The sequence below is a fragment of the Nicotiana sylvestris genome, chromosome 2, assembly GCF_000393655.2.
Source record: "Nicotiana sylvestris chromosome 2, ASM39365v2, whole genome shotgun sequence".
NCBI lineage: Eukaryota > Viridiplantae > Streptophyta > Magnoliopsida > Solanales > Solanaceae > Nicotiana > Nicotiana sylvestris.
Window position 1 is genome coordinate 170,453,792 of NC_091058.1, and position 72,089 is coordinate 170,525,880.

At 41.1% G+C, this 72,089-nt stretch overlaps 1 protein-coding gene across 1 annotated transcript; it reads right to left on the minus strand.

Annotated features, from left to right (window-relative positions):
• Positions 1-31,201: 31,201 nt before the first annotated feature.
• Positions 31,202-33,161, minus strand: LOC138885965 (uncharacterized). Its single transcript, XM_070166981.1, has 3 exons — positions 32,727-33,161; positions 32,148-32,199; positions 31,202-31,446 (listed from the first exon to the last, which is right to left on the minus strand). The coding sequence occupies exons 1-3, from the start codon at positions 33,159-33,161 to the stop codon at positions 31,202-31,204; spliced, it is 732 nt and encodes a 243-aa protein (XP_070023082.1).
• Positions 33,162-72,089: the final 38,928 nt, after the last annotated feature.

The following is a 72,089-nucleotide window of genomic DNA, read 5'->3' on the forward strand; positions in this document are numbered from 1 at the left end:
CTTAAACGAGAATTAGGTCAGGCGTAGTTCAAATTACATCATAAAAGAAAGCATAAAAGGTTACACATATTATCGCTTGACTACGTCTGAATTGATTGGCTTTGGCCAGACTTCTCCATCCATTTTTGCGAGTATGAGGGCTCCTCCTGTTAGAACCCGGTGAACCATATACGGACCCTGCCAGTTGGGAGAGAATTTCCCTTTGGCTTCATCTTGATGTGGAAAGATTTTCTTTAACACAAGCTGCCCCGATTAGAACTGTCTTGGCTTGACTCTTTTGTTGAAGGCTTTGGACATCCTGTTCTGATAAAGTTGACCATGGCAAACTACACCGATTATCTTTCCATCTATAAGAGCTAGCTGCTCATAATGATTCTTCACCCATTCTGCATCGCCTAGCTTTGCTTCCTGTATGATTCTTAATGAGGGAATTTCCACCTCGGCGGGAATGACTGCCTCTGTACCGTAAACTAGCATATAAGGAGTTGCTTCTGTCTATGTGCAGACTATGGTGTGGTATCCCAATAAAGCAAATGAGAGCTTCTCATACCACTTCTTATGCTTCTCTATCATTTTCCTTAGTATCTTCTTGATATTCTTGTTGGCAGCCTCTACGTCTCCGTTCATCTGAGGTCTGTAAGCTGTAGAATTCTTGTGTCTGTTTTTGAATTTTTCACACGTGGATTTAATCAAATCACTGTTCAGGTTAGAGCCATTATCAGTAATGATTAACTGTGGAATTCCGAACTAACACATGATACAGTCACGGACGAAATCCGCCACAACTTTCTTAGTCACTGCCCTGTAAGATGCTGCTTCAACCCATTTGGTGAAATAATCAATTGCTACTAGGATATAATTGTGCCCGTTTGATGAGGTGGGTTCGATTGGTGTGATAACATCCATTCCCCAGGCAGCGAACGGCCACGACGAGCTTGTTGCATTAAGCTCATTTGGAGGCACCTTTATTATGTCTGCATGTATCTGGCAGTGGTGGCACTTTCGGACATACTAGACGCAGTCTATTTCCATAGTCATCCAAAAGTAACCAGCTTGGAGTATTTTCTTTGCTAAAACAAAGCCATTCATATGTGGACTGCATGTCCTTGCATGAATTTCCTCTAATAGCTTGGATGCTTCCTTTGCATCGACACACCTTAATAATCCCAAATATTGAGTCCTCCTGTATAGGATTCCTCTGCTATGAAAGAAATTTTTGGATAACCTCCAAAGCATGCGCTTCTGAATAGCGTTTGCAAGCTCTAGGTATTCCTCTTTTGCCAAGTATTCCTTGATATCATGAAACCAAGGCTTTGCGTCTGCTTCTTCTTGCAATGAGCACATTAAGCTGGCTGATCATGGATCTTTACCGGAATGGGATCAATAAATTTCTTATCTGGATGTTGTATCATGGATGATAGGGTAGCCAATGCATCGTCAAATCCATTATGGACCCTGGGAACATGCTGGAATTCTGTCTTTGTGAACCTCTTTCTCAGCTCCTGCACATGATGTAGATAAGGGAGTATCTTGGAGTTCTTGGTCGCCCATTCTTCTCGGACCTGATGTATAAGAAAGTTTGAATCCCCAATTACCAGCAACTCTTGGTGTTCATGTCAATGGCCATCTTGAGCCCTAAGATGCAGGCTTCGTACTCGGCCATGTTGTTGGTGCACGGGAACCTGATCTTGGCAGATACTGGATAATGCTGATCAGTTTCTGATACTAGGACTGCTACTATGCCAACTCCTTTGAAATTTGCTGCTCCATCAAAAAATATTATCCAACCATCATAGGATTCTGCAATGTCTTCTCCTATGAATGATATCACTTCATCAGGAAAATATGTTTTCAGGGGTTCGTATTCTCCGTCCACGGGATTTTCAGCAAGGTGATCTGCTAGTGCCTATCCTTTGATTGCTTTCTGAGTCACATAAACAATGTCAAATTCACTCAACAAGATTCACCACTTGGCCAGCTTGCTAGTGGGCATGGGCTTCTGAAAGATGTACTTCAAGGGATCCATTCTTGATATGAGATATGTAGTATAGGCACAGAAGTAGTGCCTCAACTTCTGAGCTACCCAAGTCAAAGCACAACAGGTTCGCTCCAACAGAGAATATCGAGCCTCGTACAGGGTGAACTTCTTACTGAGGTAATAGATGGCATGCTCATTTCTTCCCATTTTATCATGTTGCCCCAGAACACAACCGAATGCTCCATCCAATACTGCAAGGTAGAGTAATAGAGGTCTACCCGACTCATGCGAAACTAAGACTGGTGGTGTTGATAGGTATTCCTTGATTCTATCTAAAGCTTTTTGGCAATCATCAGTCCATGTGGTAGCGGCATCCTTCTTTAACATCTTAAAGATCGGCTCACAGATGACCGTAGATTGTGCTATGAACCGGCTGATGTAGTTAAGTCTTCCCAGGAAGCTCATTACGTCCTTCTTGTTCTTTGGCGGCAGCAGTTCTTGAATAGCTTTGACCTTAGATGGATCCAGTTCTATCCCTCAACGACTCACAATGAACCCAAGTAGTTTTCTGGCAGGAACCCCAAATGCACATTTTGCGGGATTCAGTTTCAGGTTGTATCTTCTCAGTCTGTTGAAGAACTTTCTCAAATCTTCCATGTGGTCCGTGGATTTCTTTGACTTTATGATGTCATCATCTACATATACCTCAATCTCCTTGTGTATCATATCATGGAAGATAGTAGTCATGGCCATCATGTAGGTGGCCCCTGCATTCTTTAACCCGAATGACATCATCTTGTAGCAGTACATCCCCCACAGTGTAATGAAAGCCGTTTCCTCAGCATCTTCTTCGTCCATCCAGATTTGATGATATCCAGCGAAGCAATCTACAAATGATCGCAACTCATGCTTGGCGCAATTGTCGATCAGGATGTGTATGTTCGTCAAGGGAAAGTCGTCCTTTGGACTGGACCGATTGAGATCCCGGTAGTCGACACAGACTCTGACCTTCCCATCCTTCTTCGGCACTGGCACTATATTGGCTAACCATGTCAGATATTCTACTACCCTCAGGACCTTAGCTTTGACCCGCTTAGTGACTTCTTCCTTGATTTTCAGACTCATGTCGGGTTTAAACTTTCTGAGCTTCAGTTTTACCGATGGACATGTCGGATCAGTTGGCAGTTTGTTGGCCACAATATATGTGCTCAAACCAATTATGTCATCATATGACCAGGCAAATATGTCCTCATATTCCTTCGAAAATTCTGTGTATTCTTCCTTTTCTGATGGTGACAAATGAACGTTGATCCGAGTTTCTTTGATATTTTCTGCATCTCCCAGGTTAAAATTCTCGGTCTCGTCCAGGTTGGACTTAGGTCTATTCTCAAAATTTTCAACCTCTTTAACAATCTCTTCCGGTATATCATCTTCTTCTGAATCTATGTCCGTTTGTTGCGTTGTCTTGTTGCATGTCACATCCATTAGTTCATCAAGATATGTAATAGTAATGCTGTATAAGTAAAGTAATAAGAGAAAATAATAAGAGTAAGATTTTTAAGGAAACCAAAATGCTTTGATAAATTTCATAACTGTTTTGAACATTGGAAGATTTTTTAAGGAAACCAAAAATAAAAGATAGTGCATGATGCTTTGTTCAGCCTTGCTACCCCGAGGATTTCCGAGCTCTGGTAGTTCTGATGGTCCAATTATTGAGGCATGATCCTCAGCTTAGGGCCTGTATGGAAGGGCCTTCCTCCCCCTCCTCCTTGAAAATGATACAACAATCCATGTCATCTTCTTCTATGAACAAATTTCTCACTGCTGCCAGTGCTTCCTCTTCTTCTGACCCATAGATAACATCGGCCGGCTGGAAAGTTTTCTCCAAATGTGGTATTGACTGCTCCAGCGGGTAGTATGGACCGCGCCATGGTGGCGACCAATTGTTGAATTCCTCCCAAGTATACTCATATCCCAGACCAAAAGTGGTGCCATGTTTCTTCAGTTTGATCGGCTTGGCGATTCCTTGGAGGTTCTTGCCAAGTCCCTTGCCAGGCTTATATCCGCTCCAGTTCAATATGCTTTCAAATTTTTTGTCCCACCATTTATATTTGCCAACGGCGTTGACTCGCTCGATGTGGTGATAGGTTTCCCCGCCTATATTTCTCCTTCCACCAATCATTGGAATGGTTTGGCGACTGTATACAGGATTGCTACCGTCTCCGTGAATGATCACCTCTTGGTGGTTCCACTCAAATTTCACCGCCTGATGCAGTGTTGACGTTATGGCCCCAGCGACATTAATCCACGACCGTCCCAACAGCAACTTGTAAGATGCCGGCACGTCTATAACCTGAAAATCAACGTCGAACCAAGTAGGCTCCATTTGCAAACACAGGCTGATTTCCTTAATGGTGGATCTTTGGGAACCGTCGAAAGCTTTGACATTGATGGCCCCATCCTTGATCTCATGCAGACCCTTTCCCAATGTTTTGAGTGTTACTAACGTGCAAATATTGAGGCTGGACCTTCTATCAATCAGGACCCTAGTGATAAAATAATCTTCGCATTGCACGGTGATGTGCAACGCTTTGTTGTGACTCAACCCTCCTGGTGGCAACTCATCTTCATGAAAAGTGATCTTGTGACTTTCCAATACCTGCCCTACCATGTTTGCCATTTTTCCTCTGGTGATGTTGCTTGGTACATATGCCTCACTCAGTACCTTTAACAAGGCATTCTTGTGTGCGTCGGAATTCTGCAGCAAAGCTAGGATAGAAATTTGTGCTGGTGTTTTGTTCAGCTGGTCAGTGACTGAATACTCCTTGGCTTGTATCTTTCTCCAGAGATCATTGGGCCCGGTTTCAATGATGGTTGGCCGTCCAGAGGCCTGCTTGCTTGATTCAGCCAAATGTTCCGGGGTATATACCCTACCGGTTCTTGTCATACCCTGTGCGGCAACAGTTTCCCCGAACTTGGCTTTCCCTTTTCTTCTTGCCTCAGTTGTGTAATCCCATGGTATGGCCTTTGTGTGGAACGGTGTTAAGGATGACATTGCTACCAGAATGGGCACTTTTACTCCGAGCGCAACGTGTACTTTGGAGGGTAACACAACAACTTCCAATGGTGCAGGTGCATTTGCCGGAGACCCAAATTCGACCTCAATTGGTGTTGGCATATTTGTGTGGGGGGGGGGTGCTTCAAACTCAAGTGGTACAGACATGTTTACCTTGGCATCCCCGAAAGACTGAGTCTGGACTACAACCGGATTGTGGGTGACTATTGGCTTCTTTGGTTCGTCACCTTCTGTGATTAAACCGATCGATCCTTTGGGATCCCAATCATCCTCTATTTCAATCATGTGAATACCTTCACCCTCATAGTCTGGCAGAGGCTTGTTGCGGACATTCGAAGTAGGCTCCTTTGCTACAATGATCTTATTATCGATCAGAGTCTGGATCTTATCTTTCAGAGAGCGGCATTCATCAATGGTATATCCCTTCATGCCGAAATGGTATGCACATGATTTATTTGGATTGACCCATTGAGAAGGGTTTTCAGGAGTTATAGCAGGGATATGGGTGACATAACTAGCAGCTTTTAGCCATTTGTATAGCTGGTCGATCGGTTCAGCAATGGCGGTATACTATTTGGGGGGTCTCCATGTTGAATATGAATCTGTCCATGAAATCGGACTCCATACTTACCCAATTCGACCACTTCTTCAGGTCTTGGCTAATGTACCAAGATAGAGCATCCCCTTTCAGGCTTCTCATAAAGAGCTTCATGCGAATCTTTTTATCCTTCCCTACTCCGACCAGCTTGTCGCAGTAGGTCCTCAAATGGACTCTGGGATCCCATGTGCCATCAACATCTCGAACATGGGAGGTTTGTACCCCTCGGGCAGTTTGACATCTGGCTGAATGCAAAGGTCTTCGTAATTCAATCCCTCGATCCCCTTACTTCCTTCAGCACCCTGAACTCTGCTAGTCAGCTTCTTGAGTTCCGTAGCCATATTCTTGATAATAGAGTCTTTGTTATCAGACTCAGGTATGCTTGAAATAGGTTGAGTATAGTGTGGTATGGTTTCCACATAGATGGGAGTGTTGTGGAGATGATCATTTGTGGAGTTTAGTGGTTCAGGGATGAGCAGTGGGGTGTTGTTTGAAGTGTGGCATATGTTGCAATGGTGATGGGGAGCGGATTGGTTTTGTGGTTTCGGGATGTTTTGTGGAGGTATGGGGTTTCGAGTGTTGGGAAAGTTGACATCTGGGGTGGTGAGGGAAAACGACAAACTTGCCAAGTTTCGAACTTAGTCCAGTTCTTCCTGAAATTTCAACAACTTTTGCTCGAGCTGGGAGGCACTTTCCTTGGAAACCTGAATACCCTGAGGAACCTCTACCCTTTCAACTGAGTTCTCCTCTCTAATGTTGCTAAAATCTTCTATTTTTCCCTTATTCTTGTTTCTGATAGGAATCGGAAGAGGAGGAGGCGTAGGGCCCTTAGATCTTATGGAGTATGATGACGATGCTAGAGTGCACGAACTAACCTTTGCGGAGGGGAATAAAACAAAAAATAAAAACAAAGGTAACAAGTTAGTGTAGGTTATGAGAAGAAAACGTTGCAATATTTAAACACATAGTGCGATAATATAAATCGTGTCCTAATTTGGGAGCCTCGTTGTGCCCAAGGTAGGCCTAGCAACAAGTTGATTTGGAGAACTTATAATGCTAAATGCCTTATTTTATTGATAAAAATAAGACGAATCCCAAAACGACACTAAAAATAGCAGAAAATAAAATGTCACTAATGGCCATTGGCCTTATTACATTCTTAAAGAAAAAGAAAGGACTCCTAGATACTTGGTCCCAGAAGGACCTTCTTCAGGTTGAATGTTTTCGTTGATCAGCTCCTCCAGCTCGCGCAGATTTTCTAGTAAAAATGCATTCGCCAGGCGCTCTCCTTTACCTTCCTCGGCGTTTTGACAGTCAGTGACTCTTTTTCTCACTTTCCCTTCCAACTCCAGCAGACTGTATTCTAGATATTCCAGCTTCTCACTAGCCCTGGTGACTCTCTCTTTCCATTCATTGATTTGGTTACTTGACGGGAGGTTCCTCCACCACGTCAGCAAGAGTAAGAGTATGTTGACCATACCAAAGCCGGGAACTTTGTCATTCGTTTCTACAAAACAAAAGGGTGAGGCCAGACTTCTGACAAATTCGGCTATTAAATATCAACAATTAGCATGAGCAACATTTAGTTCTCCAAATAAATGCACAGACATGGTAATGTTCGTTTGGGTTCCAAGGGAACCCAGTGGACTTTGGACAATGCTATCTTAAAGAGTCATTATGCGGACAACATAACTGACTCGGCTAGGTTTGATAGTGATGCATGCACAATTGAACATAGTAAAGTTTCTATGGGGTATTCGACTGGTACCCTTGAGCGGACAACTCAAGAGGGAAAGGCAAGGAACCATCGACTACACCGCTGATCGACTGGTTTTACCGCAAATACGCCTTTGCCAAATTTAGGGGTGATAATATTAGAAGGGCGCAACCACTCATTATAAGCGTTGCTATGGTATTTTGTTTGGCACGTGTGGAATATGATGTTGAATATGCAATTACAAGAATGAAACAAGTTGTGACGTATTTGCACATTCATAAAGTGATAATTAAAATAATTGCTCATAATTACAACAACATTGAAGGAAAGCGGTAAAAGAAAGATTAAAGAAAAGAAACAAAGAGCCAAGTCAGTTTCATAGTAGAAGAAGAGATAAAGACATTAGATAAAGGCAATAAAGAAACAGTAAAGTCATAAGTAGCCTGAAATGGTAAAAGCCTAAAGAAGTCCCCAGCAAAGTCGCCATGCTGTCGCGCCCCCTTTTTCTAAAAAAGCGAAATCGGGTTCATGACATTTGGGAGGACAACTCATTCCCTCTTGGGAATTTGGGTTTTGAAGAGTCGCCACCTAATGATTAAAGTGCATTAGGACACTAATGAAGAGTTCGAGTTGGAAAAACAGAGTTCGGGTAAGGGCTAGAAATTATCTCGAGGGGTAGGTGTTAGGCACCCCACAAGATCCACTAGTGTGGTTCTCGACCATGCTACAATTGTGACTTTGAATAACAAGTAAGCAAATAGAAGTCTCAAGTAGAAGGGGGATTTAACATAATATTGCAAGCAAGCTGAGAGTTTGACGAAAGTAAAGAAAGCAAATTTTTTAAAGAAATAGTTTGAGAATAAAATAAACAAATAAAGGAAAGGGGGTCCTAGGTTTACAAATAATATGGATCACATCAATGCAATACCCGATAATCACTCCTCAGAAGAGGGGTAACACGTGGTATTAGCGCACCGGTCATCATATCCATATCTATCCTTTCCCACCTCGTTAAGGTATTAAGCACGAAATAGTATCATTACTTATTGCATGCTAGTACCCGCCCCAATCCTATCAGTCCCGGAGGCATTTGGGACTACTAGTCCTAAAGGTAAGGGAGATTTGGCTTTTCAGAGTTTTAAAAGGATAAAATTCTAGGGCGACAATTAAAACATATAAGGCAGGTATGGGAGAACACATAACAGTTTAAAGGGCTCAAACGGGCCTCCTCATTTAAAGAAACAAATTGTTTAGCATGACTTACAAATACTGGTTATGGTCTGAATTAAATTTAAAGCGTTAGGGAAGGCTGATTTATCACATATTTCTCAGATGAGAAGTCCGAATTAGGCCTCCACTGGTTGTAATTATCAAAGACTAATGCAGTTAGTTAATTACCTAATGGCTTGCCTAGGTGAAACCTATAGGCATGATATCTAACGATGCTTACTCTGATTTTAAAGAAGGATTACTAATTATATATACAAAAAATAAGATCTGTAGATATTAAACGATATTACTACTGATTTTAGACTTGTAAACGATTCAGATTCGGTTAATTACTCATATAGGCATGCTTTCTAAGCGTCGTTGGTTTAAAACAATTATGAAAGTGCAGGAGTCCTATAGACATGGTATCTAGGATGCATTTTGTTATTTTTTAACCTATAACTGTTTGCCTAATGATGGAGGTATATGCGGAAGTGCAGAAAACCTATAATCATGATTTCTATATGCAGAAGTGCAGAAAAAACCTATAGACAGGATTTCTATATGATATGCAGAAGTGCAGAAACTTATAGGCAGGATTTCTATATGATATGCAGAAGTGCAGAAACATATAGGCGGGATTTCTATATGATGTGCAGAAGTGAAGAAACTTATAGGCGGGATTTCTATATGATGTGCAGAAGTGCAGAAACTTATAGGCAGGATTTCTATATGATATGCAGAAGTGCAGAAACTATAGGAAGGATTTCTATATGAAATGTATAAGTACAGAACTTGTAAATAGTAACACCTATGAGTATGCTTTCTCCCCTTTGCATACATAAATGACCCTTCCCTTCTTACTTAGAACCACATAAAATATTACAGACCAGAATGAATCAAGAAAAGTAAAATTATATCAGAAATTTAAGCTATAACCAAGGAGCCTAATTCAAAATCAAGGTCTAACAATATGAGATGAACCAACTTCCAGGATTAGATTTCCAAAGCCTTTCCCTCACTTGGGATGTGTCAAAGTTCCCTAAGTGCCTCAAGTGGACTCCGGGCAGTGCTTATACCCCAAATATATTGCAGACTTAAGCAAGTGCAGTGTGGAAGAGCCAGCCCTCAAATGTCCATGTTCAGAGGGAACTCAAGGTCCCAAAGCAAGGCTCATAGGAGGGGGCAGAACTTAGAATCTAAGAGAGAGTGCAAGTGCATAGAGGGGATTTAGGGGAAAGCCATGGCAGGCTGGTGGTCATGCTCAGCAATTGGGAATGTCGGCATACCCCCGACCAGCCTGTTAGCCAAATCATAAGAGTTAGGATCTATTGTGGATCAGGTTATGACCCGAGCAACAATTTGAATACTACATGGCCATGAGCCTTAACTCAAACACATATAAGGGAATATGGTTATAGGGAATTCATAACAAACAGCAGATGCAAAGAAAAATAATAATTTACATAGTTAACATTAATCACTGAACATGAACAACAAAGTAAACAAGCTTGCAGAAATTGTAAATAAACGCATAAGGGAGTGAGGAAGAAAAGTTAAATTAGAACATACCAGTTTCAGGGAAAACAAATAAGTAAAAGCAGTCTTGAGAAAGCCAAGTTGCAAGCAAATAGTTCCAAAATATCTCAGAAAGAGTAGAATGTTGTAAGAGTATTGAACTCAAAGCAATATTGTAAGTATGTAAGTAAGTCGAAAGTATTGAACTGAAGGCTCAAGGTATTCAACTCGAAGTAGTGGTGTAAAAGTATTGAATTGGAAGTGTGTTAAAAGTGCGGAAGGGTATTCCCTTTAATAGTGCAGAGAAGCAAGTAAGAAAGGTAAGAAAATAATTTGCAATCAATCACATAGAATTTCCCTTCAGTTAAGGGATTTGATTTCAAACGGGTAGAAGACATTTATGGAAAGAAATTTTGATTAAAAACTCTTTAAAGTAGCACAAAAGGGGTAAATACATAGATGTTTATTTAAGGAAAAGGTAAGTGGTACGCGGCTTGGAAAAAATAAGGAAAGGGAATCAATCAAACAACCAAGGAAATCAAAGTTACAGGTTTAATCTCGAATGAACCAAGTCAGGAAAAGTAAAGAAGGTTCAATTAGAGAGAATCAGTAACAATCAGTCAGGACTCATTAAAAGGAATTCGAAACCAATCAATTAGTCGGTAAAGACCTTTTGAAAGAAGAGTTCCCATATATAAAACACACAAACATGTGAATCAAGAAGTTATATAGAAGAGAGTTTACTCAAAGAGAGGTTCAGAATCATGAGCAAGAAAGGGTACAATTCCATTTTGCAGACTCACAATGAGTTTGAGAGTTCAGGGTCCCAAAGCGGAACCCTAACTGCACAAATTCAAAATTGCAAAAAACCCCCAAATCCTAGGGTTTCATAGAGATGAGAAAGCAAGTCATTGAGACAGGCTTAGAAGCCTCTTTCAAAGACTTGTGAGAAACAAACAGACATGATACAAAGAAAAAAAGCTAATTTGAGGTCATAGAGAACATATTTGAGAAACTCGGAACTTAAACAAGTTCAAAAAAGAAGAGGTGATACAGACTTAAATTAAAACAGAGGAAACATATTGAGCAAGAACGCCAACAGAGTCTAATAAAGAAAACAAAAATAAAAAAAAACTCAACAGTAAGCACATATAGTAGAAGAGTAAGGGAAACATAACAAGGATTAACAGCAGTAACAGGTATAGTAGAAAAAGAAGTGTAGGAGAACAGTGCACCCGTAGTAAAAGAAGCCATACGAGCATATCACAGACAAATACACATAAAGAAAGAATCAGAAAGATCTTTTTTGAAAACTTTTTTCAGAAACGATTTTTGAAAAGAAAATTTGGGGTAAACACTTCAGAAGCCCAGTAGGACACGAACATACCATAGATCTATCAAAATAAATAGAGAAGAGCCTCGAACAACTTAGGGTTTCGGAGAAACCCTAGAAATGATAAAGGCTTGGAAGAACAATCAGATCCTGAGTCGAAGAGGTGAGGAATCAGGCTCCTGAGGCCTGAATGTGCCGGAGCATGGCCGGAGAAGCTATAGAAATGAAGATCTGGAAGAACCATCGAAGTCAGCCTTCAAAATCTCGAATACCTAAGCTATAACGATGGATAGGGGTGAATATAGACCGTCCATGGCCTGAGAAACCATGGATTCCAGTGAAAACATGGTGAAATAAGGTAGGAGGAGGCTAGGGTTTCGAAGAGCCGATGAGAGTATTTGAGAGCATTTGGGATTCAAAGGTGGCGGGTTAGGTGAGAATGAGGTAGATTAGGGTATGTCGTTTGGTTTAATTATGGAAGGGTGAGTTATGGTCGTTGATCTTGTGTGATCAACGACCCAGATTTAGGAGGGTAGGTGGGAACCGGGTAAGGGTCATTCGGATCGGGTTGTGAGTTTGGTCAAATTAAAAATTGGGGCAGACGAAATGGGTTAAGATTGGGTCAATTAATGGTTAAAATTGAAAGGTAAAAAGGCTGTATTTGAAATGGAATGAGGCTAGATGTTAAATAGCTAGTTCTCCCTTTTATTTTATAAAAATAGTAAAAAATAATTTTAAAAGAAAAGTAAAGGTACTGAGCCAATTAATAATATATAAATATTATTTTAAAAATACTGGAAATAATTTTACAATTGTAAAATGCTATTAATCTTAAAGTAGGCTAGAATTGCAATTATATGCAATTTAACTTTAAAAATACCAAATAAAATTTTTAAAATTATACAAAAATTACCTTAACTATATTTTGGTATAAATATGAGAATAAGATAAGTTATTCACCAAAATGATAATCTTGGGAATAATTATTGGTTTTTGTACTATGAAAGTGGATAATAAATTGATTTTAAAATCTTTAAACAAAATTTAGAAAAAATACCAAAACACTTGGGCATGCTTATATATATGCATATATATGCTATTTTGAAATTATATTTGTATATAAAAATACATAGGAAAAAATTGGGTATTAACAGGGTGCAATTACCGTGTTCTTGAAGAACTGAATCGACGACGGTACTTTCACTTTGAAGAACGGGAATCGACAGTGCATTGAATGGCGTAGAAAAGCCAAGTCCATAGGATGTCCCGCTTATCGTGAAAATTCACGCCATAGATTTCATCCTCGGCATGACGTCGTCACGAGAAGCCCGAGTAGTCAGGTATCCGAATTGTTTCCCATAGCTTCTTTCTAGGAAATGCAAAGACTATCTGTAAGCGGCGAAATAAGAGGATCCAATTTCTTACTATTAAGTCACTTCAGAAGAATACCTCGAGGCCTCGAGAACGAAAACTTGTGACAGAGTTCCCTCCCTCAAAGCTTGTTGAGGCCCAACCTAAAGAGAATATTGATCAAGGTTAGAGTAAAATAGGGGATTCCCAAGGCACACGGCTAAGTCTGAAAAAGCCGGCCTGTCTGTAGCCTGTATCAAGATGTCACATCTAGCCGTGCCATCTCCTTACCTTTAAAATTAATGCATTTTGTACTATGTTGGATTTCCCCTCCTATATAAAGGGGATCCTTACCACTTTGTAAGAGAGCTGCTATTGCCCCAACTATTCTACACAAATATACAAGAACTCTCTCTTTTCTCGCAAACATATTCCCTCAATATTGTTGCTCTTATTTACTACTTCCATACTTGTTCTTCATTTATTGCTCGTTATTGTCCATAAAGAGCCCCCTTTAATAATATCCTAACTTTTAGCCCCTTCCCGATTATCTCCGATAGCTCGAGCCCGAGCCCACACCTTTAGGCCCCTCGACGGTTAGTCCGAGGCACGAACAACTAACCGCTTCATTTGATTACAACTCTATTTTAGCTCGCATTTCATCTTTTATCTTCACATATCTAGCATCAACTGCTTAAACAACTAATATAAAAATAGGTCACGTATTTTTAGATTTCCATCAACAAATTTAATTGTTATTACTATTTTCACGGTAAACATATTCATATATGGGTATGGTGGGACCTAGTCCTGTCCTTGTATAGTTGTATATTCTAATAAATGTCTGTAGACAGTTATGTATAGTTGGATAGTATGTGACCTTGTCGGTTTCCTGTTTTGGATATATTGTTGTCTTTAGCAGCCTTGCCGGCTCGCCCCATTGTATTCCGCATATGTACATGTGTTTTTTGGAAAGGTTTCCCTCACGTATGTTATTCATAGTTATATATTAGACACATGCTAAAGGGTGTTCGACAGGTAGGACTCGAGCACCCTTCGCGGCTTATCGGTTTGGGTCGTGACATCCCCAGCCAGAGAACAAGCAACCAAAAAGAAAGCATTCCTCTATGGCCGAGGGAAAGAATAAGAGTGCGAAGAATGCCTCCCCAAGTCATCTCTGAAATTTACAGCAACGAGCCCTCTGCCTGAGCCGATCATAGACACCATGATGATTGACGATGATAGAGAAGCTAGTGATGAGGGAGCTTCTCTTCATAGAAGACGACAATCCGTATCATCTCTATGGGATGCTTAACCTATTGTGTTAGTTACACCAACCGAGGGCGATGTCTCGATGTTTTGGGGGGAATTTGAAATGGTGGAAGATGCCAAATCCTGTTGTTTGAACCTAGTCATCGCGCCTGGTACTATAAGGCTAAGTACTGGGCCCTTGACGTCTTCGGTTGATAAGCAACCAACAACCAGCACTGCATTCACCATATCTGCTTCTCATCCTTTAACGCCATCAGCTTCATCACCTTCTTCACCAACTATTCCACCACCAACTGCTACATCATCTCCACCGGCCACATCCATCTGATAAGTTGTTCTTCTCCCTCAGTCCCCAGTTCATGGAAATTTAGGGCAAATTTATAGTGCCCCCCCAGAAGATCCGCAAAGGAGGAGGAGTGTTACTCACTCTATCTCCATCGGATGAAAGTTGCTATCCCGGCTAGTGGAAATTGCTAACCATCTGAAGCTAAAGGATTCAGAGAATGATTGGGAAAAGATACATGCTCTCTTGGGAGAGTTCTTGTTGAACAATGCCATGCACAACGTCGCAGCGGTACATTCTATACTTTTTTTGCTAATTCTTCTGTTTTTGCCTGAAAATATCCCGAATTTGCCCCTCTTATTTCGTAGGCCAACTTTCTTGGTTCCGAGGGCCTTCACAGGTTGATTTGGGAAAAGGAGGAACTTACCTCCAAGCGAGATCAACTTTAGGTTGAGTAGGATCAAGCCGCTACTCGGCTCTCGGAACTATAAACCAAAGCTGATGCGACTGTTGTGTTAGAGGCTCGTTTGTAGCAAAACGAGAAAGAAGTAGAGACCCTTAGCCAAGAGATCGCCCCATTGAGGGTTAAATTTGAAGAGGCTAAGTCCAAGTAGGTTGAAGTTCATAATGTCGTTCGTGCTACATCCGATTGTGAGGCTGCCTTTATTGAAGATTGATTAATTTAGATGCGGCCTTGAATTCTAAGACTGAAGAGCTTCCTGCCACGAGGATGAAATATGCCTGGTTGGAGGAGAAGTATAAGAAAATCATTGAGCATAATAGAATTTTCAACTATATTGTTCGTGAACTTGACGTTAGCCTTAAGTCCATTAGATCCACCCAGGAAAACCTTTTTACCAAGGTAATCCAACTCCAAGAAGAATGTAAGCACTGAGTAACTTCACTCGTTGTCGAGAAATATTATGTTATGTACAGCATGATGAGAAAAACATTGGAAGAGGAAAAAGATGGTATCATTGATTTTGATGTTGAAATTGCTAAGGCCCGTGGGCTTGAGTTAGCTGCTAGAAGTGGTCTCCCGACAGGCCCTGATTCTTTTGGTTATTCTAGTTCTGATTCTAAATTCTTGGGAACTGAAGAGGAACTGGAAGGTGATGATGTTGAGGGCCAAAATGATGAAGGCCAAGATATCAAACACGTGGCGAATGTATCCACCTCCACCGGGGGTGCAGACAATTCTCTTCCTCCTAGCTCAGGAGATGCAGTAGTTTAACTTTTTTTTTCCTTTCCTAGCTTTTGAATCTGTGCTGTTTTAGCACATTTATTGTAAATACAAAAATCTTTTGCTCAAGTATTGCATGAGTCTTTGTGCATTCTTTTGTTTGAACATTCATGCAAGTTTTAACCTTTGCATTCATTTTTGTTTAAGTGTTTTGTGAAAGTCTTACTGTTTGCGTCAGATTATGTAAGGCATCAGGTGTATTTCTCCCCCAAAAGCATCTATATTTCAAGCACAAACTCATCCAAAATAAACCCTTTAACGAGAGAGTTTTCGTAAGTATTTGCGCAAGTTTGCTTTTTGCGTCTTTTTTTGCAGGGCTTCGGGTGTATTTTTCACGAACGCATTTTGATTGAGGCCATAAGTTCTTCCAAAATCAACCCCTTAACATGAGGGTTTTCGTAAGAGAGGGCCCTATTATGGTTACGGTTCTCTTGAAGAGGACGTCTCCTGTTCATTACGTCACTATCATTTTAAGTACTTGTTTACCTTTCAAATAACAAAGTCAATTCATCGTTCAGACAAGAAACAAGATAAAAACAAAAGGACTTCACTTTATTCCTTCCATTTCGAAAAAGTACATAGGCATTTGTTATGCTAAAAAGAAATTGCCATTATTTGTGGCTAACTTGTACATTTTGTTTCTATGGGGTTGGCTGTGCAATCTCTAGTTCTGATGGTATAACTAAGTTTTTGATTTTCATTTCCCGCTCGACGTGGCAGTAATTATTGTTGTATCCTCATATAATCCCTTCCCAAGTGTTCAAATGCAAAAATGCAAATTGGAACACTGGATGTTTTTGACATTCGAGGACTCTACTAATAAATTGCTAGACAATCTTCAACTCGATAACAAACTTCGCTTCCCCTTAGGAATTTATGCTATCGAACAAAAGACTATCAAACAATCCTTTAGTGGTTTGCACTTGCGGACGGTCGGGTAACCTTTGTTCCATAGCAAGCTTAACTTTCCAGTAGGAATTTTTCTATCGAGCAAAAGATTAACTAACCATTTGCGTGGTTATTTGCTTATGTGCCTTGTTATTAGAAGGTCTTATTGCTGCTATAGAAGATTTCTTTGTAGTATGCTTCTTGTTGCTGCCTTGTTAAAAACCTTGCTGAAAAACCTGATTGGGACAAAACTGGATGAATGGAAAAGGAGTGCAGCACATACTTTCAGTATGGATGATGTTTGTCAGCAATAATATCGCTTGAGGTGTGTCACGTTCCAATTGCTGGGCAACTTTTCTCCATCTTGACTCTGCAATTCTTATGAACCTTTCCCGTTAACAGTTGAAACCTGGTAGGGGCCTTCCCATGTTGGACCTAGCTTACCTGCATTGAACTCCTGGGTGTTTTGAGTTACTTTCCTTAGGACCATGTCTCCTACTTTGAAATAACAAAGGTTGGATCTTCGATTAGAATATTGTTCCATTCTCTGCTTTTGGGTTTGTTTACCTCGAAAATAGTAATTACAATTAGATTGATTTTGTGGTTCTAAAATATGTGATTTATTTTTATGATAGTTGTTAGGCAATAGATGATAAGTGTGAGTTAGGAAAATGATATAGCAGGTTGAAGGTAGTATGTTATGCAAACTGAATGACCGAGAATTAGGGCCTCGAGCTGGCCTACGCTGGGTCTCGAAGTCGAGCTAATAAGCTTGGCTGGGACGATCGATTAAGGAATAACAGTTCCAAGGGCCTCAATAATGGCTATTTATGATCAATGATGAGTGATAAATGAATAACAATCAATAAAACGCAATAAATATAAGTAATAAATTAAAGGAAAGATAATAGAGAATGTTTAAATTGGAGAACAGAGAAAGTTCTTGTTCTTGTCTTGAATATCATGTGTGCAAAAAATAACAAGAGTCCCCTTTATATAGGAGGGGGAGTTCCAACATAGTGCATATGCATTTATTACAAAGGCTTGCAGCTGGTACTGCTCTTTAATGTCACGATATGGAGTTGCACTATTCCTATAGACTTGGTCAGCTCTAACCAGTTGCCTTGGGAATCTCCCACTTGTCCATCATAGCCACCGATTTGTACTGCCTCAAGGTCGAGCTATGCCTCGAGCCTTATGGTTTATCAAACCTCGAGCTATGCCTCGATCTTTCTGGCAATGAGTTATGGAATGCCATGATGATCCCAAAATTGGACTCACCGATTTTAGCCGTATAGAGATAGTCCCCGTGTTTCTTAGAGTAAAATGATACGAAACGGTATTGAATTCTTGCCTCTTCGATACTCGCATTATGAGGTCAGCCCATTAGAGCATTATATGCCATGACTTCAAAGGCTGTGCAGAGGTCGCTGTCAACACGATTATCGAGAAGCCCACGAACCATCATTGGTTCGACCTTTCCGCTCCTCAAACATCGCCCAAATGGCTTCTATAAATACTTCAATTTGTTTTGCCATTCACACTTTTACAAAATCAATTTTTAGGGCTAAGTTAACAACTTTCTGCATCTATCTTCTTTCTGTGATTGTTTATTCATCCTCTTCCTTTGACATTAAGCTATAATCATGGAAAAAACTTCAAAAATTGTACCTTAGAAAGTTGGCGCCGCCTCCTTATCACGCCCTTCGAAGGGCAAACCAAAAGTACCTCCAAGTATCGAACAATCTACCACTGACCACTTCGATACTATCTCCAATTTTACCATAGGAAACCACCCTTTTACACTAGTGTCTCAGTACATCAGCGTGGTGACCGACACAAAGAGGGTAAATTAAGTCTGCCGATGGGGGGAGGTAGTGCAAGTAGAGATCCCCAACCCTAAGGAAAGCATATTAGACCGCAAATATACCTTCCTCAGCGTATATACATACCCCTATACTTTAGGCCCCATAGATCCTTCTTCAACGATGATAGATCTGGTGATTCTCGACATTTGTCGTGAATACCGAGTGACACTTGGACCTATTTATCCTTGTTTCTGGAGGACTGTTTATATGCTCAGATATTTCTCCAACCATGTCAAGGGAATGATCTTCACCCTCAATCACCTGGTTAGATTGTACAGCCCTCGTCTCTTCTGAGGTTTAAACAAGCTTCATCCTCGATCCGCCAAGACATTCTTTGCGAGCATCGATGAGGACAAGGACCGGAGATGGATGAGACAGTTTGTTAGAGTAAGAACATCGAACATTATTCTTGCCGATAGGATGCCATTCCCAGAGGAATGGAACATGAAACATAAGTGTTCCTACCTCGAACACATTTTATTTCCCCTTCTTCCCCTCTCGAAACAATCTTTTCTTGATTATGCAGCCACCGTTTGGTACCCCGGCACAGTTCTGGACCTCCCAAGATGGATCAGATAGTTAAACTCTGCTTTTCCTTACACCGAGCGTGTTTGGCATGATTTGTCCAAAACGCGATGGCAGGCCAAGAACCACAGTATGCTTTTCATTATCGTCATTACCAAATTCCTTATGAGTATTCTTTGTGGTAGTGAGTTTAATATACCATGATTTTGTAGGCCTCAGGGAAGGCGTGCTGATGAGATCGCCTCCTCCTAGTGAAGAACAAGCCTCGAAACCCAGCAAAGGAAAGAAGAGGAAGAAGGAGGCGTCGATCGAGCCTCCAACTAAGACAATGCCACGGTCTCGACTTCGACAGCTACGACAAGTCTTTGTGAGGATGAGGATGATGATGATGATTGGCCTTTGGTAGAAAGGATAAGATGGAGTAATAAATCTCCACAAGCTGTTAGTTGGAAAACCGACGAGTTGGGGATGGCCGATGTGGACCAAACTCGTGCTAAAGAGACCCTCGAGGAAGGTTTGGACGTAGTCCCTAAGCCTCGAGTTGGACATGGTACAGTACGTGCCAGGAACCCTTGATTGGAAATTTTTGAAGACTCAACTCCAAAATGGGTTAAGAAGAGGTCCCTATAGATATAGATACCATGGGCATCTTTCAATTGGGCCTTGAATTTTCTCCGGGGGAAATAAGGGAAGCTAAAAAAAAGGGTGCTGCCGATGTGGGGGCCTCTCGGGGAGAGGATGATATGTTCAAGGACTACTTCGTCGGCATTAACGTGGACACAGACCTCGACGCCCCGGTCACTCTCGAGGAGACCAAGAAGCTTCAACAGTAGGTAATATTCTTGACATACCATTTGTGCTTGATGTTTTTCCCTTGTCTTTTCAACTTTTCTTCTTTTGTTGTAGGTCAAGAAGTTCTATAACCATGCCTTATCTAAGCTCCAAGACAAGCTTTCAAACCGTGAGAAGGAACTCGAGAATCTCACCTGGGAGCTAAATAAGTCGAAGGCTTCCTCTACTCGAAAGGAAGAGGAGTTGGAAGAGCTTCGGGCAAGCCTGGAGGCGGTGCACCAAGAACAGACTAGCTTTGCCGAGCAGGTAATACGACATTCGTGTGTTCATCTTTTACATTCATATAACTTGATGCTTACTACCTTGTTCCGCCTTTGCAGATTGGGCAAAAGGATGTCCTGGTAGGGCAACTTCAGTAAGAGGTTGCAGCCAAGGACACGAAGATCCTAGAGCTGAAGAGGCAGAATGAGATCGTGACCTCGGAGATAGATATTTTATGGGGAGAGCTTTCCTTGAACCTGGATCTTCTTCGAAGTATTCAGAAGGAGGTTACTGCATTATCTGCGACCAAGACAGGGTCCGATGAAGATGCGTCCTCCTACAAGAAAGATGTTTCCACTGCAAACGCTCGAGCCAGGGAGATATCCGAGAAGGCCGGGTAGAAGTTGGCTCGGGTCATTACTTATGCTCATCTGTAAGCTCGAAGGCAGGCCTTTGAGGAAGCAAGCGTTGAAGGTGTCAATCTTTTTGTTGAGATTAAGAAAGCCAGAAATATGGAGGAAAGATCAGGACCTTCGACTACTTCAGATGAGGACTCTGGAAGTGATTCAGATGGTAGTGAGGGTGAGGAATAGTCTCACGTCGTCCTTTCTGCTTCTTCTTTTCTTTCTTTTGTGTATGGGCTCCTCGGGAGAGTTTTGTAAAGACAAATTATGTAAATGAATTTTTAGAGTGCAAAGAGACCCTTTTATTTCAAGCCTTCAAATTTTATTTTCCAGTGCTTATGCAAAGCTAGTCTTTTGAATTTTGATGTCAGCTTTTTTAGAGACCATACCTCGGATAGTAGAGATCATCTTGAATGGGCACCATCCCGAGGCTATATTGATAGCCCTTTTAGAGCCCTTTTTATAATATCATAGAGCGAGATCGATGTAGATAGCCACTTAGAGCTCATTTTCATTTTGATAGAGATCCTCTAGATCGGGCACCATCTCGAGGCTTAAATTGATACGGGAATCTTGACCCCTTAAACTCCATGTGACAGTATCGTTCGTATGACATGGCCATGAAGTGGCTGCGGTGGTCCCGCTGGTACACTTCCCCAAAAGTGATAATATCCTAGTCAGAATTAATTGGCCTTTAGTGTAGGCGAGCAGTCGCCGCTTGCTCTATATATGAGCTTGCTTTCCTTTTATCTGAGGACTTTGCTATTTTTGTAGAAGTTTTCGTCCTTGCGTCACTGCTTCCGCCATTTTAGTTCAAAGCTTTCGTTTAAGTTTTCATCTCCTTCTTCTTGTTTCAAAGTAGTGATGGCTGCTATGCCCAAATTTGTTCACCAAGAAGAGGAGAGTTCCTCATCTACTTCCCGCTCGGTCGGTGGTACACCGCCAGTGTCCGATGAGCTAATCTCGAGATGCTTTATCTCGAGGATGGACTTTACATTATAGGGACCGTCCAATGTTCACGGCCATCGGGAGCATGCATCGAGGTTTATCTCATCAATAGGAGAGGAACACCTTAAGGCGGTTAGGAGAGACTGCAGATGGGGAGAAAATGTGGTACTGGAGGCACCTTCCATGGAAGAGAGCATCATGGCTCATGTAGAGGGGTTTTTGAATGTATACACGTACCCCTTCACACTACGCCCCATCGATAAAGTCGTTCTCGAGTTTTGTAGAAGATATCGGGTTATCCTGGCATAGGTTCACTCGTCGTTTTGGAAGGTAGTGTTGATGATAAGGTACTTTGCAGATAAAGCCGGGATCAAGTTCACCCTTAGCCACCTAGTTAGATTTTACCAGCCCTTACATTATCGGGGCCAGATTACTCTACGATGTCGATCCACTCAGCCCTTTGTTACCAGTAATAAAGAAGACGGGTACCGAGGGTGGATGAGTTGATTTGTCCGAGTGCGGACTGTTGATATTATACCCACAAAGTTCCTGCCATTTCTCGAGAAATGGAATTTCACACATAAGTGGTACACTTGTGTTTTTATGATTTTGTTCATGGTAGAGGTAGACTCCGTAAAGATGTTTTGCTTTCCTTCTCTACAGTAATCCTGTGGTTGCTATATGTGGTCCCCGATCTGGCGGATTGGACTCAGAAACTGGAAGCTTGCTCAACTTACGATGAGCGTAAGTGGCGAGATTTGTCCAAAGGTAGATGGGAGGCCAAACACCACGGTACGTTCTGTGTGGCCTATTTTCTTTCAAATGTACTATCTTTTATGTGTATTAACTCCATCACCGCAGGCATTGGAGAATTTTTTGAGATGAGACCATTCCCCCTTGGACAGGAGGAAGGATCGTTGGCTTCAGGGCTGAAGAATGATAACAAAAAGAAGGAATCTTTAAATGACGAAGATGCTCATAGCGAGGCAAGCCCTGCTCGAAGGCTCAAAGGAGATCTATTGGCTGATCTTGCAGCACCCAAGGCTTCTAGACTTGGAAGAATGGCTAGCCGCCATCTTCTTTTCTCGTCGAAGGTACTTTAAGGGATACAGGTGTTATGTCATCGTCTTCATCTCCTGTCGAAGGTACTTTGAGGGATACAGGTTTTCTGCCACTGTTTTGACCTTCTGTCGAAGGTACTTCGAGGGATGTTCGAGACCAGGGGCCACCTAAATCAGGCGAGGTCTCGAGCGACCATGTTCCCACCGAGATTGCTTTAACTAGGGCTGGTCAGACCAGGCCAGTATATGCATGGTCAACCTTTGAGGAGGCTCAGTGACTTTGTTCTATGGTGAGTTTTTGTTGACTTTGTTGGTTTTTTGATTTTGCATTTTGATTTTCTCATTGAGCTTCTTTTTCATAGGCCTGTGACAAGCTCAAGTCCGATTGCTCTGCCGTGAAGCCAGGCTGCGGAAGGCCTTAGACGAGGAGAAATCCCTCAGGCTTCTTTGTGATAAAAGGGGAAAGGAGCTGAGACACTTTCGGTATGATATTAATCGAAGCTTGAACTACGAGGGCCACCTCGAGAAACATGTAACCTTTGTTTTAAGAGGATGCTTGCTTCTTCTCCTATCTCCGGAGATTAACATTTTGATATTTCAGTTGTAGAGAAAGATGGAGGACATGGAACGCCTTTGGGGAAAAGTTGGCCAAGCCAGGTATGAGTGTGATGAGCTAAAGGCTCAAATAGATTCCCAAGTTACGGCCAAGAAGAATGCTTTGTCCAAGGCTTCTACCCTCGAAGTGCAGCTCCGGAACGCTCGTGAAAACAACTTGGTCGAGAGGAGTAGTATTGCAAGTCTCGAGTTTGACCTTTTGAAGATGAAGGTCGAGGTTGTGGATGCCCGGGCTGAAGTTGAAGAGATTCGGGCCAACGCTGCTAAGAAAGTGGCCGCCTATTTAAAAGATGTTGCCGACGCTTGGGCTGAGTTGAGAGGGACTTCCGATCGGGAGAGCAGAAGCAATGAATATGCTCGGTGCAAATCCCAGAGGTAAACCCTCGAGGAGATCCACGTTAGGGACTTTGATATCTCGGAAGATATAGAGCAGGCCAAGGCAGATGAATACGATGCCAAGTTCCTTGCCAGCGATGCCGAAAATAGTGAGGAACGGGCCGATAGGGCCGTAGTCCCTGAGGGGAATGTAGGCTAGGCCTTTCCTTCTGATTCTGCATATAATTCTCTTACAGAACATTGTAAATGAAGCTTTGTATTTTTTTCACATACATATAAAAAGAAGCCTTTTTCTCCATTCAGGAATTTCTCTTTGCTTGTGTGCGACTTTCTTTAACTTGTATTTTGACGTTTGTCAATGATTAGCCAGATAAACTGGACTTCGAGGTGAAAAACCCCTAGGTTTACAAATCGGCATAAGACTTGTTAGGCTGGCCCGTAGGCTCTTACCCATTTGTCCAAAGGCATTTTCTAGTTAACCATTTCGGGCTCAATTTTCGAGTCGAGTTTCGAATTTGAGCTCATCGACCCTTAGGTTTTTGAATTTTGAGTTGGCTCTTAGGATGCTATACGTCGGGTCGGTACGACCTTTAATATAGGCTGGCGCGTAGGCTCTTACGCGTCGGGTCAGTATGACCTTTAATATAGGCTGGCGCTTAGGCTCTTACGCGTTAGGTCGGTATGACCTTTAATTTAAGCTAGCAATAGTGTCTCTTACGCGTTGGGTCGGTATGAACTCTAAGGTAGGCTTTATTTTTCACTCGTTGAACACTTTTTGAAGTTTTTGTGTTTGTCTGACTCTTTGACGGTTCAATATAAACCTCGATTGTGAGTCGTTATGTGACAATAAATGAGCACCTCTGGAGGTTTCGCTCAATGGATGAATTGTTCGAATCATTTTTATTGTTTGGAGTTGATATGATCGAAGCTCTTTTGCTTATGCCGAGGGTAGCCTAATTAACCGGTTCTTTTCGAAGTATTTTCGAAGTAATTGAAGGCCTATGATTTTATGGCGACAGTCCGAGTCGCGTTAGTTTGGCTGTAGCCTTATGACCGTAGTCATTATGTTTGGCCGTAGCCTTGTTAGTCCCCGAGTGAGGTAGCTTTGGCATTTATATCGAGGGTATGCCTTTTTAGGGGTCTTAAAGTTCGAATATATAGCCTTGACTTTAAAATCGGGATTATGCCTTTTGTAAGGTCTTATAATATTGAACAAGCCTTACTCGAGGTCTTACAGATAGGTTACTTGGTACAAGTATAATTCATGCCTTGCTTGAGGTCTTATAGGTTTGGTATTGCCTTATGGAGGTCTTTCGGGCTGGGGGTTGCCCATTTGGTGTCTTACGGCCTCTAGTTTTTCGTAGGTCGATGAGGTGACAGTCTACGACAATCCCTGGGACATCGAGAGTTTTTGGCTCTGGAGCCGTTCTTTGATGTTGCCTCATTGAGGTCTTAGGAGTTCAAAGTTTTCAGCCTGGAGGTTTTATGGCTTCGAGTTTATGACGTCAGTTCCCGGGTGTTTGGGAAATTTCTGGCCTTTGAGCTATTTCTTGTGAAAATAGCAAACTTCTTTGAAGTGCAAAGTGCTCTGTTGGTAGAAGTCAAACTATATTCCTTGATTACTTGGCACAAGTGTTACATAGTTTTTGCTATTGAGGGTTCGATTGTTCTATGCGGACACAGTTCATTCAACCGTTTGGCTTGATACATCATTTTTCTATTGAGACCCTCTCTGGCTTGTCTTGATTTCTACGGGGAGATGATCTCCCGGGTTGATGCCCCCTAGTATTTGAGGATGGTCGAAGAGAAGCCTTGAATACTTGTTAAGTTCTCCTTAGGTAGCATATAGATGTTGCCTCGTTAAAAACCTTGCCGGTAAAACCCTTCTTGGGATAAAATTCGATCAAAGTAAAAGAGTGCAATGCATGCTTTAAAACCTAAGGTCTTCGAGCTGGAAGATGTGCTTCGATTCTTCTTAACCAGATTCCTATACAAAGGTTAGTGTAAAATAAAAAGGGAGACGGTTATACCTTAGTTGCGATGGCACTTGAGCCTCGATATTCTTCAACCGCTCACTCCAGGGATGTGGTACGGTCCTTCGCTTATTTACTCGAGTGCGGCCAAGCATGTATCTTCTAATTGCTATTTTACTATTTGCCTATCCTTTAGTTCCTTCGATGTTGAAGGCGTCGATGCCGGTGCCACATCGTGCACCACGAACATCTCTTTAGCTGTATGTTGCTCCCCATATACCATTTTTATTCCATCCTTTGTTGGAAACTTCATCATTTGATAAAGGGTTGATGGTACTGCTCTCTTGCAGTGTATCCATGGCCTTATGAGCAATCATTGTATCTCATGTCTCCTTTGATGACATGAAACTTAACATTTTGGGTTGTGCAGGCCGAGTCGTCCGAGTTGCTCTACCACCCTCGACCTGATAATGTTGACCGAGCTACCTGGATCAACAAGTACACGTTTAATTTGAAATGTATTCACAAGAAAATAAATTACCAATGCATCGTTGTGAGGCTGAGACAGGGTCTCGATGTCCTCGTCGCTGAATGTGAGAGCGTCCTCGGGTATGTAACCTCGAGTTCGCTTTTCCTTGGTGATGGATATTTTTGTTCGTTTGACAATGGTTTCTTGTGAGATGTCGACTCCCCCAACAATCAGGTGGATGACATGTTGTGGTTCTTCTGTTTCATTTTTCCTGTTCGCCTCTCTTTCCCAGAATTGATTTTTGGCTCGGTCGCTGAGGAACTCTCGGAGATGTCCTTTGTTGATTAGTCGGGCTACTTATTCTCCGAGATGGCTATAATATTTGGTCCTATGACTGTGTGTGCCGTGAAATTCGCACATCAGGTAAGGGTTCCTTTGTGATGGGTCTGATAGTATGGGTTTTGGCCACCTAGTATCTTTGATTTTACCTATGGCTGATACGATGTCTGAAACATCAATGCTGAAGTTGTACTCAGATATCCCGGTGCCTCCATCGGTCCTACGTATCTGTCGAATTCGGCTCTGTTCATGAGTCCCCGAGGATTCTAACCTCAATCTGCTCTTTGGTCATTTCGGGGAATGTTACATCCTGGGGCGTTTCTACGATCTTTGGTGTATGGTTGGTACCTTTCCTTGTTTGGCTTTGGCTCCTTTGCTAGGAGCCTGCTAGGATATACTGATCCTGAGGGAGCTCCTATCTCAAGACCCAAACCGATGGGCCGCGACGGGCGCCTGAGTCTTACCTGTCAAACACACCTAAGCATGCATCTAAAATATGAACCTGAATAACATCTGCTGCATTACAAAATTAACATACGTTAAAGAAGCCTTCCATCAAGGCATATGTATGTATACAGGCAGAATACAGTGAGTCAGCCGGCAAGGCTGCTATAGACAACTATACATCAAAAACTGAAAGCTGACAAGGCCACATACAACCCAACTAGAGATACTGTCTACAGACCTCCAACAGAAACATAACTGTGCAAAGACGGGACTGAGCCACGTCATACTCATATACATATATATGTACAAATGTATCGTACCAATATCAAAAGCAACTCCGGATCAAATGGAGCACGCCAACTCTCGCTGATCAGGGATCCTAAGAATGGGGACTGTCAGCTTGCCTACCTGCACCTGCGGGCATGAAACGCAGGCCCCGTAAAATAGGGCGTCAGTACGAAAAATGTACTCAGTATGTAAGGCATGGAAATTAGTACGTAAAAGACATAGAGGAAACATGGAATACTGAAACACATTTTTCAATTTGATTAACTTTGTAAATACTGAAACGTTTATAACGTCATGCACGTGTGTGTAAATGTCATGCCATGCATAGGTATGGTGTACATAATATCATCAAGCCACTGGGGGCATCCCATCATATCATCTCGGCCACTGTGAGCAATATCATCAACATATACCAGTTGATCAGGTGGCGATGCGTATATAACGCCATAACCTTTTCCATATCCTATATACATATATATATACATACATATATACGCATATATATTGCCGTTTAAATCATTTTTTAGCCATTGTGGGCAATATTATCATCATATACCAACTGATCAGGTGGTGTTGCGTATATAACGTCGTAACCTTTTCACATATCCCATATACATATATTTACATATATACGTGTATATAACGCCATCTGGTCATGGGTCAATGTACATGTACGAAATGCATGAAAAATATGTAATAATCTCAATATTCCTTCCGGATAAATTTTTCCAACTGCGTATTATTCTGAGACCCATGAACAAAAGAAACTAATAATTCTCATGGGGAATCAAGAATATAGACACCCTACTATTTCTATGAATAGAATAATTTATACAAACCGTGTATTTTCTCGTTTCTTTCGTATAATCTAGACCATGCCAAAAGAAAGAAGGGAGGGCCTTAACATACCTGGAGTAGGGAAAACTTCGTATAATATTCCGTTGGAAAACCTTCGTTGATTAAACGAAATTTGTCCCTAGTTCTTAGAAATTCATGGACGAAATTGCTTCTTTGGAATGAACTAACATTTTCTGTATTTGTTGAGCAGTGGTTTCAAATGCCAAAGAGTTAAACCAATTAAGGTTAAAAGAGGGAAATGGAGAACGTTTCCAGAGATGAAATAGTTGTAGTAGGAACATCCATCTCAATGATATTTGGTCTCATAGATGGTTGCTATTGTTATATCATACTTAAACCTGCATAATTCACCTTGGATTATCCTTGAGATTTTGAAAGGAACACGTTTGTGTTTTCTTGGAATTTTGATTCATATCAGATTGTAAAGACAACCATTTATTACTTAATCCTAGTTTGCCACCTAGGCATAGTGACTCCTTAGTCACTCTTTGACATTGGTGGCTTCTTGCCAAGTTTGAGAGGTTATTTTATTAATTTTTTTATCTACTTATTAGTTAATCGGGTAATGTCCTGTTACCCGGTAATTAATCAATTATCAACATAATTTAAAATTTGCCCCAAATTACTTAAAATTCTACTTATTTTTAAAATACTTCATATATACTTTATATATTATACTACCGGGGTCATATGGTACCTTTCATGGTACTAGTTCATAATTATCGGGTATTATCGCTCGACCCGTAATATAATTCCAAATTGACCACTTTCAAGGAAACTCATTTTCGTTAATCCGTATACCCCTTTATCCCTCATAATACTTATTTATCGCTTGTTATAAATAACATTAATACGTTAACGTCAAGATGATCTCATCCCCTATTCTACATCGGTTAACCGAAGACGAAACTTTTAACGTACGAAAATGCGAGATGTAACATCCTTCCCCCTTTAGAAACATTCATCCTCAAATGTTCCACTCTCCGTGATCCATATAACTTTGGCAAGGTCGCCTTTTGTAACAATACAACTACCAACTCTCCCTGTAGAAGCTTAATAATTCAACGACACACAAGAGTGAGGTTATGACGTCTCAGTTGGACCCTTCTCTGGAAGAGGAAATAGGTAGGGATATATAGACTTCATGTTTTCCTCGGCCTCCCAAGTCATTTCTTCCACATTGTTGTTTCTCCAAAGCACTTTCACGGAGGCTACCTCCATATTCTGCAGCTTGCGGATTTGTCGGTCTAGAATGGCAACCAGAATTTCCTCATATGACAGTCCTCTGTAATCTGTAAATAATTCGTGGGAACCAATCGGGTAGGATCTCCAATCCACTTTCGTAACATAGATACGTGAAAAACTGGATGGACAGACTCCAATTCCGAGGGAAATTCTAACTCATAAGCTACTCGGCCCACTCTCCGAATGATCCTATAAGGCCCAATATACCATGGGCTAAGTTTGCCCTTCTTGCCAAATCTTATCACACCCTTCATAGGCGACACCTTCAAGAATACCCAATTATTAAACCCGAATTTTAAATCTCAACGTCGCACATTAGAATATGATTTCTGACGACTCTGGGCTGTTAATAGTTGATTCCTGATTAGCTTTACTTTTTCTATGGCTTGCTGAACTAGGTCTAGCCCGTGTAATCCAGATTCTCCATCGTCGAACCACCCTATAGACGACCTACACTTTCGTCCGTAAAGAGCTTCGTATGGAGCAATCTAAATACTGGAATGGTAGCTATTATTATATGCAAACTCAATAAGCGACATATGATCATCCCAGCTACCTTTGAAGTCTATTACACAAGCTTGTAACATATCTTCTAGTGTTTGAATCGTATCCTCAGCCTGTCCGTCTGTCTGGGGGTAAAATGTTGTACTAAGACTTACTTGAGTCCCCAATCCCTTTTGGAAGGACCTCCAAAAGTTAGCTGTAAATTGAGCTCCTCTATCTGAGATAATAGATACAGGGACACCATGCAGTCGTACTATCTCCTTGATATAAAGCCTTGCATAATCTTCTGAGGAATATTTAGTTCTAACGGGCAGAAAATGGGCTGACTTTGTGAGCCTATCAATAATCACCCATATCGAATCGAACTTACGCTGGGTACGAGGTAAGACTACGATGAAGTCCATATTGATTATTTCGCATTTCCAAGTTGGAATTTCCATAGCCTACAATAATCCACCAGCTTTTTGATGCTCAATCTTAATTTGCTGACAATTAGGGCGTTGAGCAACAAATTATGCTATATCCTTTTTTTTCTGTCCCACCAATATATTTTCTTGATGTCATGATACATCTTTATCGCTCCTAGATGGATAGAATAGTGGGAATAGTGAGCTTCTCCCATAACATGTCGATGCAACCCTGCAACATTAGGTACACATAATCACCCTTGATATCTGAGAACCCCATCTTCGGTAATTTCAAATGGTGTCTTCTCCTTTTGAAGAGTGGTATCTCTATAATGAACTAGCACAGGATCCTCGTACTAGCATTCCTTTACTTTAGTTACTAAAGAAGATGTTGTCGTATCCTTAAGAGTAATTCCAATGTCACCTGAGTCCAGTAACTCCAAGACTAGCTAGCTGATGAAAATCGTGGGTTATTCCCCTCTTTTCTGGCTGCAAATACGACAGGCTACCCATAGATATACGGCTGAGAGCATCGGCAACTACGTTTGCCTTCCCCGGATGGTATAAATATAAACGTCATAGTCTTTAAGTAGCTCCAACCATCTCCTTTGACAAAGTTTCAATTCCTTTTGCTTGAAGATGTATTGGAGGCTCTTATGATCCGTATAGATATTAACATGAATGCCATACAAGTAGTGCCTCCACATCTTTAGTGAATGAATTACCGTGGCTAACTCTAACTCGTGGGTCGGGTAGTTCTTCTCGTGCTTTCTTAGTTGTCTAGAATCATAGCCAAAACCTTACCATGCTGTATCAGCACACAACCCAATCCAATGCTTGAAGCGTCACAATAGATAACGTAACCACCGGTCACTTCTGGAAGTGTTAGAATCAGTGCTGAAGTTAATCTGTCCTCTAAGGCCTAGAAAACTCTGTTCACAAGCGTCGGTCCATTGAAATCTAGTTCCCTTCTAAGTTAACTTGCATAGTTTTCCTAATCTTGCACAATTCAGGAGATTCCCCTCTTCAAAGGCCCAAGCTTCATCTTTTATCCCTTACAATTGCGCCATTATCCCACTATTAGGGCAACATTTCATCTATTCTAAACGCTACTAGTCTTAGATTCCTTTGAGTTCATTCGGGCTATACTGAGCCTCCTATAACTTAGGGAAACCATCAGCTCTCTTATGAGCTTAACCCCAAGGACTTACCCATTCCCGTTACCTTTTCACTCATCCTTTCTTATCCTTCCTCGTATCTTTCTAAAACCTTGTCGCTCTACCATACTTTTTAGCTTACGACCTACATATATCTATCTATACTTATTCGTAATCTTTCTTCATCTTACTTGAATCATAGATTTCCTTATGTTATTCTAGAACATTAAGCGAGGCAATTACAAATTTCCTGTAATATCCTGCCAAATAGAGAAGCTATGAACCTTCATCGGTGTTGTGGGTCTAGGCAAAGTCTTCACTGCCTCAATTTCTTGTGTATCCACCTGGATGCCTTCCTCTGAAATAATATGCCCAAGGAAATTTACAGGGTTCAACCAGAATTCACACTTAGAAAATTTTGCAAATAACTTCCTTTCTTGTAGAACTCTGAGCACCATACGCAGATGACCAGCATGATCATCCTCTAAACGAGAATATACCAATATATCATCAATAAATAGAATTACAAACAGATCTGAGAAAGGCCTGAACACATAGTTCATCAAATCCATGAATACTGCTGGGGCATTGGTCAGACCGAACGACATAACCCGAAACTCAAAGTGCCCAAATCTAGTCCTGAATGCTGTCTTCGGAATATCTTCACCCTTAACCCTTACTTGATGATACCCGGACCTCAAGTCTATCTTTGAAAAGCACTTGGAACCTTGCAACTAATCAAATAAGTCATCAATCCTCGGGAGCGGGTACTTATTCTTGATCGTCACCTTATTCAGTTGCCTATAATCAATACACATTCTTAAGGAACCATATTTCTTCCTTACAAACAACACAGGTGCTCCCCACGATGACGTACTAGGTCTGATAAAACCTTTTTCAAGCAAGTCTTTTAGTTGTTCTTTCAACTCTTTCAGCTCTGTGGGGGCTATTCTATAGGGAGGAATAGATATTGGGTGAGTATATGGTAGTAGGTCAATAGAAAACTCAATTTCTTGCTCTGGTAGGAGACCCGGAAGCTCATCGGGAAAACATCGGGAAACTCATTCATCACAAGGATGGACTGAATGGTTGGTAACTCTACTTTCGTATCCCAAACCCGAACTTAGTGATAAATGTAGTCCTTTCTGATTATCTTCCTTGCCTTGAGATGGGAGATAAATTTACCTCTTGGTGATGCGGTATTATCTTTCCATTCTAAAACAGGCTTTCCTGGAAACTGAAATCAACCCACCTTTGGTCTATACTTGACATTAGCATAACAAAAGGCCAATCAATCCATATCAATTATAATATCAAGTCCTACCTAACCGAGCACCACGTACCTTATCCTTGTTTGTTCTCAAATCTATCATGGGTCATTACGACAACATCCATATATATATATATATATAAATATTAAGACTTAACTCGCATAACTAATTTAGAAAAAAGGTTTATATACATAGGGGTCGACTAGGCCGTAGACATATCATACCCAAAACTATATACATGATAATATCTGCAAAGCCTCTAAGTAGTCACAACCAATATATATACAAGTCGGGACGGGCCTCCCTACATCCTCATAAAACAACCAAACACCTTTAAAACCCTGACATGGTAATATTCTAAGAAGAGGTGGAACCCACCAACCAAACACTGACACTTGTAGGAAGCCTACAGTAGAGGGTCCTTGCCTCGTCCTACATAAGAACCTCGATCAGACACACTCCGAAGCAGAATCTTTATGTCCTTATCAGTTACCTTCCTTTTATTGGCCCGACTACTATCTTGTTCCTCTACGTATCCCATAACATACACTGAAGAACCTTGATTGACGGACTCCCAAGACTGTGGACTATTCAGAACCTCAGAAGAGCTGGTGTCCTCAAATACCTTGATATAATTTTGAGCCTGAGGGAATCCCGGCTGTGCCAATCCATGCACTACTTCCATCATACCTTGATCAACGGGCTGTGAAACTAAGGGCCTTGGTAAGGTCGGAACTCCTCTCACCCTATCTACTGCCGGAGTGGTTGAAACAACTCGAATAGATGGCTCATATGGATCCTCGGATGGATCCTCCTCAATAGAACCCATGATCTCTGATGGATCTGATTCCATAGTATAACTTATCTCTCTTTCTAGCACCTTTGTAGCCTTCTGACCCGTGCTAGCGACTCTAGTCTTCGTAGGCATCGCTAAAAACGTAACACATAGTTAGGAACACGAATGCTTATATTGTACGATCTAAGATAAGAAAAGAGGGTAACATCCTATATGTCCTATAGCCTCCTGTCTATAAGTGTGGTGCACGACACACCCATAAACAAGACTCTACTAGACACGGTCTGGAGACAATCCTAGGATAGAACTGCTCTGATACCACTTTTGTCATGACCCAAACCGATGGGCCGCGACGGGCGCCTGAGTTTTACCTGTCAAACACCCCTAAGCATGCGTCTAAAATATGAACCTGAATAACATCTGCTGCATTACAAAATTAACATACGTGAAAAAAGCCTGCCATCAAGGCATATGTACGTATACAGGCAGAATACAGTGGGCCAGCCGGCAAGGCTGCTATAGACAACTATACTTTAAAAACTGAAAGCTGACAAGGCCACATACAACTCAACTAGACATACTGTCTACAGACCTCTAACAAAAACATAACTGTACAAAGACGGGACTGAGCCACGTCATACTCATATACATATATATGTACAAACATATCGTACCAATATCAAAAATAGCTCCAGATCAAATGGAGCACGCCAACTCTCGTTGATCAGGGATCCTAAGAATGGGAACCGTCAGCTTGCCTACCTGCACCTGCGGGCATGAAATGCAGGCCCCGTAAAATAGGGCATCAGTATGAAAAATATACTAAGTATGTAAGACATGGAAATTAGTCTGTAAAAGACATAGATGAAACATGGAATACTGAAACACATTTTTATATTTGATTAACTTTGTAAATACTGAAACGTTTATAACGTCATGCACGTGTGTGTAAATGTCATGCCATGCATAGGTATGGTGTACATAATATCATCAAGCCACTGGGGGCATCCCATCACATCATCTCGGCCACTGTGGGCAATATCATCAACAGGTACCAGCTGATCGGGTTGTGGTGCGTATATAATGCCATAACCTTTCCCATATCCCATATACATATATATACATACATATATACGCATATATAATGCCGTTTGAATACATACATATATACGCGTATATAACGCTGTTTGAATCATATTTTAGCCACTATGGGCAATATCTTCATCATATACGAACTGATTAGGTGGTGGTGCGTATATAAAGCCATAGCCTTTTCACATATCCCATATACATATATTTACATATATACGCGTATATAACGCCATCTGGTCATGGGTCAATGCACATGTACGAAATGCATGAAAAATACGTAATAATCTCAATATTCCTTCCGGATAAATTTTTCCAACTGCGTATTATTCTGAGACCCATGAACAGAAGAAAATAATAATTATCATGGGGAATCAAGAATATAGACACCCCTACTATTTCTATGAATAAAATAATTTATACAAATCGTGTATTTTCTCATTTCTATTGTATAATCTAGACCATGCCAAAAGAAAGAAGGGAAGGCCTCAACATACCTGGAGTAGGGAAAACTTCGTATAATATTCCGTTGGAAAACCTTTGTTGAATAAACGAAATTTGTCCCTACTTCTTAGAAATTCATGGACGAAATTGTTTCTTTGGAATGAACTAACGTTTTCTGTATTTGTTGAGCCAGTGGTTTCAAATGCCAAAGAGTTAAACCAATTAAGGTTAAAATAGGGAAATGGAGAATGTTTCCAGAGATGAAATAGTTGGAGTAGGAACATCCATCTCAATAATATTGGTCTCACAGAGGGTTGCTAATGTTATATCATACTTAAACCTGTATAATTCACCTTGGATTATCCTTGAGATTTTGAAAGGAACACGTTTGTGTTTTCTTTGGAATTTTGATTCATATCAGATTGTAAAGACAACCATTTCTTACTTAATCCTAGTTTTCCACCTAGGCATAGTGACTCCTTAGTCACTCTTTGACATTGGTGGCTTCTTGCCACATTTGAGAGGTTATTTTATTAATTTTTTTATCTACTTATTAGTTAATCGGGTAATGTCCTGTTACCCTGTAATTAATCAATTACCCGCATAATTTAAAATTTGCCCCAAATTACTTAAAATTCTATTTATTTTTAAAATACTTCATATATACTTTATATATTATACTACCAGGGTCATATGGTACCTTGCATGGTACTACTTCATAATTATCGGGTATTATCGCTCGACCCGTAATATAATTCCAAATTGACCACTTCCAAGGAAACTCGTTTTCGTTAAACCGTATACCTCTTTATCCCTCATAACACTTATTTATCACTTCTTATAAATAATGTTAATACGTTAACGTCAAGATGATCTCATCCCTGATTCTACGTCGGTTAACCGAAGACGAAACTTTTAACGTACAAAAATGCGAGATGTAACATCCTAGTTGGTCGTCCTCGACCCTAATCTTTGATTGTTATCGGTTGGGGATATCCGCCCAAGCTATGGCGGGATATTCAACCATGTTCTGCTTTAGCCGCTTCGAAGCTGTTGAACTTCGTTCGTTCAAACCTTGGGTGAAGGCCTGTACTGCCCAGTCATCGAAGACTGGTGGTAATTCCGTTCGCTGCATTTGAAAGCGGGATACAAACTCCCACGGCATCTCATTTTCTATTTGTTTTATTTTGAAGACGTCGTATTTTCTCATGGAAACCTTGATGGCACCGACATGTGCCTTTATAAAAGAATCAGGCAGCATGGAAAATGAGTCTATCGAGTTTAGAGATAGGTTGTGATACCACATCATGGCCCCTTTTGAATGTGTTTCTCCGAATTTCTTTAACAGAATGAATTCGATCTCGTCGTCCTTCAGGTTATTTCCCTTTACAGCACAAGTGTAAGTAGTGATGTGCTCGTTGGGGTCTGAGGTTCCATTGTACTTCGGGATTTCGGGCATCTGAATTTCTTCGGGATAGACTTTGGAGCTGCACTCGATAGGAATGGCTTTTTTACGAACTTCTTGGAATCTATACCCTTTAGAATCGGGGGTGCGCTCGGGATCTGGTCGACCCTTGAATTGTAGGTTTCCACTTTTTTATCATTAGCTTCTATCTACTTTTTGCCCGATTCATTCCTCTTTGTGAGGTCCTCGAGCATCTTCATAATAACTGGGTCGGTTGTTGACCCGTTGTCGCTTGATCTCTCCGGCACTAGTTCGGCTTAAGGGGCCATTTCTAGTGCTGATGTGCTTGGAGTTTTATGGTGGCTTTTCAGTTGAGCAATCGCCAGCTGTTGTGCCTGCAACATCTCAAAAACGACGTGAAGGCTCACCTCTTGTTCCTCCCGAGCTGGGGTTTTCTAAGCTTTATGCTAGTTTTCTTGTCGTATACTCCTGTTAGTATGGGAGCTTATATCGACATGTTGGGCATTGCATAAGACCACATCCACGGGGATTGGTTCTGGTGCATCCTCAGGTTTTGTGGTAGTTGCCAATACCTGGAACAACTACACCACTCTCTCTATGGTCCTCAGGACCGTTGTTTTCATGTGTATTCACTGAGTTAGACATTTTGACCTGAAATCAAAGATCCTTGGACAAGAAAAAGTGTGAAAGATAACTTGCATTATTTAGTAAACCAGCACGAAAACAATCACTATTATTTTTAGCCCCACGGTGGGCGCCAAACTGTTTACCTCAAAAATGGTAATTACAATTAGATTTTATTTTGTGGTTCTAAAAATATATGATTTATTTTTATGCTAGTTGTTAGGAAATAGATACTATGTGTAAGTTAGGAAAATGATATAGGAGCTTGAAGGGAGTATGCTAGGTATGCAAATCGAATGGCCGAGAATCAGGGCCTCGAGCTGGCCTATACTGGCCTCGAGGTCGAGCTAATGAGCTTGATGCGGCGATCGATGAAGGAATAACAGTTCCAAGGGCCTCAATAACAGTCTTTATGATCAATGATGAGTAATAAAGGAAGAACAATCAATGAAACACAATAAATGTAAGTAATAAATCAAAGGAAAGTTGATAGAGTGTATTTAAGTTAGAGAGTAGAGAATCTTCTTGTTCTTGTCTTGAATATCATGTGTGCAAAAAATAACAAGGGTCTCCTTTATATAGAAGGGGGAATCCCAACATAGTACATATGTATTTATTACAAAGGTTTGTAGCTGGTACAACTATTTAATATTACGGTATGGACTTGCACTATTCTTATAGACTTGGTCAGCTCTAACCACTTGCTTTAGGAATCTTCCACTGGTCCATCATCATAGCCACAAATTTGTACTGCCCCGAGGTCGAGTTATGCTTCGAGCCTTCTAGTTTATCAAACCTCGAGCCGTGCCTCGAGCCTTCAGGCAATGAGCTATGGAATGCCATGATTATCCCAAAATCGGACTCTCCAATTTTAGCCGTATATAGGGTTGCCATTCTTATATGCGCCAAGTCCTTGCATTCATCAAGTTGCTCAAAGCTGACTAACATTGCTTCTTTGTTTGAATCTTCATTTTCTTGGAAGAATATTAAGGTGAGCTCCCTTACTTCCACCGGGATTAAGGCTTCTGCTCCGTACACAAGGGAAAAAGGATTTTCTCCTGTTCTTGATTTGTCCATTGTTCGTGTATAGGGTAAAATATGCTACGCCAGGTGGCCGCTTAAAAGAATGACAGGTGAAACCTAAGGTGAGGGATAGTCAGAACCGAAGGCAATAATCCTATTTGGTACCGGAAGGAATGACACTCATAAAGAGGCAATAAATATCCTCCCCCCGTAGCATTTAATGGAGAATATTCCACAGTACTTAATACTCTACCGTTACAAAAAAGATATGGCATTCATGCCTGCCGTTACACACTCTTCAATAGCCCTCATAATTGGCATTGTAGAGGGGATAGATCCTAGGTCCTTGTTCCCTAGATGTAAATATAAATAGTAAGCTCAATTACCATTGTAAGGGAAGACTTTTTCTAGCAAACTCACACTATAATTAATTAAAAGCTCTATACAATTTTACTTTATTGTTCTTTAGTTTCATCATTGTTCTGCCTGGAAACTCTAACCCAGGAATTACTATTTTTTGTAATTTTATCTTCATTTCAAGGCTAAGTATTGCATATTTCTTTAATTATTACATTATTTCAAGGCCAAATTAATTCACTTGTCTAGAAACTAGGCAACCTCACACAATAGGATACTATTATGACGGAGTTGAAAGAGGCATTATGGGGGGCTTCCAATTACGCGAATAGATGAGATCTAGTTCCTCTCGGCGCTTACACAAATCAACCAATGCAGAGGGTTGACAACAACACCCCGAGGGGCGAGGTTGGTTTCGATGGGGTTGAGAGGAGCGGATCCGGCCCCAATTACGAAAACAATACCTTGAAGAATGAACTCTTACGATTTATGAGAGAAGTGAAAGCCCACATGGACCAAATCTTGGGCGCACCACTGGTACTAAAAGGACCGGACTAAAATAAGTATACTCAGTTGTTCTACAAACCAAGCGCGACACCCGAATTAATCCTGAAGCAGTTTAAAAGGCCCAACGTGCTAAAGTATAATGGAACTTCAGACCCTCAGTAGCATATTACCACGTAAACAATGGCGGTGAAAGGGAATGATATTCACTGTTACCCGAGCATTCCATAGATTCCTTTGAGATGCTCACAGATTTGTTTATTAAGTCTCATGCTAGGGCTAGAAAGGTGCAGGCCCGAAAGACCGACATATTTAGAATTGCATAAAAAGTATCTGAGTTTCCGCAAGAGTTCATTACTCGATTCTAAAAGGTGAGGATGTTGCTCCTGGCTATTCTAGATGAATGGGAGACTGAAGCATTCACCAATGGCATTAATCCGAGAAGTTCAGACGCTTCCCAAAAATTGAAGGACATCTTGCTTGAATTCCAAGCAATGACATAGGTGGATGTCCATAACTGGTACAAGTCAAAGATAAGGTTCGAAGATGATCAAGTTGGCTTGCCGTCGTCGACATAAGGACGGGAGAAGAATAAGAAAAATCAAAATATTATTTTGAAATGGACAGACTATCTTCAAGGGGCTAGTTGTTTCCCTATGAATGGATCGAAGGCCGCGGTAGAGGCTTTCGGTCAGCAGATAGGTTCGCTATCGACAGAAGGACTGATTGCAGTCAGAACAATAGGTCATTGCAGAACAAAGAAGCATCAGGTACACGGGATCCTTCCTACCCCAGGCTTTCAAAATACAATTTCAATGCCGACGTAGTAGATTTGGTATCAGCTATTAGAAACATCAAAGAAGCGTGGTTTTCCAAGCCGATGAGATCAGATCCCAGTCAGCTGGATCCTAACTTGTGGTGTGAATACCATGGGACGAATGGCAACTGGATTGGGGACTGACGACATCTCTGGGAAGAAGTGGCGACACTATTAAAGATTGGGCATCTTAGAGAATTCTTAAGTGACCAGGCCAAGAACAACCGGTTGCAACTGGGTTAACGCGGAACCCTCGAAAGTAGGGGAAGCTCCCCCGTGCCAGTCGATCAACATGATCTTCAGGGGGAACAAATTCAACGGGTCACCTTCTTGGAAGCAAAAATGACAAAAGTATCAATAACCCATAGAAAGAGACTCCGGTAAGTTGCCAAAGACGACATCACTTTCGCAGAAGAGGATATAAACAGATTACTGCTGCTGCACAATGATGCACTAGTAATTTCTTTGAATGTGCTAGACTTTAAAATCAAACGTGTTCTAATGGATACAGGGAGTTCGGCTAATATCTTACAATGGAGAGTATTGGAGCAAGCTAAACTCACTGGAAGCATCATTACGACTACAAAACTCCTCACCGGATTCAACATCACGAGTGTGACAACTCCAGGAGAGATTTTATTTCCCACAAACATCGAACGAGTGACGAAAAAGACTCTTTTTGATGTGGTAGATGGTGATATGGGATATAATATTATTCTTGGAAGATCGTGGTTGCATGAGATGAGAGTTGTACCATCAACATATCATTAGTTTCTGAAATTCCCAATGCCTAAAGGAATCAAATAGATAAGGGGAAACCAACTGGCAGCGAGGGAGATGAATGCAATTTTGGTCTTCGGTTGTAAAGGGAAGGAACACGCGGAATAGCAACTACAGGAATAAGCACCCACTCCCAAATCGAATAACGGAATCCAAGAGCAAGAAGCATCAAAATCATATCAAGTGCCGAGATATTTCCAGGTACCAGAAGAGATAGATGCACCAAAATCCACAGTGGAAGAGCTCGAACAAGTTGCATTATTCAAAAAGTTCTTAGAATGAAAATTCCACATAGGGACTGGACTGCACCCCGAGCTCAGGTCTGGATTTATTGAATTTCTTATATCTAATGTCGATTGTTTTGCATGGTCGCATGCGGACATGACAGGTATCACAACGGAGGTGGCCGTACACAAGCTAAGCTTGGATCCCAACATACCTCCAGTTAGACTAGCTAGCTAATGCAATAGAAGTTCCTAAGGTGAACAATAAATTTCACATATGTGTAGATTATAAGGACTTGAATAAGGCGTGCCCGAAAGACTCGTTCCCATTGCAAAACATAGATTGTCGAGCATGAGTTAATGCATTTCCTCGATGCTTATTCCGGGTACAACCAAATTAAAATGAACCTAGAGGATCAAGTTCGTTCATAACAAATTTTGGCATATATTGCTATAATATGATGCCCTTTGGGTTGACGTACACCGTAGGCACTTATCAACGGCTCGTAAAAAAGATGTTTAAAAAACAAATAGGTAAACTATGGAAGTTTTTAAAGACGATTTGGTCTTTAAGTATTTTAATGTAGGTTACCACCTTAAACATCTGCAAGAAAACTTTGACATCCTGAAGAAGCATAATATGAAGCTTAACCCCGAGAAATGCACGTTCGGGGTCAGCTCTAGCAAGTTCCTAGGATTTGTGGAATTACGAAGGGGGATTGAGGTAAACCCTGATACGATCAAGGCTATTGAAGACATCTCGGACTAGCTGTCAAGCGTGAAAGACGTCCAAAGGCTCACGGGAAGATTGGCTGCTTTGAGCAGGTTCATTTCCCGGTCGTCAAAGAATTGCCACAGTTTCTTCACACTGCTCAAAAAGAAAAATAACTTCTAATGGACCCTAGAGTGCCAACAGGCTTTGATAGATTTGAAAAGATACTTGTCAAGCCCTTCGTTACTTTCGAAACAAAAGGAAGGTAAAACATTGTTGGTCTACCTCGTAGTCTCGGAAGTAGCGATAAGTGCAGTTTTAGTCCGTGAGGACAAAGGTACACATTCTCCCATTTATTACGTTAGTAAATGTCGCACCTCCTTTTTCCGCGCCCGGGGGGCGCAGGGGAGTTTTTTCCAATAAAAGGACAATCGAAACGGGATTCGTTTAATTATTTCAGAGTCGCCACTTGGGAGATTTAGGGTGTCCCAAGTCACCAATTTCAATCCCGAATCGAGGAAAATAATGACTCTATATTACAGTCTGCGTACCAGAAATCTAGATAAGGAATTCTGTTAACCCAGGAGAAGGTGTTAGGCATTCCCGAATTCCGTGGTTCTAGCACGGTCGCTCAACTGTTATATTTGGCTTATTTATCTGATTTTTAATACAATATGAACTTATGTGCAAATTTATCTTTTAACCGCTTTACTATTATTGTTTTTAGGAGAATGGGAACATCGCTTAAAACACGTCTTTGGACTGCGTCACATGAAATGCACCCACAATCCGGAACGCATTTTATTTGATGTTTTGAGATTTGGATTTGGGTCGCATGAAATGCACACCCGAGCTTAAGAAAGTAAATTATTAAACACGCGCCTAAAGAGACTATCGCGTTATTATTTTGCGGAGGCCGCGAAATTCGCTAAACGACCCTCCTGAATTCTAAGTAATTTTAAACAAGTATTTACTGAGGGCCCCGCAATTTGTATTTTTATTCGGCGAGGCTCATCTCATTCTTATTTTTTAAAAGGAATTTGCAACGTCATGGAAATGCATCTCATACCACGTCACAGTCAATGTACCCGTGATTAGAGACACATTTCGATTTCGTTGAGATTTGGATTTGGGTCACATAAATGTGCACCCGAGTTTAGGGAGATAACATTATTAAAGGCGCGCCTAAAGCAACTAGCGCATTATTATTTTGGGGTAGGGCCGTGAAATTTACTAAACGGCCCGTCCCGGAATCTAAGTATTTAATACATATATTTTGCGAGGGCTCCGCAGCTTATGCATTTTTTCGAGGCTCGTCTCATTTTATTAAAGGCAAGCCTAAAAATAATTAAGATTTTTTTTTTACCCATGACGTCATCTGAGGTTAAATGAAAACAACGATTCTAATAACTAATAATATCAATGGTAAAATGAAAAAAGCGGTTCAACCAAGATGACTCGCAAACCGTTCATACATTCTCACATTCACTTTAAACATGCAGTAACTATCCATAAAAATAAACATTTTTTAACAAAACAACAAAGTTGCATTGTCGACATTCATCAATATCAAATACTCTCATTTTGCCTTGAATCATAACATGCGAGACGAACAAAATGAAACAAGGATGAAGAACAAACCTCTGAACCTCGGCAACCTCGGAACGACAAACACGACCCCGACGGAACTCAAGACGGACCTCGACGTCCTACGACGACCTCGATGGAAGCAGGGAGCTCGGACCAAGAAACTGTTGCTGCTGTTGGATTTTTTGAGATGTTGGTTGGAACGGGTGAAGCAGGTGGTTTGGGGTAGGGTTTGGTTAGGGTTTGCGTTCGTTCCTCCGGTTGTGATGGAGCTTGGAGGAGATGGAGTAGTCGTATAGGCAGTGACGATGCAGCAGGAGCTGGGCGTCGTCTGTGGTGGCGTTGGGACGTAGACTGAGGGACAGTGACGACGTGGGGGGAAGCTGGACGTGAGGGAGTCGGACGCGGGTGGTTTGTTGGTGGTTTTGGACGTGGTGTTCAGTGATGTTCGACGGACGGGTGGTTTTCGAGTGTTGCGACGATTTGGGTGGTGGACGAGATGTGTTTGGGGCTAGGAGGAGGAGGGTGGTTGCCTAACGACAAGGAGGGGGGGGAGCTGCTGGTCGTGGTGTCTTGGGCAGTTATGGAAGGGTGGTCGTGACTGGTTTTGGACGTGAGGGAGTGGTCGTTTGGTGATGGGTGATTGCTGGTTGGAGGTGGGTCACGATGGTTGGACAGTGACGCCGAGGGAGTCGGGGAGCTGGTTGTTTGGACGTGGTGTTTGGGTGTGACAGTAGGGGTCGTTAATGGTGGTTTACTGACGGGGGGGGGGGGGGGGGGGTTGGACGAAGGTGGGGCTGGTTTCGTTTGGATGGTGGTTATGGTGTTTGGCGGTGAGGCTGGTAGCCGGAGGTGGAAGGTCGTGGGGGTGTCAGGTGACGACGGAGGGTCTGTTGGAGCAGGTGGGTTTGGACGGTGTCGAGGCGTTGGGGAGGTGGTGGTTCGGGCGAGGTCGACGGACTGGGCTAGATGGGTCGTTTGGTGAGTCGAAGAAGAGGACGATGGTTAGGGGGTCCGGTGGTTTTTTGTGTTCGGGGGGGGGGGGGGGTCGTTTCAGTAGGTTTGTGCTTCTTCTTCTCAAAGAAGAAGAAGATGAACAGTAGTATATTTCCCAACTTTTCCAAAAAGTCCGTTTTTTTTCAATTCCAAAAATCCTTCTGTTCGTTCCTTTCACCCGTGTATTTAGCATGGGTTTTGCCCAGAAAAATGAGCCCATGCGTGGTGGGGTTCAAGGAATATGTCCCCCACGCGTGGTGGGGTTCCCCATGTGTCCTGGACACGGTTTATTACGGGCTAGGTCCGAAAATTAGGCCTAAAACCGGGTAGTTTGAACCCGAATATTATTCTTTTGCCCGGACCCGAGAAATAGGAACACGTTGCTTAACTAGTCCTATGTAAGTAAAATAACTACCAAAAATAAGACTAGTATTTAAACAAAACTATATCTTTTTAAATATTTTTCAAGATTTAAAATAGCTACAAAATATTAATGAAACTATTTTTTTTGTAATTTTCGTTCTTTAATAAAGACAAAAATATGAAGTAACATTTTGTATTTTTTCAAAATTATAATGACTGCAAACATTAATAGAACTATATATTTTTTGTAATTTTCGAATTTATATAAAGTACAATTTTCTTTTTTGTATTTTTCAAATTTATGAGAGATACATAAACAAAAATTTATATATATATTTTTTGAAATTTTCTTTTTGCACCGAAATAAAGTAAAAAATAGTTAAAATAGCTATATTAGTCCTAAATTAGATATTTTAAGCTAAGAGCGTAAAAATTCCCGGGGAGGGTCAAAAATCACGTGCTTACAGCTGCCCCTCTTTGACTGGAAACACGAAGAGTTTTCCGACAAAGAACGACTAGACGTGTTTTTGACCCGACCATTACTTGGACGGACTACACTTAAGGAAAGGGAGGGAATGTGACCGAGCCCTGGTATCTGAGCTGCCTACATATCCTTGGTTATACAGGAATCAGGCCACGTGTAGTTCGGGAATGAGAGAGATAGTGAAGTGTACCGAGGTGGAGAGCCGATCGAGGTGCCGTTCCGTTGAGGTTCCGGTCCGCGGTCCTGTCATTACAACAAAAATGAAAACTGAAAAAGACTAACTAAGCCTATCAGCTACTAGTTACAAGGATTCCTATCTCTTAAGTCTTCTGAAACTTGGTCTTGAGTCTTGAATGGTGCTTCATGCAGACTTTGGATCTGAACCTTGATACTTGCTAGTTGTAGGTGCTAGTTCTTGAGCAGACCGCATTTGTTCTCCACTTCCGTAATTTTGGTTCTTTTTCTTTCTTTTTTTTCTTTTTTTTTTCTTTTTCTTCTTGTTTTTTTTTTTTTTTTTTTGTTTTATGGTGACCAGCTTCTGTTGATCATCCCAGACTGTGGACTTGCATTCTTGGGGCGAGCTTCTTGTTGCTTCTATCTTGGATTGAGTGCTGGGGATTTTTGTTGTAACCTTCTGCTTTCCAGTGGGTCACTGCTTGATCTTGAAAAATGTTCCCCGTTCTACAAGCGGACTCCTGACTTCTTCTATCTTCGACACGCAACAACCTCCGTTCTACAGGCGGGTCCCTGACAATCAAAACAAACAAAACAAACAAAATTTTCTAACCCAGTTTGTACTGGGAAGATTTGTGAGTCGTTAGCAAAATTGTAACTCACTTACACTACTGATGCAATGATGAGAGTAAACTAAAGACTAGGCTAGGATGTGCATCTCCTATGAGTAAAACCAAAACTCTTGCTAGCAAATGTGTCTGCTAAAATAAAAACCTCAATGACTCAAACTAGAAAGTGTGTCTTCTATGGTTGAATCGGAATGAGCTAAACTAGGAAGTGCGTCTCCTAAGGGTGAAAACTTCAGTGACTAGAACTAGGAAGTGAGTCTCCTATGAATAAAATCTCGATTAGGAAGTGCGTCTCCTACGGGTAAACTTCAAAACTGGACTAGGAATTGTGTCTCCTATGGTCGAACTTAAAAATGAATCAAACTAGGAAGTGCATCTCCTAGGGGTGAAATCTTTTTAGGAAGTGCGTCTCCTATTGGTGAAACTGAACTTAGGAAGTGCGTCTCCTACTGGTGAAACTTATCTTAGGAAGTGCGTCTCCTACTGGTAAAACTTGCTTAGGAAGTGCGTCTCCTACTGGTGAAATATTTTTAGGAAGTGCGTCTCCTATTGGTGAAACTGAACTTAGGAAGTGCGTCTCCTATGGTAAAACTGAACTTAGGAAGTGCATCTCCTATCGGTGAAATGTTTTTAGGAAGTGCGTCTCCTATTGGTGAAACTGAAACTTAGGAAGTGCGTCTCCTATTGGTGAAATAAACTTAGGAAGTGCGTCTCCTATTGGTGAAATAAACTTAGGAAGTGCGTCTCCTATCGGTGAAATTAACTTAGGAAGTGCGTCTCCTATTGGTGAAACTTGCTTAGGAAGTGCGTCTCCTATGGTGAAACTTGCTTAGGAAGTGCGTCTCCTATTGGTGAAACTGACTTAGGAAGTGCGTCTCCTACTGGTGAAACTTATCTTAGGAAGTGCGTCTCCTATTGGTGAAACTGAAACTTAGGAAGTGCGTCTCCTATTGGTGAAACTGAAACTTAGGAAGTGCGTCTCCTATTGGTGAAATAAACTTAGGAAGTGCGTCTCCTATCGGTGAAATTAACTTAGGAAGTGCGTCTCCTACTGATAAAATACTTTTAGGAAGTGCGTCTCCTATTGGGTGAAATAAACTTAGGAAGTGCGTCTCCTACTGGTGAAACTTATCTTAGGAAGTGCGTCTCCTACTGATAAAACTTGCTTAGGAAGTGCGTCTCCTACTGGTGAAACTTGCTTAGGAAGTGCGTCTCCTACTGGTGAAATATTTTTAGGAAGTGCGTCTCCTATTGGTGAAACTGAACTTAGGAAGTGCGTCTCCTATGGTAAAACTGAACTTAGGAAGTGCGTCTCCTATGACAAACTGAACTTAGGAAGTGCGTCTCCTATGGTAAAACTGAATTTTAGGAAGTGCGTCTCCTATGGGTGAACTATTCTTAGGAAGTGCGTCTCCTACTGGTGAAACTTGCTTAGGAAGTGCATCTCCTACTGGTGAAACTTGCTTAGGAAGTATGTCTCCTATTGGTGAAACTTATCTTAGGAAGTGCGTCTCCTATTGGTAGAACTGAACTTAGGAAGTGCGTCTCCTATGGTAAAACTAAAACTTAGGAGGAAATGCATCTCCTATGGGTAAAGACGTGGAATGTATGCCTCTGTTATTATGGGCGGGCTCCCAACTTCAACACTTAAAAGTAAAAACTGAATGTATGCCTCTATTATCTGGGCGGGCTCCCAATTTCAACACTTGAAAGAAAAGACTGAATGTATGCCTCTGTTATCTGGGCGGGCTCCCAACTTCAACACTTAAAATAGAAAGACTGAATGTATGCCTCTGTTATCTGGGCGGGCTCCCAACTTCAACACTTAAAATAGAAAGACTGAATGTATGCCTCTGTTATCTGGGCGGGCTCCCAATTTCAACGCTTGAAATAAAAAGACTGAAAGTATTCCTCTCGTTATACAGGTGGGCGCCTGTTTGTAAAGATATGAAAAATGATATGCCCGTATTATACTGGTGGGTGACCTAGAACAGAAATGAAAAGACAGAAATGTATTCCCGCATTATACTGGTGGGTGACCCAGAACAAAAAATGAAAAGACAGAAATGTATTCCTCTCGTTATTCAGGTGGGCGCCTGTTTTCAAAACTTGAAATAAAAAGACTGAAACCAACATATCCTATTTGAGGGCGGATGAACCCAACATATCCTATTTGAGGGCGGATGAACCCGACATATCCTATTTGAGGGCGGATGAACCCGACAGATCCTATTTGAGGGCGGATGAACCCAACATATCCTATTTGAGGGCGGATGAACCCGACAGATCCTATTTGAGGGCGGATGAACCCAACATATCCTATTTGAGGGCGGATGAACCCGACATATCCTATTTGAGGGCGGATGAACCCGACAGATCCTATTTGAGGGCGGATGAACCCGACATATCCTGTTTGAGGGCGGATGAACCCAACAGATCCTATTTGAGGGCGGATGAACCCGACAGATCCTATTTGAGGGCGGATGAACCCGACATATCCTATTTGAGGGCGGATGAACCCGACATATCCTATTTGAGGGCGGATGAACCCGACATATCCTATTTGAGGGCGGATGAACCCGACATATCCTATTTGAGGGCGGATGAACCCGACATATCCTATTTGAGGGCGGATGAACCCAACAGATCCTATTTGAGGGCGGATGAACCCGACAGATCCTATTTGAGGGCGGATGAACCCGACATATCCTATTTGAGGGCGGATGAACCCGACATATCCTATTTGAGGGCGGATGAACCCGACATATCCTATTTGAGGGCGGATGAACCCAACATATCCTATTTGAGGGCGGATGAACCCGACATATCCTATTTGAGGGCGGATGAACCCGACATATCCTATTTGAGGGCGGATGAACCCAAAATATCTTTAAGACTTGAAAATGTCTTACCTCGAATACTTGCTGGGGATTGGGATGAATTTTCCTTTTCTACCTTCCCCATTTTTATTATTATTCTTTTTTTTATTCCTTTTTTATTTTTGTTTTGTTTTTGCATAGCTTCTTCCTTCAAAGACTACCTCCCTTGATTTACTTACCTGTTGGGGGTAAAATGTTATCAGCTGGGGGTACCTGACTTCCAGAAAATTTTCTAAATGGAAGGAAAATTTTCTGCCCCAGTTTGATAATATCCCTTGTGGCATGCGTTTCTGCATCAATGCCATTTCCCTTACCTGTTTCAAATCAAACAAAATTGTTAGTTTAAAACATGGTGGTTGGTTGTGATACTCCTGCTGGGATGGTGTTCCCTTTCTCCCTCCTTGCTCTGTTCACGGGCCTTGTCTTTGAGGTTTATAACCTTGGTTTTGGCAAGGATATCCCTCTTGATGCTCGTCAATCCTTTTGTCAATTCCCTTTGCTGGGGATATCTTTTTTGACACTGACCTCGCGCTTGTTCCTTGCTGACTATACCATTCGGATATACTAGTCAGATCTCATCTTGGAAAGCTGATGGCATATTTTGAAGTCATTTCATACTTGTTCTGACCGGACAGACTCTATTGGGGAAAATTTTTTATGAAAGGAGAAAGATAACAGAAACAAAATAAAAGACAAAGGAAACGATGACTCTTTTACAAAAGAAACTATAAATAAAAACCTATCAAACGCAGATACCGACTCTAATGGCCATGACATGCGTATGTGGCCTATCCTCTGCCGTCAATCATCTTTTAAGATCTTCCATTGGCGATTCCCCCTCTGATTCTCAATCTTATTCGACTTGTAGTGCCCGAAGGGTTTTCACTATCAAGTCTCTCTCATTTTGGTTTTCTCTCAGCTTTCACCGCCTTATGGTGCCTGTGAAGGTTTTCACCAATAAGACTCTCTCGTTTTTATATCTCTCTCCAGCTGAGGATTTGGAGTGTTGCCGGTATGACTCTTTCTGTTGGAGATTAGAGTCCTTTCTGCTGTGGAACAGAATGTTATGTTCGCCGGTAAGACTCTTCATTTGTCTGACTTGACATCTTTTGAAGACTGATCAGAAGGTCTTTCTTTGGACCGTAATGTGGGTTTTGGATAGGCTAGAAAGAAAGGGTATAAAAGGCTCAAAAATATATGAATTTTGGGTTATTAGTTACAACTTTCGGAATTAGGTTTATTTACATCAAACGCAACTTTTTGCCCCAGTTTCCTGCTTGGGGATATTTTAATTGATTTTTTTCATTTTTTCAAAACTATGACCGAGCCGTGAAGCGCCTACGTATCCTCCTTGAGGAATCAGGTCAAACGTAGTTCCCAATTCCTCTTTTTCATTTAACTTTCCTCTTTTGCTTTTTGCTATCATTTTTCTTTTCTCTTTTTCTTTTCTCATTTTCTTTTTGTCTTTTTTTTTCTTTCATTCTTCTTTTCTTTCTTTTTTTTTTCCCATTTTGTTGTTTTCTTTTCTTTCTTTTCTCTTACCCGCCATGCTTGCATTTTTTTTTATTCGTTGCTACTAATTCCGAACGAGGGGTACGAAATAAAATAAATAAGGCTTAAATGGGGTAACGAAGGATAAAGTGTTTGGGTAGCAGAACAAAATGCCTTCGTCATTCCAGTCTTCAAATCATGCCAAGCGCAAACAACACAATTTAAACTTGTAGTCCCTTCTGATGGTGCTGGACTTGACAATTATATTAAACGTCTGTTTGTTCATTTGTCACTTCTAAAGCACCGTTGGGTGACACTCTCTTTCTCGTTATTATGAACGAACCTCATGCCAATTTGGCGAATCTTGCTTTTAAACGGTTTTCTTTTTTGTTTAACTTGCCCCAGTTCCACATGACTCGAGCTCTGAATAATCTCAAACCGTCCTTATTTTCTTTAAATGGTTTGGCCGCCTTTCTGTGGTTTTATGATTAACTTTAAAGACTAGGCCCAAACTGGGTGCGCATGTCATGTCCCTAGAATCGGCATTGAATGAAATGATAAAAGGACTAAACAAAAGACGACTGGAACTAACAAAAGACCGGCTTTGCATTAGACTACCGGCGAAATGGCTTGAATAATAAAACAAACAAAACAACCAGAATAAAATCCTACCACAAACTGGACAAAATTTAAACAAACTGCTATGACAAAATGGAAAGAAGGTTTGACACAAGACAAAATCAAATTACAACCTTAATAATCCGGATAACAGAAATGACAACAGAATAAGCCACCAGCTGCTTCTTTCTTGTTAACCAAGGAAGGGAGCGTCCTCCCATTTTATCAAACTTGGCATCGTAGCCACTGAGCTTTGCATTAGTACTGCAATGACCATTGCCAACTTCAATATCATTACCCTTAGTCAACAAGTTCCCACTAGGACTTGAATGCTTCTATCATCAGGCCTGATTCCCGCAGCGTGTGCATCATGAGGTGCAAGTAAAGGATTCTGGGTGTCATTGTCCGGCTTACCACAAACCAACCACCTTGACTTTATTTGCGAAACAAACATGTTAGAATGGACTCAGTCGGTCCTCATTATTGACAACATCTTTTCTTTTCTCTTTTTGATGTTTTTTTTTTTCCTTTTTCCTTTTTTTTTCTTTCTTTCTTTTTTTTCGATTCATTTTTTTTCATTTTTCAATTCGTTTTTTTTTCATTCTTTATTCATTTTTTTTTCATTCTTTTTTTCATTTTTTTTGTTGTGGTCGAATCTTATGGAGATTGCCTACGTATCATGACCCCGCATGAATCATACCTTGCGTAGTTCGGACCAATAAAAGATAATCAACACTAAACACACATTTTTTTTAAAATTTAAAACAAACTGGGTTTCAAGGATTTAAAGATTACCCACCAGCTTGAAAATTAAACAACCCGCATGTTCTAATCAAAAGATTGGTAGACTTAAAAACAAAATTCCAGCTCCCTTTCTCTGTTCGACAAATGCAACCAAATGGTTAATTTTTTGCAAATGTGGCCCCTTCCAATTTTCACATGAATTTTGAGGCCGGGGAGGATTATTTTGACACTTTAAAAATTTGTCCATTCTTTTACGAAAATAACCTTTCGACAACTGAAGATACTCTAAGGCTATTTCGGCAAGAACGGTTCAAGACGCGGCCGAAGCTGGCTCGGCTTATTATGACAAAATTTGAACGGTATTCACCTGACCGTTGACTAGTTGTTTTTTTTTTCTTTTTTGTTTTTCTTTTCAAATTATAATAAAACCCTGGTATTGCAAACACGGCCCTTCAGCGCCTCGGGGACGAAGATTTATAAGGATGTGTGGGTCAACTAGACCAAAAATCCTAAACATGACCCGAAGGTGGCTATTTATGCAAAGTCAGCCTTCCGGTGTCCCTTTCGGGAACATTTGGCTATTTATGGCAAAACAACATCACCTGACTTATTTATGATTCTTTTTATCATTTTTTCAAATTAGAAAACTCAATATTGTAAGCACGGACTTTCAACGTCTCGAGGACGAAGATTTTAAGGCTGTGTGGGCCAATTGGACCAAATCCAAAATATGACCCAAAAGGTGGCTGTTTATGCAAAGTCAGCCTTCCGGCGTCCCTTTCGGGAACATTCGGCTATGTCTTGATAAAACAGTGTCACCTGACTTCTTTATGACAAAATTAAAATTTGACATATATATATATATATATATATATATATATATATATACATGTTTTTCATTATTTGTTTGTTTTTGGCTTTTTTAGCAAAAGGTGGGGTTGGACCCGATGAGGGTTGCCTACGTATCTCACATCCGGTGAGAATCAAACCCGCGTAGTTCGGGCAAATAAACTGTTTTTGAGAGGACCCTTTTCCATTTTCTATATTTTTTTTTATTATTATTTTCACAACAATCAAATAGACTATTATTCTATTATTTTCATTTATAACAAACAAACGAATTAACGAAAAACATAAAACATTCCTTCTTTTTTGAGAAGGTGGGGTTGGACCCGATGAGGGTTGCCTACGTATCTCACATCCGGTGAGAATCAAACCCGCGTAGTTCGGTCCGATAAGAATAAGTAGGCAAATAATAATAAGAAGATGAACTAACCCCTTTTTTGAATTTTCGTTTAAAAGAACTACTTTAAAAGAAGCAAGGAAATATTATTTTTGATTGATTTTCTTTTTTTAAAAGAAAGACTAATATTTTTTTGAATTTTCTTTTTTTTTTATTCTAAAGAAAAGAAGAAAATATTTTTCGGAATTTTACCTTTAATATAAGAAATGCTTCTAAAATGTTTTTTTTTCTGAATTTTCTAAAGAAGAATCAAAATATTTTCGGATTTTTATTTATCTATTTTATCTTTTTTGAATTTTGAACTTTCTTTTGAATTTTTTTTTGGATTATATATATACTTATTTTTGGAACAAATAATAAAACTCTTTTTATTTTTATTTCTGGCATTTTCATAGACAAACAAAATAAAATAAAATAAAATATTTTTTTTAAAAAAAACAAACTCTTTTTCATTTTCATTTAATGGCAAAACAAACTATTTTCTTTAATATTTTTTTAAAAACAGACAGAACAATGGTGATTTTTTTTTATTTTTCCTTTGCTTTTAGTATAACAAACTAACAAGACATTTTTCATTTTCTCAAAATTTCGGCAGAGTTTTGACTCTACACGGACTTCTATGCTGTTATTTTCTCCTTTTTTCACGATTTTCTTATATGTGGAAAATGATGACAACATACAAAATTTTTTGAATTTTCATGCCTTGTTTTTATTTGTATTTTTATTTTTTTTTATATTTGTTATTTCTTTCAAAAATGTGGCATGGGAGACATAATGATTTCCAAGACTTCTTGGATTCCGCAAATGCTCCCCATGCGCTTTTCCCAACATATGAAGCGTGGGGGACATATGGGAATTCCAAGACTTCTTGGATTCCACAAATGTTCCCCATGTGCTTTCCCAAAAAGCAAGCGTGGGGGACATAGGGAATTCCAAGGCTTCTTGGATTCCACAAATGTTCCCCATGCTTTGATTAAAATAACATCATGCTGGAAATGACCAAATGACCCATTCGCCCTTGACTGAATACAACATGTAGCACATAGGATGCCATAAGATGGTCTATTATTTTCAGGTTGCTTGTCCTAGACGGACCCAACCCCTGTGTTGAGTCCCCTAAGTCAAATGCACATGATGCAAATAAACGTTCCTACTAGGGATCCGGCATGTGGCTTTGTTATACTAGGTTCAGAACCTGGGTGTTTGTTCTAGACCTGGCTTACCCGAGCGGACAGCTCGAGCCGAGGGGGGGCAGCGTACCGGGAATACAGAAGCTTCACCGGCTTAGCAACTTATCCGAACCTCGTTCTAAATTGGGATTTGACACTATACAGAAAAGAAGTCGTACGAAGTACGCCCTTCTTCATGATTTAGAAGACTCAGAAAGTATAGGGGTTTCGGCACAGTTTATATACAGTTCACGTAATATCAAAGCGGTAAAAACAGCATTTAGCACATTAGGCTCAAACATGTAAAAATCAGATAATAGATAAAGCCAAATAATAACAATTATTTTAAGCTCGAATTCTTAACCCTGAACCAGTGGTTCTGGGCCAAATCCCCAGCAGAGTCGCCAGAGCTGTCGCACCTCCTTTTTCCGCGCCCGGGGGCGCAGGGGAGTTTTTTCCAATTAAAGGACAATCGAAACGGGATTCGTTTAATTATTTCAGAGTCGCCACTTGGGAGATTTAGGGTGTCCCAAGTCACCAATTTTAATCCCGAATCGAGGAAAATAATGACTCTATATTACAGTCTGCGTACCAGAAATCTAGATAAGGAATTCTGTTAACCCGGGAGAAGGTGTTAGGCATTCCCGAGTTCCGTGGTTCTAGCACGGTCGCTCAACTGTTATATTTGGCTTATTTATCTGATTTTTAATACAATATGAACTTATGTGCAAATTTATCTTTTAACCGCTTTACTATTATTGTTTTTAGGAGAATGTGAACATCGCTTAAAACACGTCTTTGGACTGCGTCACATGAAATGCACCCACAATCCGGAACGCATTTTATTTGATGTTTTGAGATTTGGATTTGGGTCGCATGAAATGCACACCCGAGCTTAAGAAAGTAAATTATTAAACACGCGCCTAAAGAGACTATCGCGTTATTATTTTGCGGAGGCCGCGAAATTCGCTAAACGACCCTCCTGAATTCTAAGTAATTTTAAACAAGTATTTACTGAGGGCCCCGCAATTTGTATTTTTATTCGGCGAGGCTCATCTCATTCTTATTTTTTAAAGAATTTGCAACGTCATGGAAATGCATCTCATACCACGTCACAGTCAATGTACCCGTGATTAGAGACACATTTCGATTTCGTTGAGATTTGGATTTGGGTCACATAAATGTGCACCCGAGTTTAGGGAGATAACATTATTAAAGGCGCGCCTAAAGCAACTAGCGCATTATTATTTTGGGGTAGGGCCGTGAAATTTACTAAACGGCCCGTCTCGGAATCTAAGTGTTCATTATGATACATATATCTGTGAGGGCCCCGCAGCTTATGCATTTTTTCGAGGCTCGTCTCATTTTATTAAAGGCAAGCCTAAAAATAATTAAGATTTTTTTTTTACCCATGACGTCATCTGAGGTTAAATGAAAACAACGATTCTAATAACTAATAATATCCATGGTAAAATGAAAAAGGCGGTTCAACCAAGATGACTCGCAAACCGTTCATACATTCTCACATTCACTTTAAACATGCAGTAACTATCCATAAAAATAAACATTTTTTAACAAAACAACAAAATTGCATTGTCGACATTCATCAATATCAAATACTCTCATTTTGCCTTGAATCATAACATGCGAGACGAACAAAATGAAACAAGGATGAAGAACAAACCTCTGAACCTCGGCAACCTCGGAACGACAAACACGACCCCGACGGAACTCAAGACGGACCTCGACGAACTACGACGACCTCGATGGAAGCAGGGAGCTCGAACCAAGAAACTGTTGCTGCTGTTGGATTTTTCGAGATGTTGGTTGGAACGGGTGAAGCAGGTGGTTTGGGGTAGGGTTTGGTTAGGGTTTGCGTTCGTTCCTCCGGTTGTGATGGAGCTTGGAGGAGATGGAGTAGTCGTATAGGCAGTGATGATGCAGCAGGAGCTGGGCGTCGTCTGTGGTGGCGTTGGGACGTAGACTGAGGGACAGTGACGACGTGGGGGGAAGCTGGACGTGAGGGAGTCGGACGCGGGTGGTTTGTTGGTGGTTTTGGACGTGGTGTTCAGTGATGTTCGACGGACGGGTGGTTTTCGAGTGTTGCGACGATTTGGGTGGTGGACGAGATGTGTTTGGGGCTAGGAGGAGGAGGGTGGTTGCCTGACGACAAGGAGGGGGGAGCTGCTGGTCGTGGTGTCTTGGGCAGTTATGGAAGGGTGGTCGTGACTGGTTTTGGACGTGAGGGAGTGGTCGTTTGGTGATGGGTGATTGCTGGTTGGAGGTGGGTCACGATGGTTGGACAGTGACGCCGAGGGAGTCGGGGAGCTGGTTGTTTGGACGTGGTGTTTGGGTGCGACAGTAGGGGTCGTTAATGGTGGTTTACTGACGGGGGGTGGTTGGACGACGGTGGGGCTGGTTTCGTTTGGATGGTGGTTATGGTGTTTGGCGGTGAGGCTGGTAGCCGGAGGTGGAAGGTCGTGGGGGTGTCGGGTGACGACGGAGGGTCTGTTGGAGCAGGTGGGTTTGGACGGTGTCGAGGCGTTGGGGAGGTGGTGGTTCGGGCGAGGTCGACGGACTGGGCTGGATGGGTCGTTTGGTGAGTCGAAGAAGAGGACGATGGTTAGGGGGTCCGGTGGTTTTTGTGTTCGGGGGGGGGGGGGGGTCGTTTCAGTAGGTTTGTGCTTCTTCTTCTCAAAGAAGAAGAAGATGAACAGTAGTATATTTCCCAACTTTTCCAAAAAGTCCGTTTTTTTTCAATTCCAAAAATCCTTCCGTTCGTTCCTTTCACCCGTGTATTTAGCATGGGTTTTGCCCAGAAAAAAGAGCCCACGCGTGGTGGGGTTCAAGGAATATGTCCCCCACGCGTGGTGGGGTTCCCCATGTGTCCTGGACACGGTTTATTACGGGCTAGGTCTGAAAATTAGGCCTAAAACCGGGTAGTTTGAACCCGAATATTATTCTTTTGCCCGGGCCCGAGAAATAGGAACACGTTGCTTAACTAGTCCTATGTAAGTAAAATAACTACCAAAAATAAGACTAGTATTTAAACAAAACTATATCTTTTTAAATATTTTTCAAGATTTAAAATAGCTACAAAATATTAATGAAACTATTTTTTTTTGTAATTTTCGTTCTTTAATAAAGACAAAAATATGAAGTAACATTTTGTATTTTTTCAAAATTATAATGACTGCAAACATTAATAGAACTATATATTTTTTGTAATTTTCGAATTTATATAAAGTACAATTTTTTTTTGTATTTTTCAAATTTATGAGAGATACATAAACAAAAATTTATATATATATTTTTTGAAATTTTCTTTTTGCACCGAAATAAAGTAAAAATAGTTAAAATGGCTATATTAGTCCTAAATTAGATATTTTAAGCTAAGAGCGTTAAAATTCCCGGGGAGGGTCAAAAATCACGTGCTTACAGTAAAATTTCAACGAGAGTAGAAACTAGCTACCCGAATTTGGACAGGCTGGCCTTAGCTCTCGTAGTCGCTGCTCGGAAGTTGAGGCCTTACTTTCAATGTCACCTGATAGCCGTGGTGACCTCATTTCCTCTGTGAAACATCCTTCACAAACCCGAAATCTCAGGTAGGTTGGCCAAATGGGCCATTAAAATGAGTGAATTTGATATAGAATATAAAACAAGGACTACAATTAAGTCACAAGTCTTAGCTGACTTTGCGGCCGATTTCAGTCCGGGATTACTGCCTCTAGCAACCAAAGAGACAGTAATGGTGTCAACATCTACATTGGGAGTTTGGACGTTATTTACGGATGGAGCCTCCAACGTAAAAAGGGTCCAAGATTGGAATAGTATTAACCACGCCTTTGAGAGAAACCCTAAGGCAGGCCATCATAACGGTCCTTTTAACTAACAATGAAGTAGAGTACGATGCTTTGATTGTAGGGCTCGAACTGTCCCGGGGAGTGGATTCTGAGATTATAGAAATCAAATGTGACTCACAGTTGGTGGTAAATCAGGTCTACGGGATCTTTGAAACTAAAGAGGAGTGCATGCAACAATACATGGTAAAGGTCCAGGCTCTGCTGGCTTGATTTTATGAGTGTTCGATTACTCATATCTTGAGGGAAGAAAATGTAGAAGCAGATGCACTGGCTACCCTCGGTTCATCAATAGAAATAATTTGATCAGAGTCTGGGACAGTAGTACAATTGATGCATTTAGTCCTGGATGCAGATAGCTACTACGAGGTAAATACGATTAATTTGGTTTGGGACTAGAGGAATGAGATCATCGATTATCTCGAACACGGGAAATTATCCAAAGATTCCAAGGCATCCTAGGTGTTGTATGTCAAAGCAGCATGGTATAGATTTAAAAGAGGTTAATTGTTCAGAAAATCTTTCCAATGCCTGTTGGCCCAATGTTTGGGAGCATCCGAAGCTAATTACGTTATGCGAGAAATCAACGAAGGGATATGCGGAAACCTTTCAGGCACAAAAGATTTAGTGTTAAAGCTAGTAAGGGTATATTATTATTGGCCTCGCATGGAATAAGACGACAAAGCTTTCATACAAAATGCAATAAGTGCCAACGCTACGCATTGCTGGTACATCAACCGACAGAACCTCTACACTGGATTCTGTCTCTATGGCCATTCATGAATGGGGGATGGACATCATCGGACCACTGCCACCGGCTCTCAGTAAGGTAAGATTTCTTTTGATATTAATAGACTATTTTTCTAAGTGGGTAGAAGCGGGTCCTTATCAGAAGATCGGCGAATGCGAAGTGGTGGATTTCTTGTGGGAAAACGTAATCTACAAGTTTGGAATACCAAAAGAGATAGCATGCGATAGTGGGATGCAATTTATTGGTGCAAAGATCACAAAGTTCTTTGAAATTTGAAAATAAAGAGGATGACATCTTCACCCTATCATTTAAGCACAGATTGTAAAACGGAGTCAACGAACAAAGTGATTATACAAAACCACAAGAAAAGGTTGGAAATGACTAAAGGTAAATGGCCTGAGGAACTACTTGGAGTTTTGTGGGAATACCGAACAACGACCAAATCAACCATAGGAGAAACTCATTTTTCCCTTGTGTATGAAGCAGAAGACTTAATCCCGGTGGAACTAGGGGAGCCCACATAATATGCTTCCAAGCAAGTGAAGAGTCAAACAAAGAAGCAACGTTAGTCATCTTGGAGCTAGTGGATAAGCTAAGGGACTGGGCGCCTATAAGAATGGCAGCCCAAAAATAGGGAATGGAATGATATTATAACGGAAGAGCTGACCTCCGTTATTTCAACGTAGGAGACTTGGACCTATGGAAAGTAACTCAAAACACCAAGGAGTTCAATGCAGGGAAGCTAGGTCCAACATGGGAAGGCCCCTACTGGATTTCAGCTGTCACCGGGAAAGGTTCGCACGAATTGGAGAATCAAGATGGAGAAACGTTTCCCAACAATTGTAATGTGGCACACTTCAAGTGATATTATTGCTAACAAACATCACATATACTGAAAGTATATGCTGCACTCTTTTTCCCTTCGTCCAATATTTGCCCCAATTGTGTTTTTCTGGCAAGGTTTTTAATGAGGCATAACAGAAAGCATACTATAAAGAGAGCTTTAATAGTAGCAATATGACTTTCTAATAACAAGGCACACAGGCGAAGAACCATGCGGATGGTTAGTTAATCTTTTGCTCGATAGCAAAATTCCTATTAGGAAGTTAAGTTTGCTATCGATCAAAGTTTACCCGACCGTCCGCAAGTGTAAACCACTCAAGGATTGCTAGATTTTCTTTTGCTCAATAGCATAAATTCCTAAGGGGATGCGAAGTTTGTTATCGGGTTGAAGATTGTCTAGCAATGCATTGTGGGGTCGTCAAAGGAGCAAAACTTGCAGTGTTCCAATTCGCATTCATCGCATTCGAATGCTCAGGGGGAATGATATGAGGATATGTCAACAATGACTGCCACATGGACCGAGAAAAAGAAATTGGAAACATATTTGTTTCGTCGAGGCTGGGGACTATGTGGTCATCCTCGTAGAAACAAGTTGTACAAGTTAGATACAAGTAATGACAGTTTTTTTTTAGCATGACAAATGCTTATGTACTTTTTGAAAATGAAAGGAATAAAGTGAAGTCCTTTTATTTCTATCTTGTTTCTTGTATGAACAATGAATTGACTTTTTCATTTGAAATTCAAATGAGTACTTTAAATGCTAGTGCCGTAATGAATAGGAGACATCCTCTTCAAGAGGATCGTAAACATAAGAGGGCCCTATCTTATGAAAACCGTCACGTTAAAGGGTTGATTTCAGAGGAACTTATGCCCAAAATTAAAATTCCTTCGGGAAAAGTACACTTGAAGCCTTGCACAAAAAGACGCAAAAAGCAAAAATATGCAAATATGAAAACCCTCATGTTAAAGGGTTGATTTCGAACGAGTTTGTACCAAAAATAAAAATGCTTTTGGGGGGAAAATACACCTGAGGCCTTACATAATCAGATGTAAACAGTAAAACTAAGGCAAAACACTTAAACAAAAAAGAATGCAAAGGGTAAAAATTGCATAAATGTTCAAACAAAAGAATGCAGAAAGACTAATGCAATACTTGAGCAAAAGATGTTTTTATTTACAATAAACGTTCTAAAATGGCACAGATACAAAAGTTGGAAAACGAAAAGAAAAGATAAACTGCTGCATCTCCGGAGCCCGGAGGAAAAGAAACGTCCGCACCCCTAAGGGAAGTGGATAGATCTGCCACCGGTTCAATATCTTGGCCTTCATCATTTTAACCCCCAACATTATCACCTTCCGGTTCTTCTTCAGTTCCCGAGAATTCAGAACTAGAACCAGAAGAACTAGAAGCATCAGGCCCTACCGAGTGACCACTTTTAGCAGCTAACTCAAGCTCATGGGCCTTAGCAATTTCAACATCAAAGTCAATGATTCTAGCTTTGTCCCCTTCCAAGGTTTTTCTCCTCATGCTGTACAAAACGTAAGTTTTCTCAAAAAAGAGAGAAGCTGCTTAGCGAATATGTTTTTCTTTGAGTTGGGTTACCTCGACAGAAAGGTTTTCCCTGAGCGGATCTAATGGACTTGAGACTAATGCCAAGTTTGCTGACAATAGATATGAAAATTCTATAATGCTCAAGGGTCTTCTTAAAGTTCTCCTCCAAGTAGGCATATTTCATCCTTGTACCAGCAAGCTCTTCAGTCTTGAAATTCAAGGCTACCTTTAAATTGATCAATCTTTTAGCAAGGACAGCCTTATGATCGGATGCAACAATAACAACATTATTAAATTCAACCTATTTGGCCTTAGCCTCTTCAAATTGAACCCTCAATGGGGCGATCTCTTGGCTAAAGTTCTCCGTTTCTTGCTCGCTTTACTGCAAACGAACCTCTAACACCACAACCGCAGCAATTTTGTCCAGTTCTGAGAGGAGAGTAGCAGCTTGATCCCACTCATCCAAAAGTTTATCCTGCTCTGAGGTAAATTCCTCCTTTTCCTGAATCAACCTGTAAAGGCACTCAGAAGCAAGAAAGTTGGCCTGCGAAATAAGAGGAGAAAAATTCAGGATATTTTCAGATAAAAACAGCAGAAATAGCAAAGAAAGTAAAGAATGTACTGCTACGGCATTGTGCATGGCATTTTCTGACGCGCATTGTCCCGGGAGAGCTTGTATATTTTTCCAATCTTTCTCTAGAGCCAAAGGCTTCAATAATTAGCAAGTTCCACCGGGTGGGATAGAAAATTGCATCCGATGGAGACCAAGAGATTAACGTTCCTCCTCCTTCACAAATCATCTGAGGGGGCACCATAATTTTGCCCCAAATTCCCATGAACTGGGGACTATGAAGGGGAACATCTTCGTTTTGGGCGGAAACGGTCAATAGAGATGATGTAGCAGTTGTTGGCAGAATAATTGGTGAAGAAGGTGATGAAGCTGATAGCGTTGAAGGGTGAAACACAGTTGCGGCGAACGTAGTGCTGGTTGTGTATTGCTCATCAACCAAAGACGGCAAGGGCCTGGTACTCTGCCTCATGGTACCGAGCGCGATGACTGGGATCGAGAAATGAGAGTTGGCATATTAAATGATTTCAACCCCCCCCCCCAAAGCATAGAGACATTGTCCTCGGTTAGTGTAACTAACTCAACATGTTGAACATCCTATTCAGATTATAATAATCGTCGTCTTCTATGAAGAGAATCTCATCGTCGATCATCACGATATCTATGACTGGCCCAGGTGGAGATCTATTCACACGACCTTCGGAGATGACTCGGGTTCGGCATTCTTTGCCATATTATTCTTTGCCCAAGTCGTAGAGTAACACTTTCTTGTTGGTTGCTTGTTATCTAAACGGGGACTCCGTTACGAAGCACTTATACCCAAAGCATGCCCAGAGATACCTGTTCGAGTAAGCGCCTCTTAAAGTAGCCTCGCCGCATTAGCAGTATCATCCAAAAAGTCATCCTCGGGGACGACAACCGAGCATGTGGGTATACCTGATTTCAGAAAAGAGGGAGAAGGGATCAATCAATTTCCTCACACAAAATGCTGAAATGAGATGTGTCTAAGTTACCATGATTTTTGGCCTTCCACCCGTATTTGAGGGACAATTCTTTTCATGTGTGGATTTCAGGCGTAGTAACATCCAACATTTTCTGGACACACTGGTCCAAGCCTTCAATCCTAGGTGCAACCAATCAAGTTGATGAAACAAGAGTAGGGCGGATGATCAATACGGATATAAAAATATTTTCTAATGAAAGAATTATTAAACAAGGAACTTACGAGTATGGTTCCATGATTCCGAAAAGGATGAATGTTGCTGTCGTACAAAGTTCGGGAGGTATCGAGACCCCGAAGGTTTTCATGTTATCAAAAGCATCGGCTCTAAAGGAGTTGTCGACCTAATTTCGAGACAAAATTTGATCACGAGAGCCCCAATTACCCTGAGCACGTGCTCCGAATAGCCAACATCGAAATTCAAAAGCTAATTCTGCAAGAACAATGAAATATAAAAAAAGGAGAAACTTGAAGCAAAAGGATTCTCTTGTATTGCCAAAAAATATTTACATGGGGCGTCTTTATAAGACTCGTCTCCCCGAGAGTACATACACAAGAAGAAAGAGGAAAAGCTAAGACGATGCAGGCCTACTCTTTATCGCCACTACCCTCCGAACCATCTACGTGACCTTCGTCCAAAGAAACTAAAAGCTCCCAGTTTTCCTCTGATTCTTGGGCCTTCTCGACCTTAATTGTGAGATCGAAACCTTTGGCACTTGCTTTCTCTAAGGCTTGCCTCATCGCCTTTGCACCAACATGACCGACAACCTGAATCAGCTTTTGCTCGGCCTTTTCCGATATATTTTAGGCTATCTAATTTGTACTAGCGACGTCTTTCTGATAAGTAGCAACTTTTCCTTCGACCTCGGATTTGGCCGCAGATAGTACGACATTCTTCTTTCGAGCATCTTGGAGATGACCCTGAGTCGAAGTCAATTCCGAGGTCACTGCCTCGTTTTGCTTCCTCAGCTCGAGGATCTCCTCATTCTTCTGCCCAATCTACAAAAAGTAAAGGTAAGTCACCAAATCTTTCATTAGGGGAACAACTGATAGGTTTACAAGTAAAAATTACCTGCTCCGCAAGGCCGGCCCTTTCTATGAGCACTCCTACCAAACTCGTCCGAAGTTCACCCAACTCATTCTCCTTTCGGGCAGAGGAGGCCTCCGACTCCTACAGTCCCGAGGTAAGCCTCTCGAGCTCCTTCTCACAGCATGAAATCACCTCTCAGAGCCTAGAGAAGGCATGGTCATACATCTTCTTAGACTACGATAAAATAGAAGAGTTAGGCAAATGAGGAATAATGCTTGAGACTAAGGAAATATACACAAACAGCTATCACCTGCCGCTGGAACCTCTCCACTGCCTTGATGGCACTGGAGGGGTTAAGATCGACGTCCTCGCTAACATCGTTAATATCATCAAGAATGTTGCCAAGTGCACCTCCCCCCTTGAGAGGAACCCCCATGTTGGCACTGTTCGGGTCTTCAGCATCCCTTAAATCTCCAGAGGATAACTGAGGGCCAAAATTGAGGCCACCCAGGGAATCAATGCCGCCAAGGGGCAACTCCTGCCCTAAAAAGCTTCGGGTCCGGACCCTTCGGGACCAGCTGCAATTGTCTCCCCATCAGTGGACGCACCACATTTGGTCACGAGATCAGAGACCACATCACACCTCCTCGAGGGTATCCACATTACCGGACCAATTTGAATCAACCGTTCCTGATTTAGCGGTATCCGGTCGGGGCACCGGCGGGACTCTCGCACCTGACCTTGTTCTCTATACTAAACGGTATTGACCCCCATTGTCATCTTCATCCCCAATGTCGGTACTTGCTCCGAAAGCTGAACCCGAGGTCCCAGTGGTAGCCCGAGGCCTGTGCGATTTAAGTTTCTTTGCCTAAGGAGAATCGACAACCGCCTTATTCTTCCTTTTCTTGCCCTTAGCATGCTCCAGAGTCTCCACCTCACCACTGGGAGGTGGTCTAATGTGCACACCTTCGCCAAGTACCGTACAACACAACGACCGAAGTTTATTAGCATAAAGGATACTGGGGAAAAGCATAAGATTAAGACACAAGTGTTGAGAAGAACTTTACCATGATTCTTGGCCACCCATCGTGTTTTAGCCAGGTCGAGCCAAGACCGAATGAGATATGGGAATGAAGTATCCAACTGCCTGATCCATCTCGACAGATAATGAACTGCTTCAGGGTACCAAGCAGCAGCTGCAAAGACCAAGGGGAAATCATTTTTTTGAAGAGGGGTAAGAGGGTCACAGAGCATGTTCGAAGGAAAAGTACTTACGATGTGTATTCCACTTCTTCGGAATGGCATCTTCCCGGCCGGGATGATGTTCGAGGTCCTCAGTTGGACGAACCTGCTCATCCACCCTCGATCCTTGTCCTCATTAGTGCTCGAGAAAAATGATTTTTTGGATGGGTGATGAAGCTTAATAAAACCTCGATAAAATTGAGGGCTATATAATCTGATCATATGGTCGAGGGTAAAGGTCTCGCCCTCGACCCCATCGGGGAAGTGGCGAAGCATGTAGACTATCCTTTAGAAAGATGGATAGATTTGACAGAGCATCACTTGGTACTTGTCACAAAAATCGAGAATCACCAGATCTATCTCCGTGGAAGAAGAGTTAGAGGAATCGACCGGACCCAGAGTGAACGGGTAAGTATATGCATAAAGGAAACCAGCTTTGTGATCCGTTATGCTCTCGTTAGAATGAGGAATCTCAACTAGCGTTTCCTCATCCCATCGGCAGTCTTTTTCCACCTTCTCTATGTCTGTCACAAAGATAATATATCGGGACACGTGTTCGCATAGGCCCGGTGTAGATGAAGGTTTGTCGACAGAAAAATCCTTCATCGTATTGAACCCGATGGGAGTACATTGTTCAACATTAGGTATCACTTTGGGATTTCCTTTGGACGTTCGGGATGAAGACATAGCCTCATCATTTCGAGGAACTGTCTTGGAAGTTCTAGCCATGATAGTGGCAAAACTTTTCTGAGAAAGTAGGCACAGGATCAAGAATGTGAAAGAAAGAGTGCGAAAGGGAATGGATTTAGCCTTGGAAATTTCAAGATATTGTGAAAGTATGGATTATCAAATGGTTGATGCATTTATAGGAACCGTGTGGGCAGCGGAAAGGATGAACCAATAGCGGTTCATGGAATTCTCGATAATCGTGTTTGAGGGCGACCCTTGTGTGGGGGATCATGATCATTTCCTATCACTTTGTTCTAGAAAATGCGGAGACTATCTATATACGGTGGAAATCAATGGCACAATTTCATGGCGTCTCGAGGGTTTCCAGTAATCGACTGTGAGAATTCTCGACAATTTAGCTTCGAGACAATATGAGTTGTGATCGGCCCCGAGGTAATGAAATTAACGGTCTCGGCGAATCAGGGTGAAGTTCCCAAGACACATACATACAGCTGGCTAGGTCTAGTGGTCTATTCGGAATCAAGTTATTAAATGGTTGTACCGGCCCATATCTTTGTAATTAAAGTATTTGTATTATGTTTGGATTCCCCCTCCTATATAAAGGGGATACTTGTCATTTTGTAAGGTTTTGTTGCTCAATACTAAGTATACAAGAACATTTCCACTACTCTCTAACATATTCTCTTGACCTTATTACTTTATTTTTTTGCTCATATTTATTGTGTTCTATCTATTGTTCTTCATTTATTTCTTGTTATTGTCCATAAAAAGCCACCTTTGATCCGTCTATAGCTGTTACTCCCTATCGACCACCGTCCATTGCTCCCAGCAGAGCTTCGGACTAGGCCCCGATTGACAGCGACTCGATTTGATTAACACCTCGTTCTTGAGCTCTTATTTCATTTCTAAGTTTTTCATATAGCATCAACTGCCTAACAACTAGCATAAAAATAGATCACGTATTTTTAGAACTACTAAATCAAATTTAATTGTTATTACCATTTTTATGGTAAACAGGTATGCCTATAAAAGTTTGGGCAGTTCCTCGGGCCATTTACCATTAGCCGTTTCCAACCTTTTCTTGAGGTTTTATATAATCACTTTGTTCACTGACTCCACTTGACAATATGCGCTCATATGGTAGGGTAAAGATGTGATCCATTTTATTTTCAAATCTTCAAAAAATTTTGTGATCTTTGCGCCAATAAATTGCAACCTATTATCGCATGCTATCTCTTTTGGTATTCTGAACCTCCAGATTATCTTTTCCCACAAGAAATCCACAACTTCGCATACGTCGATCTTCTGATAAGGACCTGCTTTCACCCACTTAGAAAAATAGTCAGTTAAAATCAAAAGAAATCTTACCTTAACAGGAGCCAGCGACAATAGTCCGACGATGTCCATCCCTCATTTCATTAACGGCCACAGAGACAGAACCTAGTGAAGTGGTTCTGCCGGTTGATGTACCAGCAGTGCACAATATTATCACTTATTGCATTTTTATATGAAAGCTTTGACGTCTTATTCCATGCGGGGCCAATAATATCCTGCCCTTACCAGCTTTAACACTAATGATTCTGTGCCCGAATGGTTTCTGCATATCCTTTCGTGGATTTCTTGCATAACGTAATTAGCTTCGAATGATCCCAAATATCAGGCCAGTGAGCCTTGGAAAGATTTTCTGTAAAATTGACGTCTTTTAAAGTTGTACCATGTTACTTTGACACGCAGCGCCCGGGATTCCTTGGAATCTTTGGGCAATTTCCCATTTTTGAGATAATCGATAATCTCATTCATCCATTCCAGGACTAATTTAGTTATATTTATCTCGTAGTAGCTATTTGCATCCAGGACCGAATACATTAGATGTTCTACCGTTCTAGACTCTGATCCTTTCATATCCATTGATGAACTGAGGTTAGCCAGTGCATCTACTTTTGCATTTTCTTCCCTCAAGATATGAGTAATCGACCACTCTAAAAATCAAGACAGTAAAGCCTGGACCTTTACTACGTATTATTGCATGCGCTCCTCTTTGGTTTCGAAGATCCCGTTGACCTGATTTACCACCAGCTGTGAGTCGCACTTGATTTCTAGGACCTAAAAATCTAGTCGCCAGTTCGAGTCCCGCAATCAAAGCCTCATACTCTGCTTCATTATTAGTTAAAGGGACCGTTCTGATGGCTTGCCTTAGGGTTTCTCCCGAATTCGTGGTTAATATTATACCAAACTCAAACCCTTTTACGTTGGAGGCTCCATTTGTAAATAAGTTCCAAACTAACGATGTCGATTCTGACACAATTAATGCCTCTTTAGTTGCTAGAGGTTGCAATCCCGGATTGAAATCGGCCAAAAAGTCAGCCAAGACTTGTGACTTAATCACAGTGTTTGGTTTATATTCTATATTGAATTCACTCAATTCAATGGCCCATTTTTCCAAGCTACTCGAGAGTTTTGGTTTGTGAAGAATGTTCTGTAAAGGAAATGTGGTCACCGTGGTTATTGGGTGACATTGGAAGTAAGGTCTCAGCTTTCGAGCGACGACTACGAGAGCTAAGGACAACTTCTCCAAATGTTGGTAGTGAGTTTTTGCTACAGTTAAACCTTTACTAATGTAATAAATGGGAGATTGCATACCTTCGTCCTCATGGACTAAACCTACACCTACTGCTACTTCCGAGACTGTGAGGATGAATAGCGTTTCACCTTCCTTTGGTTTCAAAAGTAATGGAGGGCTTGAAAAGTATCTTTTCAAATCTCTCAAAGCCTATTGGTACTTTGGGGTGCATTCAAAGTTGTTTTTCTTTTTGAGCAGTGTGAAGAAATTATGGCATTTCTTTGACGACCGGGAAATGAACCTGCTTAAACTAGTCAATCTTCCAGTAAGTGTTTGGACTTCTTCCACGCTTCACAGCTGGTCCGGGATGTCTTCGATAACTTGATGTTATTGGGGTTTAAGGATCGGGGTTTGCCTCAATCCCCCTTTGTGATACCAGATTTCCTAAGAACTTGCTAGAGCTAACCCCGAACGCGTATTTCTCGGGGTTAAGCTTCATGTTATGCTTCCTCAAGATGGAAAAGGTTTCTTGCAGATATTTAAGGTGGTCACCTGCATTAAAAGACTTCACGATCATATCGTCTATATAAACTTCCAAAGTTTCCCTATTTGTTTTCACATATCTTGTTTAAGAGCCGCTAATAAGTGCCTTCGGTGTACTTCAACTGGAAGGGCATCATATTATAGCAATATTTATCAAAATTTTGTATGGACGAAGTCTTTTCCCGATCCTCTGGGTTCATCTTAATTTAGTTGTACCAAGAATAAGCATCGAGGAAAATTATTAACTTGTGGCCGAGCATGCCTTATTCAAGTCCTTATAATCTACACACATGTGAAATTTATTGTTCTTCTTAGGAATTAATACCACATTAGCTAGATAGTCTGGATATTTTACCTCTCGGATCGAACCGATATCATGTAAGCGAGTTACCTTTTCTTTGACAAATTTATTCATGGCCTCTGTAATATGGTGTTTCTCTTGTCTTACTGGAGGTATGTTGGGATCCAAGATTAGCTTGTGTATGGCCACCTCTATTAGGATACCTATCATGTCCGCATGTGACCACGCAAAACAATCGTCATTATATTTAACAAATTCAATAAAGCCAGACCTGAGCTTAGGGTGCAGTCTTGTCCCCAAGTAGAATTTTCTTTCTAAGAACATTCCAAACAATGCAACTTGTTCGAGCTCTTCCGTTGTGGAGTTTGTTACATCCATCTCTTTTGGCACCTGATAAGGTTCTGACGCTTTTTCCCCCTGGACCACTCCATTCGATTCACGAGCGAGTGTCGTTTCCTGTAGTTGCTATGATGTTTGTTTCTTCCCTTTACTACTAGACAACAAAATTAATTTCATCTCCCTTGCTGCAGGTTGGTCACCCCTTATCTATTTGATTCCTTTAGGCACTGAGAATTTTAGCAGTTGTTGATATATTGATAGTATATCTCTCATCTTGTTCAACCGTAGTCTTTCCAAAACAATATTATATGCCATATAACGATCTACCACTTCAAAAAGAGTTGTTTTCATTACTCATTCAGCGTTCGAGGGAAACAAAATCTTTCCTCGAGTTGTCACGCTTGTGAGGTTGAATCCGGCAAGGAGTTTTGTGGCTAAAATGATGCTTCCGATGAGTTTAGCTTGCTCTAATACTCTGTATTGTATGATATTGCCCAAACTCCCTAGATCCACCAGAACACGTTTGATTTTAAAGTCTGGCACATTCAAAGAAACTACCAGTGCATCATTGTGTGGTAGCCGCAATCCATCTACGTCCTCTTCCGTGAAAGTGATGTCGTCTTCGGTAACTTTTGAAGTCTCTTGCTACGGGTTATTAATACTTTCATCTTTTTTGCTGCCAAGAAGGTGACCCCATTGATCTCATTCCCCCTAAAGATCATGTTGATCGACTGGCGCCGGAAATCTTCCCCTGCTTTCCAAGGTTACATGTTATCTCAATTTCGACCGTAGTGGTTCTTGGCCCGATCACTTATGAATTCTCTAGGATGCCTATTCTTCAACAGTGCCGCCACTTATTCTGGGAGATGTCGACAGTCCCTAGTCTAATGGCCATTCATCCCATGATATGCACACCATAAGTTGGGATCCCTCTGGTCGGGATCAGAACTCATCGGCTTCGAAACCGTGCTTCTTTGATGTTTCTCATATATGATACCAACTATACTACACTGACATTGAAATTGTACTCTGAAATCATAGGGTAGGAAGTATCTCGCGTACCTGGAGCTGCTTTGTCCTGCAATGATGAATTTTTCCGACCGCGATTAGTCCTTCTATTAGTAGCGACCCTCTCTGTTGACTAGAAACCTCTTCCGCGGCCTTTGATCTGTTTGTAGGGCAAAAATCGGCCCCTTAAAGACCATCAATCTATGTCGAAATCATCTTTTGAGTTTTCTCTATTCTTCTACCGCCTTTTTGTCAATGAGAAGAAGCTAATCTGATCATCTTTGATCCTTATCTTTGACTCGTACCGATTTTGGACATCCGCCCAAGTCGTTGCTTATAACTCAAGCAAGCTTTCCTTCAGTTTTCAGGAAGTGTTTGAACTTCTCTGATTCAAGCCCTTATTGAATGCTTCAGCCGCCAATTCATCCGGAATAGCCGAGAGCAACATCCTCTTCATTTGGAACTAGGCAACAAACTTTTGCAGTGACTCAGATTCTCCTTGTGCAATTATGAATATGTCAGCCTTTCGGGCCTACACCTTTCTGGCCCTATAATGAGCCTTAATAAAATAATATGCTGGCATCTTAAAGGAATCTATGGAATGCTCGGGTAATAATGAATACCATATCAAGGCTCTCATCGTGAGAGTCTCTTCAAATTTCTTCAGCAAAATAGATTCAATCTCATGAGGAGCTAAATCATTGCCCTTCACCACCATTGTATAGGTGGTAATATGCTCCTGAGTGTCTGAAGGTCCACCATAATTTGGCACGTCAGGTATTTTATACTGCTTCGAGATTAATTATGGTGTCGTGCTTGGTTTGTACAGCAACTGAGTATATTTTTTTGTGTATGTTCATTTCAGTGCCGATGGTGCGCCTGGGATTTGGTCCAGTGGGAACGCCAAGAGGAACTTGATCTCGTCTATTCGCGTTATTGGAAGCCCTCGATAACACCTGCTTCAACTCCATCATAACCTTGTCCTGCCGTGTGAGGTGGACTAGAATGATTGATTACTGTATAGAACCCTTACAGCATCAACAACATGCTCCTCTTCAACTTCATCGGGAGTTGCCTCCTGAACATGTCGTAGATATCGCTTATCGTGGATCGACGTGGCATCGTTTCCCTCAATAAGGGTATCACTAATTGAATCCTTAAAATGAGGACAATCTCCTTGAACCTTAGGTTTTGTGTGTTGTTAACGCCATTATCTACCATTTCTTATGATTTTTTTCTATGACAGATAATCAAGTAAAAGTGGCAAGGATCAAGTTAGTTACACGGTTGTCTAGGCCCCTCGGTAGGCGCCAAACTATTTGCCTGTAAAACGGTACCATTGAATTTATAAGTGGTTTCTAGATAAGTGAATTAATTTGATCCTAAGATGATGAAATAATTAAAGAAATATGCAATACTTAGCCTTGAAATGAATATGTGGGCTATTGAAGAGTGTGTAAAGGCAGGCATGAATTCCATAGCCTTTTGTAACGGGCAGAGTATTATGTACTGTGGAATATTCTCAACCAAATGCTACCGGGCAAAGGATATTTATTGACTCTTTATGAGTGTTATTCCTTTTGGCACCAAACGAGATAATTGCCTTCGGTTCTGACTATCCTTCGCCTTAGGTTCCACGTGTCATTCTTTTAAGCAGCCACCTGGCATAGCACATTTTACCCTATAAAAAGAATTATTTCAAACATTATGTAGCCAAATCACTGTTAACTAGAATGGGATGTGGTGATTCCTTCTGCTTTCTATTACAACAAGAAAATATTGAAGCTAGAGAAAATCCTAAAATGTTTTTTATTATATTATACACGATAAACATTTGTTGAATACCTTCAAAATGAAAAAAAGAAAAATGATATTTTAAATGGCCCATGTATTTGGATGAGTTTATAGGGCAACCTATTTGTACGTTGGTGCGCTGCCTTTTAAGGTGCAGTCAACTTTTTAAAAGTTTTTCATCCGTGTCTAGTTAAGGATTAAAAGGATCATTGTTTTTGCACGTTTGAAGAAGTTATAATGACTTGATCTACCATTTTGTGTATTTGAGCCCTATTTCCCTTATTTGATGCTCCCCGTAAGTTGTTTGTTATTGTGTGTCTTGCAGGGGTGATTTATAACGATCCGACTGATCGTTTTAAGTATTGTAGCCCCATTTCCCCACTTATTTCTTATTCTATGATCATTTGTGTTTATGTGACTTGTCAGGGTAGTTGGTTTGGTTCCAGAGATATTTTGGAATGAATTGAGAAACTTAGTTCCAAGGTTAGAAGCTTAAGTTGAAAGAGTTGGCCAGATATTGACTTCTAAGTGAACGACTCCAGAATAACATTTTGATGGTTTTCGATAGCTTTTTATACTGATTTTGGACGTAGGATCATGTC

What these genes read in the sequence shown, in the direction of transcription:
- LOC138885965 (XM_070166981.1), bottom strand. Translation starts at nt 33,161, where the DNA reads ATGCCTACGAAGACTAGAGTCGCTAGCACGGGTCAGAAGGCTACAAAG. An exon ending in GTCGGGCCAATAAAAGGAAG is followed by an intron (nt 32,200 to 32,726) that starts GTAACTGATAAG and finishes GGTTGATTTCAG; the next exon opens with TTTCCAGGAAAGCCTGTTTT. An exon ending in TAATACCGCATCACCAAGAG is followed by an intron (nt 31,447 to 32,147) that starts GTAAATTTATCT and finishes ATTCTCGTTTAG; the next exon opens with AGGATGATCATGCTGGTCAT.